Genomic DNA, 72089 nt, shown 5'->3' with positions numbered 1-72089 from the left:
AATTTATCTGCTGTATGTTTACGGCATCTCACTGGTGAGATAAATTTTCTTCATCCACCAGTTTTTAGGCACTCTCTGCTTCAATGACATGACACCTGCTACATTGTTCGGCTAAATTTAGTTCAGGGCTGTTGTGTTCAATATTAGGACTCACAGCAACCATGGAATGGGGAAAACCAATTCGCAGTGAAGACGCGGGCCGCATTCAGCCCGCGACGTTGGTCCATGTGGCCCGTTGTGTGTTTCAAAGAATAAGAACAGGAAGTAGAATTAGTTCCAGTGTCACAGAGTTGGAGCCGAATATCCAGATATTGGATTCTGAAAAAGATGCATTTAATAAAATAGGCACCCATTAGTTGATAACAATAATTTTTTTTTCACTTTCTTTCATTGACGATATTTTTCCATGTTGTTCAAAAGAGAAGAAAACATTTTGAAATTTTATCATTGTCTTGCGAGAATTATTTTAATGTGAAATGCACGCCAATGACCGAGAAAGTAAATAGAAAAATAGTATTTAAATTATAATTAAGAATAGACAAAAACTCAACTTAATCTAACACGCAAATTAATGTTTTGTTAAATCTTTGACGAAGTCAAAAAAAAAGTTCACAATTAGCCACAACTACTACTTTTGTGCTGAATACAGCTCAAAGCACGCGGCCCACTAATGCGATTGAGATTTCCTCTCCTAGATCCTAACACATTGAAAATTATTCAAACTTTATACAAAAAAAATTAATTCCTAAAAACCAGTAAACTTATCTAAGAGCAATTATTACTTTTTGACCCATTTGGATACTGTTAAAGGAGAAACTTCACACTGTCGGTTATTTTTCGAGTACTTTTTCCCGAATTAGACAAGGCAATAATTTTTCCTTTTAGCAAATTATCACCGGGAAGAGCCACTAATTCTACACTCTACTACAACATGACTGGCAAGACACTGGGGTTTTGTTGTATGTTTCTGTGAAAAAGTTGTGCATGTTAATTTTTTTGAGCAATCACGATTGCTTATTGCTTTCATTTGACAGTTTTAATGTGATATCATTTTATTTTCCCACCAGCACCCTCCGCAGCACCATCGTCGGCCGGCCGCCTCACGATGCTGCTCCTCTGGCGAAAACTGTCTCCAGGTCGCGTCAATATCCTACACACACACATACACTCGCTCCTACACACACACATACACGCACTCCTACACACACACATACACGCACTCCTACACACACACACATACACGCACTCCTACACACACACATACACACTCATGCCTGCACAGACACAAACACACTCATGCCTGCACAGACACAAACACTCATGCCTACATACACACACACACGAACGCCTACACACACGCGCGTACTCACACATACGAACGCCTACACGCACACGCGCGTACACACACACACGAACGCCTACACGCACGCACATGCATACATACACACACACGCACCCACACGCATGCGCTTACACAAACACACACACACACACACGAAAGCCTACAATTACGCGCGTACACACACATACGAACGCCTACACGCACACGCATGTACACGCACATACACGAACATCTACACGCACCCGCGCTTACACACACATACACGAACGCCTACATGCACACGCGCGCACACACACAGCACTGCATACACAACACGCACAAACATGCACTTACACAAACACACACGCGCATACATACACATACACGGCTCGTGATTGCGAAAAACATTATTTGAATTCAAGATGCCAAAAATTCAAATTAATATATATATATATATATATATATATATATATATATATATATATATATATATATATATATATATATATATATATATATATATATATATATATATATATATATATATATTATTTGAGTTATTGTTTTACAAAAGGCAATGGCTAAACGCAGAAAAAATAAGAAATAAAAATAAATTAAAAAAAAAAAAAAACAGAAGTATTTAAAGTATAGCTTTTGATTTAAAAAGTTCTATAAAATATTCTTTTATTAGACAATGAAGTAGTGTTTCGCATTATTTACATTGACGTCTGTACGATATCTACAAAAAACTGACGGTTGCAATATTGTGTTGTTCTTCTGCAGAGACAGCGAATAAATTTATGCCTTTAAAAAATTCATAGGCGTAACTCTAATGTAGAAAAACCACGTTATAATTGGTTTGCTTAGTTTGTTGAACAATTTTTTTCTTTTTTTACGAAGAAACCAACTTTCATAATTTCTGTTTTAAAAAAGTATACGGTCCCCTAAAGTAGGAAAAAAGGAATTTTTAAGCATAGCGCAAAAACTACTGAATATTTTGAGCTCAAATTTTGGATTCCCTCATAAAAGCTCTTCTAGATTGTTTTTCTGTTAAAATTTAATATGGTTTCAGATCATATTTTTTTCAAAAAATATTAAAATAATTCATAAAAAAACTAAAATTACATTTTGGGCGTTATAAATGATGTTTTTATTATTGGGTCGATTCATATTTTGATACAAAAAAACAATCCTTGTCGTGCCTAATCTAGTTTTTGTGTTATGAGTAAAAATATCAAAATACGTTTTAACATTACGAGAGGAATTTTTCAAAACTCGATTCTGAAGTAACGGCTGGATCGAATTAAACAAAACTTTGTATACAAAGTTAAAAAAAGATGCTGATTACAAATATGTGATAAAAAAAGGGGGTTCTCATTGAAAATTTTGAAGTTGATGCTCGTTTTAATATGAAGACGACCCCTTAACAACAATTTTTTACCATAATTATGTAGAACTTTTTATTCCTGAAACAATGACACCTTACACGTGTCTCTAGTATCAATAGTCTTTGAATACGATCGAGTGTTTCGTTTTTTTTTTCTATGACTGTACATACAGACGTCACGAGAAAATTCGTTGTAATTAACTCGGGAATCGTTATTATGGATATTTCGCGTGTCTATACGTTCTTAAGCTCTTATCCACGTGTGGTCGAGTCAAAAAAAAACTCAATATTCATTCGGGGGTGAGTAAAATGGTAATTAAGGTCGATTTTTGAGTGAAAATTTTTTCGCGAATATAATACTTCCTTTTTTGTAAAAGGAAGTAAAAAGAAAAAGAAAAAAAAAAATACTGCACTACTGGAAAATTTCCGGGAAACTGGACTTGCATAAAGGTTTCTAGTAACAATGCAATTTCTTTCCTTCAGTACCGCTGTCAATGTTACAAAACAAGAGCCTTTATGGAAGGTCAGTTTCCTACAGGTTTTTTAGTTGTACGGTTGTTTTTTTAAACTTTTTTTATGTGAAGCGTATTAAAGCCAAAATTTCAAAGTTTTCTAGGAGAGAGGGGCAAAGGGTAAGTGATCAATGTGTTTTAAGAAAACATCAAAATACATGCAAAAATTACAATGTTTTTAAAATTCTGCGGGGAGGGGGTGATCGCCCCGCCCCCCCCCCCCTGATCGCCCAAATGACGGGCCTGAGCGTGCCCCCATTTAACCTGCAAGATCTCTGTTTTTGCTACCGTTAGCCCTAGATGCATATTTCCGATTGCAAAAATTATCAAAATAAGGGGCAGATTTAAGAAATCAAAAGTTTGAAGTGAAAAATTATTTTTGTGAAAAATACGGAATTTAAAGTACAGTAAAACCTGTAAAGTTGACGACCTGTCTAAGTTGACCACTATTTTCAGGCACCGAGATCCACAGATCTATATCATATAATTCAGCCTGTTTAAGTTGACCACTAAAGCAGTGCACCGCAAGTGGTCAACTTACACAGTTTTCACTATATATTTATATGGCTTCACCAAGTCGAAAACGTGAAAAACCATTCGAGCACAACAAGTTTGACAGGTACGATCAATGTTCACCGACCTAGGCGAGATATGAAACGTAGCGTTTTGTGCTTCGTGGTTGTTCATAGGGCTGTAAAAACGGGGTACCACTGTACATGTTGGTTTAGAAAAGCTCAAATTCACCTTCTCGCCTCCTGAAATTTAAAGGGAAAAAAAGACAAAAAATTATTTTTAAAGCGTATGAAGCAAGCATTTAGGGGCCATTCATTAATTACGTAAGGGTCCCGAGTGGGGGGGGGGGCGGGAATCTCTACATATCCTTACTTTGGGGGGGAGGGATTGTTCAAACTCATTCTTACGTAATATTTTTCAAGTCAAGAAATCACGCGGTCAAATAGTTTGACAATGATCATACTTCTTTTGTGTCTGGAAGGTAAAAAAAAACTAAACGGATGATTTGTTTTTCATTTGTTTTACAAGGAATGAATAGTGTAAAGTGAAGAAAAAAAACCGCACCATATATGGCATGTTTTATTTTTAACTAGTATTGCATCATATACAGAGAAATGTCGAAAAAACATTCAGTCTAGATTCGAGGAATGATTTCTTTATACAAAAAGGTTTGATTTAATATTAGTGAATTTAACAACGATTCCAGTGATGTAAGATTCGTTATTTTATTATTTTGAAATACGAAATGGAATCTTACGTAAGAATAGGGGGAGGGTGACAAATCTTACGTACCCTTACATGGGGGAGGGAGGGTAAAAAATTTACAAAATCATCCTTACGTAATTAATGAATGGCCCTTTAGTAAATCTGAAAACATGAAAAGATCTCAGTTTCGCATTTTCTTTCGTTTCTCTAAGAAACTAATGGTGTACCCACGATACCCCTGATGACCATCGGGCGCACGCCTAAGATTATATATTTCCAATTTTGCACGTCTTTCATCCCATTTTCTCCGATGGATATTTCTATGTCAAATTTACTAAGCTCCAGTTGACGTCATTTAGCATTGGCGGTGATGTAAGTATGGCATAAAGGATGTTTTTCTTATTTGAACTGCGTCATATCTTTGATCCTTCAATGTGTGATATAACATCAAGACTTAAATCTATTACGTGAACCCTAATAAAAACATATCAAAATTTTACTCGATTAAATATCTGAAGGCATTCCGCAAGTTTGATCAGCCTTGATAACTATCCAGTTATTCTAATAATAAAAAAAAAATCTTTTGACGATACGCCCCCCCCCCCTATTTTTTCGGTTAAATGCGCAGCGCGTTGACCTCAGGTTATAAATTTTCACTACTGGCTCTCTTCAAGGTTACGTTGTCATTTATTGCATCATATCCTAACTTTTTTTTCCAGAACTTACACAACGTTGGTTTAACGCTCAGTGATGAATGTTTACTCTTGTCACAGTCTAGAACGAATTTTGGAACTGAGGAACAATTTGCAAAATGGGATTTTTCCAGGATTCTGGGATTTTTTCCATGACATGCCAGGGCCATAACCAGAAAATAATTTCGGGGAGGGTTTAAAAACTTTCATGATGAGCTTTGCGGAAGAATTTGGAAATTTTTAAGTATAAACGAACATTTAAAGGTCAAACCAAACTTTTCGAGGGCTGGGTTGAGCCCTAACCCCCCCCCCTTTGTATACGGCCCTGCATGATACATATTGCATCACGCGGCAGAACCAGGCCTTTCATTTCGAATTTTTCAAGGGGGCTGGGTATGGGGTATACGCTCTGAAAATTCAATCGGAAAGCAGAAAAAGCCAAGCCAACTTTTGTGCAAAAAAAAAAAAAAATCAAAGCCAGAGGGCTTATTGAACCCTTTTAATGATAGGCCTGAGAACAACTCAAAAAAAGGGGGGGGGGGGACGCATTGGAGAAAATAAAGGTTTTGCTCTATCTACTTTTTAACTTTCAACTGATTTGTTCTCAAATACTGCAGCTCGCAAAAAAGATTTACTGGTTGCTTTTCGTAGTCTATATTAGGGGAAAGTAGGGTAATGACGCTCACATAAAGGGAAAACGTGAACAACTAGTCAATTTTGCCCGAAAATCAATAATTTTTTTTCACAAACTAAAATTCCAAAGCTTCAGGAATCATCCATAAAACTCCATGCATTTTTCAGGAGAAAGTTACTTACCAAAAAATAAATGTCCACAATTACTTGCTGTACTGCCGTGGGAAGGTTAAAGCATAGTATCTAAAATTTTTTCTTTTTTTTTTCATCTATTGCGCTTTAGCTTTATCATACAAGCTTGTTTACTTGTATACTGGTAAAAAAAATAGAAAAAAAAACATGAAAATAATAATAATAATAATTTTAATTTTGACATTTTGAATTCAAATTATGTTTTTCGCAATCGCGAGTGTGTGTGTGTGTATGTAGGCGTGTGTGTTTATGTGTGTGTGGGGGGGTATGTGTTTTTGTGTGTAGGGGGTATGTGTATGTGTGTGTAGACATATGTGTTTGTGTCTGCGTGCAGGTATGAGTGTGTGGGTAGTTGTGTGTTGGCGTGTGTGTATGCGTTTGTGTATGTGTGTGTAGGCGTATGTATGCGCGTGTGTGTAGGATATGAACGCAACCTGGAGACGGTCTTGGCTAGAGGAGTAGCATCGTGAGGCCGGTCGACGGTGGTGCTGGCAGAGGGTGCTGGTGGGAAAATAAAATGATAGCACATCAAAACAGTCAAGTAAGGACAATAAGCAATCGTGATTGCTCAAAAAAAGTTTAAGTCCAACATTTCCCTGTTGTTAGTATTACGCCTACCATTACTAACTACTTAGGTCCAGTTTGACAGGGACAATCTCGTTTTCAGACCAAGTCCCGACCGGTGTACTTCACGTCCCGGCAAATGATAAATTTGATTGCAGATGACGAGAAAAGGTTAAAAATAACTAACTGTGAAGGATTATTTAAGGTTATTACTTTGTCATTTATAACATTGACATGTAAAATTTGTATCGGGTTAGCTGGTGAAGATTTGTACAACAAGATTAAAACCAAAAAAGACTTTCTAAAAAAATTCCTAGCCAAAGAGAGGTACATGTAAATATTGTTCAAATTTTTAATCCTTATTCAAAGTGCTTATTCTTACTCAAGTATCTTATTAATATGTAATAAATAGAATGTTTAAATTTATCCGCATGTGCCATTTATTTTTACCCCTGGTTTAGGTTCATTGATTCAATCAAAATATTTTCGAATGAACTACTCTCTAAAACAATTTAAAAATCAGTCAAGGGTGTGTACTAGGGTGGTTCGAAAAAATCGATTTCTTTATTTCGGAATCGCTTTACCTCTCAAGAGTTGTAGTTTGGTATCCTGAATTGGGAAAAAATAATAAAAATTTTCGAAGTTGGCATCTTTAGTTGGCGTAAAAGACTGAAAGTTTGAAAAAATGATAAAAAGTAAAATTTTCAGAAAATAATAAAATTAAAGGGTTTTTTTTCCTGTATTTTTTCATAATGCAACAGCCATAAATGGTCAGTATATAGCGTAGTTTGAACCTAAAAAAATATTTTATAGCTTTTACATAAGATATTTAGTTAGCGCATACGTCTTAGATTGGACAGGAGAGTTTAGCCCAATTAAAGGAGGATTTTCACTATAAAATCCGTGAAACGGAGTTTTTACGTCTGTTAACTGACGTAAGGGGGACGTAGGGACTGCTCCTAAGGGGGTGACTGCGACTGATTTTCTTGGAATTTCAAAAAATTCCAAATAGGTCGTTTAAAGTTAAGTTTTGAGTCATAAAATTGCTCTTTCCGCACGTTGACGGGAAAGTTTTACCCTATATCCTTTTTCTTTTATTATTTAAGCCTGATTTTTAACCATAATGCACTTGACACTACTTTTTTTACTTCCTTTTACAAAAAAGGAAGTATGGTATTCGCGAAACAATTTTCACTCAAAAATCGGCCATAATTTCCAATTTGCTCACCCCCGAATGAATGTTGAGTTTATTTTTCGACCCGACCACACATGGATATATGCTTAGGAACTTACAGGCACCCGAAATATCCATTTTGACGACCCCCGAGAATTACAACGAATTTTCTCGTGACGTCTGTATGTAAGTATGTATGTGCGTATGTGTGTTTGTGTGTATGTAGCTCGCATAACTCAAAAACGGTATGTCCTAGAAAGTTGAAATTTGGTACGAAGACTCCTAGTGGGGCCTAGTTGTGCACCTTTCCTCTTGGTTGCATTCGGATGCTCCTAAGGGGGTCTTTAGCCCCTTTTTGGGGGAAATCATTGTTGATTTCGATGTAAATTCAAGTGGTGTTATAATTTGTCTCACACTTGGCGATATATCGCCAATATTTTGGTCGCCAAGTTTTTCCGCCAACTTGGTGACAAATTTGGCGATTTTTTTTTAAATTTTCAATTTGGTTGCATTTGGCCACTGTTGGTGATATATAGAGAGTAATCAACTGAATAACATTAAAATTGCCAATAATGGGGAAATGACATTAAATTGGAGTAAAAGGAAGTCATGTGATGCACACATCAGCTCGTTTCTTTTCGAGGTAGACAGGGCAACGCAGCTTGTTAGTCTATAAAAGAATACGCAATTAATAAAAGCACAACTTCATAGCATATAAGATTTAGCTATAGATAACACATATACGCACTTTTTTTCCATTAAACAAGAGTTGAATTATTGCAGACACGTGTTTCGGCGTTACAAGGAACGCCTTTTCCAATGCAAGAAGTAATGAGCTTATGGATAAAAATACATTCGACAAAAGCCAAGAGTAGATAAGCAAACAGCTTAAAAGATAAAATAGCGAATTAAGCAAACACCAGTGAGAAAATTATAAAACAATAAAGAACCAATAGGAATGCAAACAAAGGGCAGGAGCTCTCTCACGGGCTGAATGGAAGAAAAACAGGAAATGAAGTAAACAAAAATTTTCGGAAAAGAAAAGAATAAAAATAAATAGAAGAAAAGGGGAGAAATTTCAACCGTGACGAAAAAGTTAAAAATAAACAAAGCAAGATAGATAAAAATGAATGGAAAAATAAAAATTAAAAAGTATGCAGAATAGAAAAAAATGGATAATGAAAGGGCAGTGTTAAATATATGAGAAAAAGACTAGAAAAATACGGAACTGCTTTAAGATCATTAACTAAATTAGAACTGTTCCTCAAAATATGGAAAGATTCCCAAAAGTCAAGATCTGATGAATTGGGGAAATGCCCCAATTCATCCTTAGTTTTTCCTTCTCCGAAAATTTGTTTTTGTTTATTTCATTTCCTGTTTTTCTTCCATTCAACTTTTCTTTTCTTGCGGTACACGGTTATTGACATTTTCTTTTTGTTTTTGCTTTGGCTTAATCTTTGTCCAATTGAATAATTTCTTTCGGATTTACTGTGCCTGTGAGAGAGCTCTTGCCCTTTGTTTGCATTCCTATTGGTTCTTCATTGATTTATAATTTTCTCATTGGTGTTTGGTTAATCCGCTATTTTTATCTTTTAAGCTGTTTGCTTATCTGCTCTTGGCTTTTGTCGATGTCTTTTCATCCATAAGCTCATGACTTTTTGCATTGAAAAAGGCGTTACATGTAACGCCGAAACACGTGTCTGCAGTAATCTGTAATTTGTGTTTTTTAGGTTGTTATTTCTTACTTTACAGTGACTTAAGTTAGTCTTATGCATTCTTTCCACTCTGATCTCCGACTTCAATATTACTACAATAACAAACGTCAAACTTATAACACTCTTGATTTTTGCGTCGATGGTTAACAGAACCACTGCTTTGTGATCAGCTGTAATCGCTTACTGCGCATGTGCCCGCTTTAAACTTGATAGACTTTTTTTTTTACTTCATCTTGTAAAAATCGGCACTTTATATCCCCCCCTCCCCTCTGATTAGGGTGGTTTAAAAATAAATGTAAAAAAAAAAAGTTTCTCCTAGATTACAGGTCACCCCTCAATGTTTTTAGACTTGTGGTCTTGTGGATAGTTATCTAATATAGAATAATTTTAGCTTCCTATTTCAACTGAAAGAGGGTGCTCAACTCCCTCCCCCCCAAACATCATACGTATGGAGAGGGGGTTAAAAAAGTACATTTAAGTGAAAGAAAAAGCTACATATTCTAATATACACTATTAATATGCATATACATTGCAATAAAATAACATAAATAACATACTGTTTTACATAAAAAACAGCAGGGGAAATTAAATGTTTCTAAATTCGTGACATATTTTATGCAACGACTAATGTTAAATTAAGGGGTGATTGAGCACCCTCTTAAAATTTGACTAAGAAGCTAAAACTTTTACAGCATAATACTATTAGTAAGTCTTTAAAAAGAAATAAATGGTGTCCTGGACTTTAACTCAAAAAAAAAATTTGTTTGAACCACCCTACTCCTCTGATTCATGCACTTTTTTTTTCTTCAAAATAAAAAAATAAAATAAAATAAACCGCGCTTGTGTGAGAATGTCAAGACAACTTTTTTTTTTTTCAACTTTGTAACCCTCTACACCCTTACGGTACTCTTAAATCGTCAGATTTTCTAAATGTACATTGTTTAGATAGTAATTAACTGATAGTACTTAATCTGACGCGCTTCAATATTTCTGACGATCGATTTTTACTTCCTTTTACAAAAAAAGGAAGTATTGTATTCGCGAAAAAAATTTCTGTCAAAAATCGGCCTTAATTTCCATTTTTCTCACCCTCCGAATGAATGTTGAGCTTTTTTTTTCGACCCGATCACACGCGGATATATGCCTAGGAACGTACAGACACCAGAAATATCCATTTTGACGACCCCCGAGTTAATTACAACGAATTTTTTCGTGACGTCCGTATGTACGTATGTATGTGCTTATGTGTGTATGTATCTCGTATAACTCAAAAACGGTATGTCCTAGAAAGTTGAAATTTGGCACGTAGACTTCTAGTGGGTTCTAGTTGTGCACCTTCCTTTTAGGTTGCATTCGGATGTTCCTAAGGGGGTCTTTTGCCTCTTTTTAGGGGGAAATCATTATTAATTTCGATGTAAACTCAAGTGGTGTTACAATTTGTCGGACACTTGGCGATATATCGCCAGTCTTTTGGTCGTCAAGTTTTGTCGCCAACTTGACGACAAATTTGGCGATTTTTTTAAAAAATCTGTTTTAATTTGTCCATTGTTGGTGATATTTAGAGAGTAAACAATTGAATCATATTAGAAATGCCAATAGTGGGGAAATGACATTAAATTGGAGTAAAAGGAAGTCATGTGATGCACACATCAGCTCGGTTTTTTTTTTACTAATCTGACGGGATGCCCTAGATGCAATCTCCAATATAAAAGGCTAAAATTTGGTTGAGGTACTCTAAAGGATCGGATGCAAGGTATCACCCCCCCCCCCCTCTCACCATGCTCGTCTGATGCACTCAAGCAAACCTCAAAAAACTCTTTCGGCTCCCCGAGTAACAGAAGACAAATTGTTTTCTTTGCATTAATATTGCGCTTGTGGAGAAACGACTTCTACAGATTTCTTTCTTGTTTTACTCAACTTGATTAAAGCTTGCCCACGGGGAAATGGCGGGTGAATAGATAGTTGAAACGGAATATTTAACTAGTTAGCAAGGTATAATCGACGATTTTTTTTTTCTAGCCGTCAGATTAATCCCTCTGAATAATAGTCCGATTTAAGGCTACGATGACTGAAACATCAAGCTGTTTCTTCTGCATAAAAATCTGCCGCGCTCGAATATTTCAATAGGAGAATTTTTTTTTCTTCCCTTTTCAAAAATTTGCAACGAGCTTGCATCATTTCTGAAATGTCAGTCTTTTGAATGGGAGATTATTTAGGGTTATTTAACACACCCTCTAAACATCTGAAACGCTCGAAATTTTTATTTTTTAATTATTATTTTCATTTTCTACCCTTCTCCGGATGATCACCTCCCACCACGCAAGTCTGCAGATGAACATACTGCTACGAGTTCGATGCAACTTTCTTTGGAATGACGACACAGTTCTTGAGAAAAGCACTGGAGATTTATTTACAGCTATGTACAGGAAATGTACAACTGCTAAATCAATCATCAGAAATTAAACAAATATCAATTAACACCGTAAACTCAACAATGGCACACGTATTTACATTCAAATACGCAAAATCACAGTGCAAATGCCTCACAATAAACAGAGCAACGGCTCAGACGAATCTTAGACAGTTAAAAAGCATAACTGACTCTCCTCTCATTCACAATACGCCCGGCGTTTTATACCAGCAAAGAAATTTCCAGAAAATCCTACAACGTTCTACCCCTTTCTCACAGTTTATTTTTATTCCATTCACAAATCTTATCATTGAGAAATGGGGGACCGTATACTTCAGTTGATTGTTAGGGGGTTTCATGTTCATCACAAGGAACTATTTACAGATTACGTTACTAAGATAATTTTAGATGAAAAATAATGGAATAAACGCCAAATTTAGCCAGATTACAACAAATCAATCACAAAAATAATTACTATTTACAGAATTTGTAACAATATCCTTAGTACCAGCAACACTTTGGAGCATTTAAACTATCAATATCTGACTCGCTCAAGTACATCCATGTAACTTTCTTTTACATTTATGAATATCAATAGACACTTCCCCCACCACTTGAAGAGGAACATTATATAACATATTCTTCTTTTTATAACATAAACTACCGAGTCTAATAGCTCCCCACGACTTTCGAGTAAATCCCCATTTAGCATCATGGGCTCCTCTACTATTGGTGATTTACAGCTTGTTTGATACACCTTTTAACTATAAAAACCATGATGCATTTAAAACAATAATTAAGCTGCTACTTTGAAAATTCACAAAAATTATGTGAAAAAGGTTCTCGTTTTCAAAGAATGAAAGTTTTGCCTATTTGTAAGATACCCTCTCACTGTTTCGGCCTAATTGAGCATCTAAATAATTATTTTCTTACACAATTTGTGTTTTGCAGGCGCATAGCACTTTTTTTTTTAAAAAAAAAGTAAAGATCCCCCCTCCCCTCCTCAATAAATTCTTTTTTAAAAAATCACAAAAAAAAAGTTGAAATTTCAGATTTTTAAAAAATATTCAATTGATATCTGAAGATATAATCCTTTTTCAATAATTGATTTTGCTAATTGTCTAATCACCAATCACAACTTTTCTGCTACTTTACAGCGACTCGAAAAAAAAAAATCGTTTTCTTCGCGCGCTACACATTACACAAGCTAAACTGAGTTATCAACTTAGATCCTCAAACACGAAATTGTTATCCAGAATCATTCTTATGCAAACATCATTTGTATCTTTAAAAGTTCGCAAAAATGTGTTTTAAAATTTACAAAAAAGTTTTTAAAAAATGCATTTTTCATTAATATTGATGGATATTGGAACTGTGAACGCAATTTGTAAACATATAAATTAGTTAATTGTCTTGTTAGTAGCCGTTGTAACTTTTTTTCTCCTGTAGCATTAAAATACCATTGAAGCAAAAATTTTAAAGAATCAAAAAGTAACGATGCAATTCTCCATTTCTTTATTTTATTTATTTTTTTTTTCGAATTTTCAGGGTTTGTGTGGAATTGGAAGATTTTTACCGATTTCGATAACTTCTTTTTCGTTTTTATTTTTTATATTGTCACCAATCGCAACTTTTCCGCCAAAATGACATTGAAGCAAATACTTCAAAGAATCAAAAAGTAACGATGCAATTCTCAAATTTTTTAACTTTTTTTTTTTATTTATTTTCAGGCTTGTGAGATTGGAAGATTTTTGCCGATTTTAGTGATTTCTTTCTTTCCTTTTTTTTTTTTTTCTAAAATCTTCACCAATGGGGTTGTTTCCTTCAGTCAAAAGTAGTACTTTTTGTCACTGAAATTGATAGAATAGCAAAAAAATATCACATGGACTCAGAAAATACTTTTACTTTCCCAACAGTTTTTTTTTTTTAATTTATATTTTAAAATGTCCCATTCTTCAAACAAGGCGTGGTCTTTATGACGTCACAAATGATGCACTATGGCGCATCTTTCTACCGTATTTCCACGTTATGATAATCAAGAAGCGAATTACAATTGCGCTCTACAACCATATCGTTGCCAATACACGTGAGTAAAGATGCGAATTAAATATTTTGGACCGTGAATGGCAACACTGAATGGCATTTCATCATTTGTGATGTCATCAGCAGAAGCGTTAAACGATAAAAGAACACCGATTTTAGTATTTTTTTAAAAGTATTAAACTTAAAGAAATTATTTAAAAAATGGTCAGATTCTATGTTTTTAAGCAACTCTTTTAGAAGAAAATACTTTTAAAATTTTGGAAACGACCTCATAACGACATTGAAGCAAAAACTTTTTTAAATCACAAAGAAACATTGAAATCCTCTTTTTTTTTTTTTTTTTTTTTTTTTTAATTTTCAGACTCGTTGCACGATTGGTAGATATAGACGCTTTTTGCTTTTTAAGTCTTCACTAATCGCAACCTTTCCGTGCTACAGCGACCGGAACCACACCCCTAATTTCGCGTCATCCCAATAATTACCCTTTCAACATTTCACACATTTTTAAAGAAAAATTCAATTAGTTATTGAATAATACTCATACATATAATAGCCAAAATCACTGATCAAGTAACGCTCTGACGTCACCAACAATGAAACTCGCGCCATAGCATACGCGACGGCATTATTTAATTGTTCATTGTAAAAACAATTCAGAAACGTTCATGGAAAATAATGGGCCGCTGATGCGCACCAATCTCAGCCAGTAATATATCTTGCAAAAACCAGGGACGTTTTCCGCTAAAATTCAGTAACCTTCCTGAAATTATGCTGAAGCCTCCTGAAAAATTCAGAAATCTTCCTGTTTAAAGCCAGTCGTGACTCTCGAGAATTAGAGCACATTTAGGAAGGTAGGGTCAGACGTGGCAATTATGGGTCACACATGGGGTAAATATGGGTCTCCCCCCTTTTTTAAAGTAATCCATGTCAAAAATAATTAACTATTCTAAATTATCATTTTTTTAACCCACTGAGAAATTTTTTAATGACAAAAAGTTTTTAGTTTAAGAAATAACACATTATAGTTGAAATAGTTTGGTGTTACTCTTACTAGGCGACTACAATTAGTTATTGCTCTTTGCTCTAAGCCCACAATTCGATGAAGAAATTTCTTTAATAGTTGTATGTTACCTTCATCATTCATGTTTCTATCAACTGCAAGGATTTTTCTTTTCAATTTCAATTAACTAGACTGAAAAAAATGCGCTTATATTTAAAATTACTTTTAGAAATGTCTCGCTTGAACAAACTAAAATTTCAGACACCTTGTTCCAGAAAATTCATTTCTGTTTTTTCTTTGTCCAAAATTTAAGTTACTTTTCCATTGTAGAATATGTCGCTATCTATCATCATACACAACTATGTCTGATTTTCAAATACATAATAAATTCGGTTATAGCACCAACTTTTAACATTTTTAAAACAGGATTGTTTTTGCAATTTTGTTATTTAAAACTCTGCCCTCTCTTTGCCGTTGTCAAAAACAATTCCAAAATAAGCTCATTTTGCATTTAGGCACTGTTTTTATCATCTTGTTGAGGTACTTTTATTTTTTTGCAAGCAGGGTTTTTCTCATTGACTACATTTGTGAATTCGATTTCTCTAGTAGTTACAAGATAGACAAGCGAGTTTGATTTGTTATAACCTATTCCTATTCCTATTCAGAGTCACAACTGACTACAACTGTATTTATGACGAGGACTGCATACTAAGTGCCTTGCCTCCATTATTTTATATACCGATAGATGGCAGCACCATCACCGGATCGAACAGTTAATGAGAATTTAGAACTAGTCCAGGAGCTAATAGCTACCTGGTGTTAGTACCCCCAGAGGTATCGTTTCACTTGGAGGACATTGAGATCACGAGCATATTTAACGTCGCCCAGTCCCCTTTAATGACGACGGTGGGTCTTCGACCATCGAGGTTCGAACTCAGGACCCTCCGGCCCCGAATCCGACACTCTACCGATCGGGCTACCACGGCCCCCTTTGTTATAACTATCGAATTTGTCTCCTTATTTGGTACTTAAGTGATTTGTATTAATTTGTTACTTATTTTGGTTCTTGACGTGTGCCATAATTGCATGTTGACATAGTTTACCTTCAAAGCTGAAATTGATTTGCTAGCAAAAAGGGCATGATACTTAAGCAGCAGTTGAAGATAATAAAATATCTAATGTTGCACTTGGAGCATTACAATTTCTTTTTAAGAGAGAGTTAGGCATAGAAAAGATAAGTTTAATTTACTACTTATATTATTTATGTAGAAGAAAATAAGAAAAACATCTAAAATATCAGAAAATATACTGACCGAGAATTACCCCACTAAACTGGGGTATAAATCAACATACTTTTATGCTAATTTTTTTTAAAAAAGAAGAAAAAATGTATGTGGGTATGAAAAGGTTAGACCATTTGCTATTAAAAAACAGCACCAACAGAATTATTTCTTCAACAGCGTTTCACCAACACGAATCTTGAAAAAAATCATGATTTTCCGAGGCAATCTTTTTTGAAGATGTTTTTATAGAAGTTTGAAAATTTTTTTTCTCTCTTATTTACTTCACTGTTGCATTGATTTTGACCTTGGTATAGGAACATTGAATGCATAAGGATGACTTAGCGTAATTTAGTTTTTTTTTTTTTGTAAAAATTTTTTTTAACAGTAAAAGGTTGGTGACCATTATTTACCCCAGAAAGAGAGTGATCCATAATTTCCCCGTGTGACCCTATATTCTACAACAGCTTGGCACCTTCCAGATTTATCAAGGAAGTTCCAAAAGCAGTACTTCTAACATGGCCAAAGCTAAGACAGAATTGCAAGTAAGTATGAAGAATTTTACTCGCCTACAATGCTTGCGAAGCTACGTAATCCATGGACTTATTCGCTCCCTTTTGGATCTTAAACAGTCTGGACGGACCGTAATCGATCTGAAACCAAAGCATTTTATAAATAAGCTCAGTTAATCTTTAAACTGGGAGTTAAAAAATATTTTTCACAACAGTGAAAAGTCTGTATTGGTGCAACTTGTAGTAATTCAGTAAACGTTTTTACAATGATACTTGACTTTTCAAGGATGTGGGTAAGAACCATTGAAATCCTGAAACGTAACACGGAAAAAATCAGTAACGTTTCGGAATTTTTTTACAGTGTTGAAGCACCAAAAATTCAGTAAGTTATTTATAATTTGAAAACATTTTTTGGCAATGTTTGACATGCAGGGGAATGCTTTATTTTCACTAGGCTGGACTAGATCCGGTATCTTAACTGTTTTACATGTGAGACTTATTTTAGGAGAATGAAGAAACGAAAAAGTAGTCAACAATGAACGCAATCCACTGGAGTTAGGGTTAAAATTTCAACTATGAAAATATCACCAAGCAGGCAGTTGCTTCGTTCAAAATAGAAGCAATTTTCAGATTTTCATCCGTCATACCTTGATGAGCAATTTTCTAGTCCTCATATATATAACAGTCGATTCACTGATCGAGTAACGCTCTTGACGTCACCAACAATGAAACTTGTGCCACAGCATAATAGTTTGATAATATGATTTGGTAGAGTTTAACATGGAGAGAAATGCTATTTTGACAAGGCTGAACTGAATCCGGTCACTTAACTGATTTACTGGTAAGGCTGTCATTTTACTAGAGTGAAGAAACGAAGAAGTGGTCAACAGTCAACGCTTATCTACTGGAGTTTAGGGTTCATCAACTGGAGTTAGGGTTAAATTTTCAACAATCAAAATATCACCAAGCAGGAAATTGATTCGTTCAAATGTAGAAGCAAATTTTCGGCTGTCATACCTTGACCGGCGATTTTCTAGTAATTTACATAATCAGCCACAATACTCCAAACATTCTTTAGAGGAAATTTAAATTTTTAGCAACAACAATTTCCAAAACTACTTGCTACAATAATCCACACATTTTTTCATGTAAGAGTTAATCAGTATTCAAATAGTAATTCCTTTTATTATTACTCGCAATACTCCACAAATTTCGAAATAGAGAGTTAAATAGTTGTCAAAAAATAATTTACATAATTATCAGCCGTAAATACCCCATTCAATTTTCGATCTCTTATCTTATCATTTTTTCTATTTTTATACATATGGGGATGATTTCATTGTATTCTTCAAAAATTCTTATCGAGAATAGAATGATCTAGTGCTCCGTTACCTTGAACTTTAATAAAAGCGTTATCCCTTTGCTGCTAAACGCAATCACACGATTTTGCACAGCTTTGCTCATTACAGAAGCAGGAATTAAAAGTTATTTCAAGAACTTATTTTACCAAAAGATTGAAGGCAAATTCCGGTAAGTGAAATAGGTGTCAAGAAATTTATATTTAGGATAATTTATGGTAATAAAAAACGACTTTTTTTTTTTGTTTCATTGAAAAAGTGATCGTAAATTGTTCGAAATGTTATGAATTATTTGTATTGAAGACTTATTTCATTAAAACAAAAGCATTAGCTAAATTCGTATTCTTTTATGTTTTCTATTAATAATCTGATCAGAACATGTTTCATTGTAAAATAAGTTTAATCTTTCTATTACGACATAATTTAAACCTTAATTAGCATTGAAAGTTTTCATAAGAAATCAAAACTGATAATACATATCAAAATCCTCAGAAGAAAATAGCATTTTTGGTTGACTAAAATGGAGCTAACATTACGAGCAATTATAAAGAGAAACTTAAATTGATTCATGACATTAAATATAGAATCAAAGGAAATGATCCTACAGTAGAAATACTAGTTTAGTAAAAAAAAAAGTATTCACAATCTATAAGCATCTCTTTACGTATATGCTTAAAGCAAATTGAGCGGCTACTAAAGACCCTCCTCCCGATGTTTGACTTAACGACAACCTTGTTAAAAGAAAATGCATTCATTCACTTCAATAAAAGTTGGAGAGAGGGAGACTATATGACATTTTTATGACATTAGTTCCTCCGAAAACCAAATCCAGCATTTGCATTCACCGCTGCTAAGACGCAAGAATTTTTATTTATCATAAAAACTGAAAGGTGGGGGAGGGGGGATTATAAATTTAAAAAATATATCTATGCCCCCCTGTCGGGCATTTCTTAGCGCCACCACTGAATACGTCAGATAAAATTTATTTAAAATACAGAGCTCGTTTGGTGAAGTTGTAGAGAATTTTAGATAGAAGGAAATATTTGCTATTATTTGCAGTGGCGTTGCTAAGGCCGGGGGGGGGGGAGCATCCCAACCTGGAAGACACCCGGTTAGGATGCGCAACTCCTACCTCACCCCCTAAAAACGATTTTAAATGAAACAAAAGCTAAAAATGGATTCTCCTATCACTCTTTTTTCTTTGTTCTTTTTAACTGACGACCAAACGGCACGACCTTGAGGGTCACGGATTTGGACAAAATTCTAGCTATAAGTCCAGTCTCACTAGATATGAGCGCAGGTAAAGCGGTTTGACTGCATAGGCCCTAGTTTTTCTGCAGCGAGGGTTCAAAGAAGCTAGTTTGGTCCCAGAAATGCAATGGCGTTTCCATTGGAATTTCAGAATTCGACACTATATTCGATCTCCCAACACCTTTTTCATCTTTTGTTAGTAAATTGAGCATAAGAGAGAACAGGTATTTATTTATGGGCATTATCTAAGTTATTTGAAAAGTCAAAACGATCTCGTAGTTTTTGTTCTTTTGTGTGCCATGTGCAATAAGTCAGAGTTTTTTCTCTTCTCCTATTTTTTGCTAATCAATGTAGGATATATTTGATAGCAGACAATAAATATCCAGTTAAAGTAAATGTTTGTTATTAGCAAACGACAAATACTTGTTCCAGCAGACGATTAATATAAAACGAAAGTAATTAGTTTCATTTGCAAACGATAAATATCCTGTTACTATGACCTTTTGGCATTAAAGTTATTGAAATTAAAAGTAGTAGCCAATTTGAATTTGAGAACCGTTTATTGAAATTTAGTATTCAACGTAATTAATTCAAAGATAAGCATGCAAACGGCTCATTCTGCAGTACAATAGCAGAAAAAGTGATTAAAATGGTAATTTTAAAGGAAACTCCATTGCATTTCTGGGTCCAAATAATCAACTTTGGAACCCCGTTGCAGCCGAACTAGGGCCTATGCAGTCAAACCGCTATACCTGGGCTCATATCTAGTTGGAATTGACCTATATCTAGAATTTTGTCCCAATCCGTCACCCTCAAGGTCGTGCCGTTTGGTAGTGAGCAATACTTTTCCTTGAAAAATAGATTCCGTGCGTTTCGTAACAGCTAAATACTAAAAACGTTGAGAATTTGAATTTCAAAAGAATAAAACGTAAAGAAATTTTAAAAAAAAAAGTATACTTTCCGGTTTTATGCTTGCGGTCTACCGGTTACTCTATGCGAATATAAGGATAGAGTGAACACCTGACTGCAGTTCTTGTAGTCGAAAACTTTTAATTCGTTGGAAACGATTTTATGTTTTTTCTATTCCCCCTATTTTTATCCTAGTTACAAAAAAAGTATGGAAGGCATTCAGTCCCAAAACCACATCAGCACAGGTAAACCAGCGGTGGGGATCGCCATCTTTGGCCTCGGCCGCATAGGAACCATCCACCTGGACAACCTGAGACGGAACCCCAGAGCTCGCATCTACTACTGCGTCGAAGAATCCACGGAGAGAGCGAACTTCGTTCGGAACCAGTGGAAGATGCTGGAGACAGAAACCACGTTCTTGAAATCAAACAACAGCGAAGCAGTCTTTAAAGATCCCAGGTGAGAGATTCAGGTTCCATTTCTTACTCCGTACGGAGGAAAGGTTCTCCTATCATTTGTACAGGTGATCTCAAAATTTTTTAATTTTGGCACTTACATCCCTTTGCTTCTCACTGCCTCAATTGTACAATTTTAGATTTTACTATGATCTAAAACTTGACATCCACGATGGCTGCTTGTTTGGCAGTTTGATTGGATTAGTTGCCAATGAGCAGTTAGACATTAATCCAGCAATCAAGCACTGAACTGTAACTAAGCTTCATTCATTCGTGTCTTTTTCTTTATAAATTCTAGGGTGGATGCAGTACTTGTTTGTACCCCTACATTTGCCCATGAAGGATTAGTAATGAAATCGTTAGAATCTGGTAAGCATTCAACATAATCTAGTTTTATTTCTCATTTTCATTCTAAACAACCCGATTTCTATTATTTTTTAATTATAATTCTTAATGACGAGACAAAATCATTCTTTACCTCAACTTCTCATAATACGAAATAAGTTAGTGGATTCTTTATTCTTCTTATGGAATAAAGAAACTACTACATTCCGTGGAGGATCCTTCTTGCAACCATTTTGGCTAAATTTGGTAAATTTGTCATAGGGAAAGCTGTCTTCTGTGAGAAGCCTCTGTCCTTGAATGATGATGGTATTGAAAGATGTATACAAACTTCTAAGAAACATGCGAAACCTCTTCTGTGTGCTTTCAATAGGTAAGCAGGTTATAAACTTGAGATATGCCTTTTTCAAAATTTTGTTCTCACAAGCACGTTCTTCACTTTTGCAATGCTTTCCTGAGATTAAAATGTTGTTTTTCGACCTAGGCGATTCGATCCTGGCTTTCGGTGCCTCAAAACCAGAATCGAAGCTGGGGAAATAGGAAAAGTTCAAGTCATCAAAACCTGTAGCAGAGATTCACCAAAGCCACCAGTAGAGTACCTTCAGATATCAGGCAAGTGCATTTCATCTAGTTTTACATATTGTAAAATATTTTAGTGTTTTAATTATGTATCATTACCATCAGTAACTTTAATTGAATAAGATCTGTCATTTTGGAGAAAAATTTAAAGATACAAAAATATTTCATAGGTTTTTTTCAACTACAAAAAGTGGTTTTTATGCTTTAACTTTTCAAAAACTATAAAAGTCAACAAAAGGGAACATGCTTCATTGAAGATTTCCTACGGCCGTATTAATCATTATAGATGGTGCCGCCCTGTCTTCCTCTTTATTGCAGAAGTAACTGAATAGCATTTTCCCCCATCAGTTGAAAGTTCGAGGAAAAAGCACCACATTCGTCTAACCTTCCATGCTTTCGTCTTTTGTCCAGAACATTCAGAATTTCTTCCTGTGACGGCATATTCAAATATTTTTAAAAATAAAATCTTACTGGAAGCCCATGTTGTCTAATGTCTAGAAACGCTAACCTTTACACAAGCAACTTATACCAAATCCACTGCGGGAGAAGAATCTGACTACTGCTATACGACGATTATCCTAAAACTTCAGCCTAAAAAGTATAGAATCACAGAGAAAAAGGTTTCGTTACCTGAAAGAGACGGTTTCAATATTTTTCTGGAAAATAGAACATAGGATGGGTTATTCAAACAAAGCTCCGGTGTATGCATGGTCAAGATTCAATGAAATATTCATGGCACTCTCCTATCATGGCACCTGCATTCTCAAACTGAACTTCAAAATCGTAAAAGGAAACATTTAGGACGCTCGCTAGGCTAAAGTTAGTTCTCATTGACTACTAGCTGGTGACATTTGTGTCCCAACAGCGCAAAACCAAACCATTAATGCTTATACATGAAATACACCGCCAGCTCAGTCATTTCCAGCCGAGGACTGCAGTTTCGTGCTTATTGGCCTCATCAGCCCGGCATAGGAAAGTGACTGAGCTGGAGATGGAAAACCTCTTAAGGAAGACAAGAGTGCCAAACAAACTGGTAGCTAATGTAGAATTAGCACAGACCAGACGAGTGACCGAAGCAATGGTTCGGTTCAACTCGAAGATTGATGGCAAGGCATGGTATATTCCGTAAATTACCGCCCATTAGCGCATTAGCCAGGGCTAAAGCAGAAATACATGAAACACACCGCCAGCTCAGTCATTTGCAGCCGAGGACTGTAGTTTCGTGCTTATTAGCACTCATCAGCCCGGCATAGGAAAGTGACTGAGCTGGAGATGGAAAACCTCTTAAGGAAGCCAAGAGTGCCAAACATTATAGCTACCTGTTTTAGTTGGTCGATTGCTAATGGTACGAGTCTCACATCAACTACAACTGCAATATGTATATCCCAACTTGTGAACTAAAAACCTACGGCATAAAAATTACAACTCTAAATTTGATTTATTTTTGAGCTCAAATGTTCATACACATAATAAAGGGAGGCAAAATACTTTTTTTTAAAACTTCGTAATCAAAGATTTCAATTGAACTTGATTACTGTACAACGAATCGTTCTACATCTGGCTTAACCCCTTCAGACCTGGTGTGCGGTATACCGGACATACTTTAAACAGCTGCTAATCATTTAATAATTGATTTAATTAGTTGATTTTTTTTGTAGTTGACTCTTTACATTCTACTTATTATAATCTGTGAAATAATTTTTCGTTTTGGGATTGACAACACTGACATGTAAGGATTGAGAGATAGAGAGTGGCTCCTTTTTCCAACCATGGATTTTCATCTGAAAAACGAGGTTTTTTTCCTGATTTTTTTAAGAATATATAATTTTTAATTAATCGTTTCGAAACTTATCTTATGTTTTATAATTGTTTGTAGAACATTTTATAATGAAGTTCGTTTGGTATTTTATCGTTTCTGTACATGAAATATTGATTTCAAAAATATAAGTCCAGAATATTGGACATGCCATAACTCTTTTAATTTTTCTCCTACAAACTCAAAATTTTGTCTATAAGATACGCTTTACCATAGTACACTGTGTACCAAATATCAACATTTTTGGCCCAATATTTCATAATTCCGACTGAAGGGGTTAACTTAACTAAAAGCTCATGTTTGTTCTTCCCTGTTATCATAGGTGGCATCTTCCACGACTGTGCTGTCCACGATCTCGACTACATTTGTTGGGTGTTGGGGGAGTATCCCGAAATGGTGTCTGCAGTTGCCCACTCCCACTACGAAGACGTCAAGCAGCTAGATGACTATGACACGGTGGCCATCCTCATGAAGTTTCCGAGTGGAAGTATCGCGACCGTCGACCTCAGCAGGCATGCTGTCTATGGATACGATCAGAGAATTGAGGTGAGTTTTTGTGGAAACAAAATGGCAGACAATAAAAAATGTTTATTTTTCCAGATCTTGTGATTTCTGAGATTGAGGACAAACGAGCTGATGTGTGCATCACATGACTTCCTTTTACTCCAATTTAATGTCATTTCCCCATTATTGGCAATTTTAATGTGATTCAATAGTTTACGGTAAAAAAGGTAAAGAAAAGAAGTAAAAAGGGAAAGAAAATTCAGCAATTTCGATCTAAGACATTTTTGCATATGTAAAAAGTTTGTAAAAAAGGGGGTTGGGATAGAAGGGGAAAATATCATATGATATGTGTTTTTAATATTAAAAATTAAAGGTTTTCAGGCTACTAGCCAAATATCAGCAGATGCAAGAAAGTTTTATTTATTTACACAGACGCTTATACTAACTTTACATACACCACAGAGCCGCGGAGCCTTTTGAAGTGCTGCCAGATGGAAGGTTGTTGCGACCGCAACCTCCCAAACAGTTCCTTATTCGGCACATTTTTTCTGACGTTTCGGAAGTGAAATATACGAAAAAAACAGTGAAAAGAATTAGGTGATTCCGGTAGGAGAATCTTTTTCAGCAATCTGCGACGCGATCAAAAAAAAAAAAAACTGAAAAATAGTCTGCAAGGTAAAGCAGCATTCGGTTAGTTGTAACACTTATTATAAGTCAACCCCAAGGAAGGCCTGAATATAAAATGCTAATTCACAAATTACAAAGGAAACAAAGGCTAAAAAGTATCAAATTAATATGGAGTACTGGCACGCAGCTAACTGCCCCAGCAAATGCTATTGATCTCTCAACCACTGAGACTCCTTCCACAGATTTTAGCATGTCCTTTTTTGTTTTACTTTTTCTTTATGTTTCAATATGAACTGTTTTTCTTTTTTACTTGAAGTTCTACAGATTCGTGCAAAACGCTATAATTAATTTTCCAATGCAGAAATAGTCTGCAGACTTTCAAGAATCTGCGACGAGCGTCGCGCGGTTTCTGCCACCGGGATTGTGATCAATTCTATTTATATCTGTCTGACATTTTACATTAAAAAAAATAATGTTGAATGTGATATTTTCAAAAAGTTCCAATTACTTTTATTTTCCTTTTTCCACAATTTAATATTTTCATTTAAATTACAGAGCGTGAAAATACCTTTGACAAAACTCTTGAGTTTTTTTTTTTTTTTTTTGTAATACAGTCAAACCTCCCTTAACGGACACTCCCAGATAGCGGACACTCCCCGTTAGCGGACAGTTTCTGAATCCCCAGACCCTCGAGATAGGCTTATAGTGTATTTCACTCCTCCTTAGAGGACACTCCCGTTAGCAGACAGTAAATCAGCCGAGTTTCGGTTTATTTTTCTGTGTCTGGTAAGCATTTGCTGAGCACTGCGTTGGTGGCAAGCATTATTTATACTCTCTTACGATGTTCTGGGGCTAACCAGTACCGATAAGAGGGTTAACACCCCCTTTTTCTCCGAAAACAGGAGCCATTCAAGTCGAACTTTTTAGTCGAAGCTTATTGCCAGATTAAGTGAAAAGTAACCGATTGCGCTACATTTTGCTACAATCCAAAACAAAAAAGGTGCTGAAAATCAGCGACATTGATTCCATTGTGCTTGACTAATTTTGTTCAGCTAGAGGAAACAATTAACAAATGCCTTCCTATTTTATTTTCCCGAAAGATTCAGCGGATTATTTAATTATTAGTTAAGTTCACTTATAAAAGCAATACTCATTAATTTAATTTAAACTATGCACTGTATGTGTAGGTTTAAAATACAAAATTAAAATGCCATTATAAATTCAGACTCCCCAACAGCGGACACTCCCCGTTAACGGACAAAAACTTTGTTCCCTACGGTGTCCGCTGGAGGTTTGACTGTATATCATATACGGCTATTTATTGTCTGTTCAACTTAAATAAAGTTTATTTTTGAACCAGGTCTTTGGACCCAAAGGAATGCTGACGTGCGGGGAGCAGAGACCTTGCGGAGTACAGTATCATGATGTAAAAGGAACCACAGCAGTACCCATCTTCTTCTCATTTGCTTCCAGATACCGGGAAGCGTATGCATTAGAAATGGAACATTTTCTCAGTGTTGTTCAAGGTAATCAAAACGTTGGTAACTCATTCCTTTAATTTTCAAGCACAAAACCATCCCTAGTAGCACATGACGTACGACGATATCGTAAAAGTTTCCAATGCTATATCGATGCGTCATCGGGTCTCGATATAAAACGATGTAAAATCTCGATATAAAACGATGCGTGCGCTATTGTGATAATATCATTACGCGTCATTGTAACGATAACGCAACCGTCATTGTGCAGTCATCGTTTTTGCGCATAGTTACGATGTCTTCCTATATGGCTTACAAGTCATTGTTACGATAACGTAAGCGTCATGGTGTCGCGATGAGAGCAGTGGGTGAAATTTCAAAAATTTGAATTTTTTTTTGTTATAACTGGATTGTTCTTGATATTTATTCCATTTTCTCCATAAAATAAAGGTACAGCATTGAAATATGACTATTATAAGCAATTATGTAAAATGTTTTTCGTGATAACTTGACGATGACGCGCTATACAGTAGAAACAATGAACGATATCGGGTAGATGAAACGATATACGGCAATGACGTATAGATGACGACACGATATTGTGTGCTACTAGGGATTTATTCGTTGACAAGCTTGATAAGTTTTGAATTTTAGGAAGCAGTCTGTGTATTTAAAAAAAAAGATTAAACTTAAATCATTTTCCTTTATTAAAAAAATTTATTTATTTTTATTATCATTATTACTTTCAGTTTCATCCATCTTGGTTTTTTATCGCAAAATCTTTGTGTCCAGTAAGTTTACAAAAAGACTTCAGTTTGTGATCTGTGCTACTTACCATGTAACAAAATCAATTCACACTAGTTTTAGCAATGTTTAACAAGAAGTTCCGTCCAGAACTAAACGAGTCTTCTTTCCTGTACACCAATATCGACTTCCCATTATCTAATCAATATTTTCTAAATTAGCTAAGACTGTGAAAGAATGTCAAACAAACAGTCTGACCACCGATTAGACGGAAAGGCAAAAATCCGGTTTACAGGCGGTAATGGACGCACCCATTAGTTTTCAGGGATGTCAGTTTCTGCAGATGTATGTTAACCTCTAAACTAAGCAGAATCACGTTCAAATGAGCAGAACATGCGCATCAAATTTTTACTCTCCCCCCTCATTCGGATAGACTCGTCTTAACTGGACGTTTGCCAATTCCACACAATCCGTTGGCAGACTGTACCTTTTTAATATTTCTATCTGATATTTAGAAACACAATATGTCTCGGGTCTCGCTCATCTGATGAAATAGATACATAAAAAACGAGCTGATTTGTGCATCACATGACTTCCTTTTACTCCAATTTAATGTCATTTTCTCATTATTGGCAGTTTTAATATGATTCAATAGTTTACCTCTAAATATCACCAACAGTAGCCAAATTGAAACCAGATTTTAAAAAAAAATTAAAAATCGTCAACTTTGTCACCAAGTTGGCGACAAAACTTGGCGATCAAAAGACTGGCGATATATCGCCAAGTGTGCATCAAATTATAACACCACGTGAGTTTACATCGAAATTAACAATGATTTCCCCTCAAAAAGGGGCAAAAGACCCCCTTTGGAGCATACGAATGCCACCAAAAAGGAAGGTGCACAACTAGACCCCACTAGGAGTCTACGTAGCAAATTTCAACTTTCTAGGCCATTCCGTTCTTGAGTTATGCGACATACATACACACATACGCACATACATACGTACATACATACAGACGTCACGAGAAAACTCGTCGTGATTTACTCGGGGATCGTCAAAATGGATATTTCGGGTGTCTGTACGTTCCTAGGCACATATCCACGTGTGGTCGGGTTGAATAAAAAACTCAATATTCATTTGGGGGTGAGCAAAATGAAAATTAAGGCCGATTTTTGGATGAAATTTTTTTTGCAAATACAATACCTCCTTTTTTGTAAAAGGAAGTAATAAATAAAAGAACAAATAAAGTAGTACTGTGGCCGCCGCTCATATGAATCACGTTTATTCTAAACAGTTTTGATTCCATAAAGCGGCTAATTCAATACCGCTGGATTATGTTCTGTTTTTGACGGTTTGGTTCATTAAAGCGGTTGATTTAATTAACCACTGATTCAAATAATCCGCATCCACTGTATCACCTTTTTAAACAAAACAGTGTAGCTACTTTATTTTGTTTCCATTGAAAAAAAATCTTTGATCTCTTTCAAAAAGAAAAATATAATTTATAATACAGTAGCCGCTTATATGAATCACGTATCTTCTAAATATTTTTCATTTTATAAAGCATTCAACAAAACTGGATTTTCTTCTGTTTTTTGACGATTTGATTCATTAAAGCGGTTGATTCAATTAACCACTAATTCAATTACCCGGCGTTTATTGTAGATCGGCCACACAAGACGATTTAAAAAAAAAGAAATCACATGGTTCAGGCGCATCAGTAATATAATTTTTGATTTTCCACATATCTTCTCGTTGTTAACCTACTTCTTAACAGCTATATTTTCCCTTGACGTAAATAAGCAAATTTGGTTGAAAATATTGAATTCCAACCATAGTCATTTGCAAACGATTTCATATCATTTTTCTGTGTCTTTGCTTTCATTAATTTAGAGTCTCAAAAATCCGAGTCTCGAAAGTTCGAAGTTCCGCTTAAGGGGTCTAAAGACCCTTAACCTTCAAAATTTTCGATTTTCTGGAAAAAATATATGTTATGCGTAGTTTAATTCTGAACAATTTGATACCTTATTTATTACCATACGCCAAAAACTTTTCAAGTTATCGTAAAAATGCGTAAACTTTCCCCATAGAGATTTATGTTAACAGCAGCTGTTTAAGGCTCTTTTTCTGAGGTGCCGATTTCTTCGGTTTTCTCATTTTGCGCGCATGATATCTCAAAAAGTTTCTTATATATTTCGGTAAAACTTTTCATGCATGTTTGTCTAGTATATTTTTATGATCTGAACCTAAATTTCAACTAAAAATGAAAGTTAATATATAAAAAAATATATTTTTTGCGCAAAATTTTGGAAATTTTCGATATTAACTTATTAAATTTCAAAAAAATAAAAATAAAATAAAATAAAATAAAATAAATAAATAAATGATTTTTAAAAAAATAAACAAATTTAGGTTCAGGTTATAAATACAAAGCAGATAAAAATACTTTAAAAGTTTTACGGAAATATGAAACAAAACGAGAAAATCAAAGAAACCGGCACTTGAGAAAAAGAGGCTTAATCAGCTACATAAATCTCAATGGGGAAAGTTTACGCATTTTCACGATAACTTGAAAAGTTTTTGGCGTATGGTAATAAATAATGTATCAAATTGTTCAGAATTAAACTATGCATAACATATATTTTTTCCAGAAAATCGAAAATTTTGAAGGTTAAGGGTCCTTAGACCCCTTAAGCCGAGGTGATTCATTTTATATTTTAAGTTATAGTAGCTAAAAATGTGATTCTCATTGAAATATGAGGATAGAAATATTTTGCAACTACAAAACTTATTGACTTCGTACAGTAAATAATAAAAATGCATTGAGAGGTTGTTTATGTTTTGCACACATGCACTGCTCAAAACAATTAGGGAGCAAGCAAAAAAGTGAAGAAAACCGTGCGTATTGACATACAATGGATAGTACACGCGTATCAATGCGCTATGCAGAAAAAAGGCGTAAAAAAATTTAGAATTAAGCTTTAATTTTTGAAAATATGGAAAAACATGAAAAAATGATTTAGGGCAACAATTTGGTCACACGTAAACGATGAAAAAAGGTACTGTTTAGACATGATGCATAAGTTTTAATCTGGCGAGTGGTCTCCTCGAACAGCTAAGACTGCTGCACACCTGTTTTTCCATGGATGCGATGAGGTTATCGATCTGACTTTGGGGTATACTGTTCCACTCTTCAAGAAGTGTAATCTCCAAGTCTCGAACAGTAACATGCGGCCTTGGTCGGGCAGTGATGGGTCGTCCGAGCGTGTCCCAAACATGCTCGACTGGATTCAGGTCCGGAGAGCACGCTGGCCATTTATTCCATACGCTGTATTGTTTAAGCTTCGAGCATGTTTTCCACCAGACGAGCTCTATGCGGTCGGGCAAAATCATCCTGGAAAACAAAGGAATCTCCAATGGCTACAGCGTAAGGGATAACATAAGGTCGCAGTATCTCATCTGCATACCTTCGGCTCGTCAAAGTGCCATTCCGAATGATATGCAGTCTATACGTCCGCCTATGCTGATTCCGCCCAATACCATCCAACTCCTCTGTATTGTGTCCCTTCACGAATGAATGCGGGGTTATTTCGAGTGGCCCTGTCCCTCCATACCAGAAGACGTCGGATGTCACACTCCAGACTGATTTGGGACTCATCTGTAAACAGCACTTGACTCCAATCATGTTGCTGCTAATCTCGATGTTCAGCAGCTTATATGCCTTGGGCCGCACGTGGCGTGAGGTCAATGGAATGCAGACCATTGGCCTATGTGCATAGAGCCCTCTCTCATGAAACCTATTACTTACTGTTTGGCTGGACATCCTTCGTCCTGTTGCCAAGAGCAACTGTTTTTGGAACTGCGTAGCATTCTCTGTTCTGTTTCGACGGGCTGTTAACAGTATATACCGGTCATCAGTTGCTGTATTGGCGTGCAACCGACCTTACCCTGGTCGACGTCTAACATTTCCTGTCTCTTGGAATCGATTCCACCGCCTTGCAACAACACTTCTAGAGATTCCAACAGCGTCCACGACACTACGTTATGTTTGCCCGGATTCCAGTCTGCCTATAACACGCCATGCCATGGATTCTGGTAAATCACGTTGTTGAGACATTCTCAAGTAACCTTGTCTCAAGAAAAAATACTGCGCACTCAAATTTCACAGTTACGGCAATAAAACAGACGTTTCTGCAACATCCCGATTTCTGCCGTATCTTTTTTCTATTCTATTCTATTCAAGAGTCACAACTGACTACAGCTGTATATATGTCGAGGTCTGCATACTAGTGCCTTGCCTCCATTATTTTATATACCGATAGATGGCAGCACCATCACCGGATCGAACAGTTAATGAGAATTTAGAACTAGTCCAAGAGCTAATAGCTACCTGGTACTAGCACCCCCAGAGGTATCGTTTCACTTGGAGGACATTGAGACCACGAGCATATTTAACGTCGCCCAGTCCCCTTTAATGACGACGGTGGGTCTTCGACCAGCGGGGATCGAACCCGATCCCCTCCGGCCCCGAGTCCAATGCCCTACCGATCAGGCTACCACGGCCCTGCCGTATCTTTTTCTTCTGGTTTTTGACGTCATGAACACTGATTTGCATATAAAGTTTTCTTCATCCAATTCCTGGTAGGCTTTAAATTATGGATTATTCATTTTATGTTACTTTTTAGTATACATCTTTGCGTAATCTTGTTAAAACCATGTGCTCCCCTAATTGTTTTGAGCAGTGTAGATGCATACGGATATCGAGAAAAAATTAAGTTAAAATTCGTTTGGATGCAATCAAAAGGATATTGATGTTGAAGTTTGAGTGATAAATTTTTCGTGAAGACGATAGTTAATTTCTTTTTTATACAATAAAAAAAAGTTACTCCTCCTTATGTCTTCCGAGGAGAATTTTAGGATAATCCGAGTTTTCAGTAATCCGAGGTGAGGTGAGCCCCAATTACCTAGGATTTTCGAGACTTCACTATTACTTATTTTATAGATATGACGGAATGCAAAACTGCCAAAAATATAATTTGAAAAAAATCATTAATTCGAATAATTAAAACTGCTTACATTAGTTGAGAATTCAGACTTTCTTTTTCCCACCTTACGCCTTAAGATAAGGCACTCGGCTAGGAATCAGAAGATCCAAGGTTCGAATCCCTGCTTTGTAATCGTTGCTATCTAATGGAGATAATGACTTCAAAATGATAATATGCGTGCTTAATAGGCACATGAGCTTTTAGGAAATTATCTTTATTCTTTAAAGAGTTATTAAGTATTTCATTTTCGTTAAACAACTGAGAAGTAAGGAAATCCTAATGCAAAATTCATCAAGCGATGAAAAAATAAGCAAAGAAGTCAGGGGTGCCCCCCTTAAGAGCAAGGGCTCCCCCCGAAATATTGCGAAGACTTATTCCCCCCTCCAAAAAAAAGAGAAAAATACCCCTTAAAACACCCCCCCCCCCCAAAAAAAAAAAAAAAAACTTCAATGGCGCAGTCTGTGACATGACCCTTCCTCTTCCCGTGTGCCACCCCTGAAGAAGTTACCAAAAAAAAAAACAGTATCCAGCCTCTGGCATTTAAATTTTGACGCTTCAAAGAAAATTTTTCGCAATCACGAATTGCGATAGAACCCTACTCGTTGGGTTTTTGCTTCTACAAATTGAAAAACTTAATTTCAGTTGAAGACGACAATGCCTGGAGCTAGATGTTGTGTTTTTTTGAAGAGGATTGTGTAAAGTCTAGAGGGTCGGGTGTCAATAAAGTTGATTCCGGAGACATGGATGCTATCGCCCAGGAGGAGGGACATGACCCCGGAGGCCTGTGAACTAGAAGAGTTCTCATTATAAGCATAGAAATATGAAAATCAAAGGAAGATTGATGACGATGAAGTGAAAACAATAAGTAATCTAGGTTGCTCAAAAAAGAAGAAAAAAAAGGGGGGGGGAATATACCCTTGAGAAATAACATGGATTTTTCGCAGGGCTGTGGAGTCGGAGTTGGACTGATTTTGGGGTAAAGGAGTAAGGAGTCGTTAGAAATCATGCCGACTCCGATACCGGTTTTTTGACTTTGTAAAAGTTACAGCTTTCAAAAATTGAATGCACGCGGTTTAATGAACATCTATTTGTCAAAAATTAAAAAGGAGCAAATTAGTCTTTTTCAATTTTTAAAAAAATGGAACTTTTAAGTAATCTCACTTTTAAAAGCGCAACTATTGGAAACATTGGTTTTCAAATTGAATTTCTAACGTTGCTGACATCTTAGGTTTACAACAAAATACAACGCGAAAATTCCATAAAAAGGAATTAATATTTCAATCTATGCTTAGGTATTTTCCCCTCTTTCTATGGCGGGGGGGGGGGGGGGATGGAAATGGCAATAAATAAATAAATCCGGAGTCGGACGTTTCAAAATCCAAGAGTCGGAGTCGGCCATTTGCCTTCCGACTCCGCAGCCCTGATTTTTTGTAGTTGGACCTAATTATTCTTTTAGGTTTTAGTTATAATCGCTATATGTGTATACTCAATTCAGCGAGAGCTGATACAGGAAGTAAACAAAGAGGGTTACTACATTAATGACTTACTCGCCCGATTGGCAATGCTGTTCGCATTGAACGCGCGGTCATTTCGCTTATCTGATTGGCGCTGTTTGCAATCATCGCAGTGCCAAGCAGACAGCGGTAACGCCAATAGACACGTTTAGTGTGACGTCAGGGGTTGCCAGAAACACGGGGAAGTTTCCAATCATGCCGTTGCTATGCGCGTTGCTAAGGGAGAATCAGCATAGGATCTTCGTAGGAATAGGGTTAGAGCGATGTTTAATTGATAGTTTTTTGGCAATTAAATGGTCTAAATAATTTTTTTAGTGGTTTCAAGTTACATATAAGCCACCTGTAGACATCATTTGACGAGTATCGATAATTTTTACATGTGAATCGGGTTAAAATTCGGCAAAACATAGAATTATGTGGAATACAAGTGTGTTTTCTAGAGTTATACACTCTTCTTATTGTTATTTCTTTTTCGTTGGGGGAGAGGGGGACAGATCCGATATTTGAGAGGGTCAGGAGAGGTATTGCCCCTCTCATGTCTTTTGGAAAATAACTGTATTTCTATAAATTTGGCGTAATTTTTGCTGTTTTTCGACGCAACATACTCGTACATTGACTTTTTCCTTTTTGCACGTACCCTTCTAGGAAATTTGAAATATCATGACTTGGGGGGGGGGGGGGGGTGAGATTTTTCTTTTAAAGTTTAGAGCGAAATTTAATTATTATTATTTTTTTTAGGAAGAGGAGTAGTTTTAATTGAATTGTATGCATTCTTTTCTTTAGAAGACGAGAGACCATGTCAGCCTAGTCAGCGATACCTGGAGGGGGGGGGGAGAATTTTTCTGCATTTGTTCCAGTAATAATGCATATTTTAATGAAACTCCATTCCTTCGGGCTCTTTGGGGGAAAGGGAGAATTGCGTGTTTTCTTCAAATTGTCACGAGTATTTTAATCTTTTTTTTTTTTTTTTTTTTTGTGTTCCGAGGCGGGGGATTTTTACTTTACTCTACTTGTTATACATATTTTTTGTATCAATATACATAAATATACATTGACAATTTCAGTTTGTTCTACAATTTGCAATGCATAGTTCAATTAAATTTTTTTTTCTTCGGGGAGAGGGGATATTTCTTCTTGCTGCGCGTAATTTTAAGTAATTGCTCTTTGGGGGGGGGACAAGGATATACATATTAGTTTTTTTCTAGGTTCAATGGGAATTTTATCAATTTCTTCAAGCTAGTTTTTATTCCTATTCGGAAAAGAGCTCAATTGGAGTTTAACTTAAATTACGTGTGTGTTCTCGCAGAAGAAAAACTTTTAAACTAAAATATCCCAATCAAACTCGCATTAGAATAAGGACAATGTAACCTAACATCCCCCCTCCCATTCGAAAGAAAAATAATTTCAATGCAAACAAGCATCACAATCGAGAAAAGTGAAAAATTCTCCTTCCCCAAACAAAAAATTACTTATACCATTAAAAAAAAAAAAAATCCCGCCCGAAGAAAATAATTTTAATCAAATTCTTAGAAAACTTTAAACAGGATTCAAAAAAAAAAAATATCGTCATTTCAAATTTTTCTGCAGGGGGGGGGGGGGTTAAATCATATACAGTAAATGCATATTGCATCGAAAGACAAAAAATTGCGCAAAATTTATAGAAATACAGCAATTTTCCGAAAGCGGGGGAGGGGGGCAATGTCTTTCCAGACCCTCTCAAATGGCGGAGCTGTTCCCCTCCATCCAAAGAAAAAGAAATAACAATAAGAAGAGTGTATAACTCTAGAAAACACACTTGTATTCCACATAAGTCTATGTTTTGCCGAATTTAAACCCGATTCACATGTAAAAACTATCGATATTCGTCAAATGATGTCTACAGGTGGCTTATATGTAACTTGAAACCACTAAAAAAATTATTTAAGCATTTAATTGGCATGAAACCATCAATTAAACATCGCTCTAAACCTATTCGTACGAAGATCCTATGTTGTTTCTTCCTTAGCAACGCGCATAGCAACGGCATGATTGGAAACTTCCCCGAGTTTCTGGCAACCCCTGACGTCACCACTAAACGTGTCTATTGTCACGTTGCTTTGTTCACGTCAGTGGCGTAGCCATGGAGGGGGAGGGGGTAGAACCCCCCATGAGCCCCAGAAAATTATGTATATATATATATATATATATATATATATATATATATATATATATATGTGTGTGTGTGTGTCTTTGTATATAAACTCGAGGGCATAGCTTTACAGCTTCAGAAAAAATCCCCCCCCCCCCCAAGGATTTTTTCTCGCTACGCCACTGGTTCACGTCCACTATCAGCTCTCTCTAAATGGACTATAAAGCTGTCTTAGTTTTAGGGACACTGAAATGTTTTCTGTAACATGTATTTGTCAACTTGTGTATATATATATAAATCATTACTGTTGTTTGATTCTTTTGCCTTGAATTATTTTTAGGCACTGAAGAATGCGAAATCAAATTGGATTCCATATTGGCTATATCCAAACTTGCTTCCGCCTGCGAAGAAGCTGCCAGAAGTGGAAAAACAATACAGCTTAATTGGAACGAACAAAACGGATTTTAAGAACACGCCAAACTTTAAATTGTACTTTTTCGCTATCTAATAAGTTATTTTTATGCTATTAAAGATAAAATTAAATATATTTTTTTTATAACTGTTTCACTATTTTATGCCATTGAACTCGTTTACCGATTACTATTCACGACCTATGGGAGATACTGCACCGATTTAATGCGCAAATCATTCAATGAGCACAAGAAAAAGTATTCCTCCCAATAGGGAAGTTTTTGATTTTTCAATTTTATTTTTATATGATAGAGTAACATGTATGAACATCATAGGTGAAAATGTTTGCGATACGATAAATAGTTTTTTTTACTTAATTTTTAAAGTTCAAGCGTTTGTGACGTCAAATGGCATAGGAAGTGACGTCATGCGCTCTTCCGATACGGGAGAAACCGAAGGACGTGCAGTTGGCAAGTAAAAGGCTTATCTCCTCGCGTTTCTGGGACATTAAACCTCTCATCCCCTCGGAAATATTCGAATATCATCATTGATGTTACTTGAGGAAAAGTATTTAGAGTGTGTTCAAAAGGATTATTGAATTTCTAAAAAATAAAAATATCAGCGCGATCAAAATGTCCCTAGCAAAAACAAGGGATCTTCGGCGGACGGCTGCTCATTAGTGCCCTGTGACGTAAGCTCGTGACGTTTCAGAAGAACGCACTTTTGCGCGTAGATTTTTAAAAATTCATTAAAAATCAATCAGTGTTTTAAAATTCGGCGATGGTGAATTTTTTAGTTTTGAGGGTCAATTAACAATATCCAATAGTCAAAATATGAACATTTAATAGGTTGCAACTTCCCTATCCCCCACTTTTCTAAGTAAAGATCTAAGTACTGCCTGACCATCGATTATATGGAAAGGTTAATATCCGATTTATAGGCGGAAATGGGCGTATCTATTAGTTTATAGGTATGTTAGTTGGTTTGTTTCAGATGTGCACTTTTGTCTCTATTATTTAGCCTTAGTTTCGTAAAAATGAAAATTTGCTCACAGCAACATTTTTTAAATCTAAAGTATATTCAATCTATATTATCACAGCAAAAATTAATTGATTTTTTAAATTCACAACACAGTTTTGAGCTTACTATTCTGCTTTTACACGTTCTGAACGAAATGAAAACATTTTATTTTCTTTTTGTTGTTTCCATGGTAACTATTTTTGTTTCCCCTTATTTTATTTTTGAGAAGGCAATAAATGAATAAGGCACTAGTGACATTATAACACGCGAGCAGCCTAATCCCAACGTTATTTTCCCTTCTTCCCTGCTAGTCATTCACATGGAATCGTCTTTACTTGGCAGATTGCCAAATTACATACAATCCGTGGTCAAACAGTAAAGTGTTTGATCAATTCTCTGCCACAGAGCATGTGATGTTCAGTCCTTTTATTTTTGAAGAACAATTCTTTAATCAACACATTTAATAATGATTTATTAACAACAATAAACATGAACACATTTCAACAATATACAGAACAAGCTGTACTCTACAATAGTAACTGCATTTATATTTCACATATACACAGTGTACAGCTAAACACCATTTTCTTCAGATTAACAAAATATAAAATTTTACTATGAGTAAAGATCTTTCCCAACAAATCATTACTCAATTAACCTTAGCTTACTTATGGAAATTTCATCTATCGCATTGAGGAAGACGCTAAATCAATGGCCAATTGGCATTTATTGCCATATGTTTTGTGCTAAAGCGATCGAGAAGAAGAGTGAATATGATTGAAGCAATGTTCATGTGAATTTTCGAATTAGAATAATGTTAATTAACTATAACTAGAATATATAGAAATTTGATGTATATGGCAGCAAAGTTAAATGAAACTGAACAATTGAGCAAAACTGACAAAGCCATTTTCAGAGACAATAAAATATCTTATTAGGGGCTTATGAAATCATAGAAGGTTTAGCTTTTTCCAAAGCAAATTGGTTTGACTACAAGAATATGGATACCATACAGATGAAAACAACAACAGTACAAATTACAAGATGGCTTCAAATGTGGGTACAGGCGCGCTAAGGATCAGTTTCCTTTCACCATTAGTAATCGAATCGAAATGAAATTACAAACTTTAGCTGCTTTAGTTGGGTCCCCCTTTGATAACAACAGAATCGATAGGTGAAATCAGAAATGAACTAACATTTCCAACAAAAGATTAGCTACTTTTATCTGATATATACAAAACCGCAATTTTTACATAATGCTGCAAATGTTATCATTTACCATAAAAAGGAATAAAATAAGCAACTTCCTTGTTCAAGTAAAGAAGCTCGTTTCATTAATAGATCTACAAACTTGCAGGAGATGTAGGAGACACAATTACTGTCTGACCACGGATTGTATGGAAAGACAAACATCCGTTTTACAGCCGGAAATGGACGAATCTATTATTTTTTACCAATGTCAGCTTTTGCAGAAGCAGAGTCTAATTCAAATGAGCGGAATACGCGCATCAAATTTTTACTTTTCCCCCTTATTCACATAGATTCGTCTTATCTGAACGTCTGAAAATTCCATGCAATCCGTGGTTGGACAGTACGATTCGGTATCGTACAACACTGTGAGAGTTCAAAAGCACATAAGGATACTAAACTCTTTGGGCTCTACTACCCTTCGGGTTCTAAATGTTTTGAAACGGTTTACTTTAAAAGAAAAAGTCGATTTGCGTCAATAAAGCACAAAAATTGTGAATGCTTTACTTGGAACTATTTCTTCAATGCAAAAAAAAAAAAAAAAAAATTTTGGACCTACGCCGTGAACAACAATCATCAACAAAGCATGCTTATTTAATTCTATTGAAGAAGTTTACTTTAGTAACTTTTGCAACATTTAATACCAAAACTACGACTGCATTAAATCAGACTTTTTTCACATGAGTTCAGTACCCACAGGGCTGACGAGAGGTCATGTCAGCCTAGTCTGAAACGAGGGGTCGTCTAGGAATCAAAGTAGTATAAATTTGATAATTTTTATGAGAAGAGGGGGGGGGGGGCAACGTCAAACTGATAAGGCGCCTTGGCTCTCGGCGGTCCTAAGTTTCCAAAGGGAAGATATTTTCACTTTCGAACTTCTGTAGAACGTACTCCACTGCATTTAAGAGCAGTTGTTGACCTCGCATTGTTATGAGATTCCGAGTGGTATCTCCAGGGACCGATTTACACGCCTGGGTGCCCTGGGGCACTGACAAATATGGTACCCCCCCCTCCACACACAAAAAAATATGATGGTAATTTTTGGATATTATTTTGATAGAAAGAAAACTCTAAAATAAACTCCTGATTTTCATGTAAGAAATTTTTTTACAGTTGCAGATGGAGAAACTATGATGGTTAAGGTAAATCATCATGTGCTTTCTGGGTCCTTTGTTTTCTTGTAGTAAATTCATCTATAATGTCCTTATAACCAAATTTTGCGGTCAAACTTCCTTCTATTGATAATATAGCTAATGAAGATTTACTATCAGAAATGAGAGTACGCAAGTTCTCTTCAATAGCGAAAATGATCGTTCTCCTCTACAATTGGAGATTGGCAAAGTCAAAAACAATTTCAGGGCTGTATCTACATTGGCAAAAATATCCATTTACCAAGTTTATGGATTTTTTAAAACTTTTCGATGATTAAACTTTCTTTTCCCATGATTGAACTAATATGAATAAATTCATCAGGAAAAGATTCCTCCAAATCACAGGAGTAAGATTTTTAAAGATCTTTTGCACTTTCTCGAATATTTTGCTTGTCACATTCAAACAAGCAAGAAAATTTCTTCAATTTGCCATCATAGGCTGACATTCTGAATTTTAGTTTTGTAATCGAATTATCAGATTACATAAAAACAGGAAATCTTGAAACTTTGTTTAGAGTCTAATATGACTTCTTCGCATTGTCCATCATAAAACTGTTTTGGAGTTTTTTCTGTCTTTTTGCTCAAAAAAAAAAAAAAGATCACAAATTTGGTGCCCCCTTTCCTTTGGTGCCCCGGATGGACCGCCGTAAATCAGTCCCTGGGTATCTTTGCCCCTTCAACTATTGTAAGTTTGTAGCTCTGTTAATGAAACACTCCGTATACATATATATGTTAGGTCCTTGAATTTGTCTTCTCTCAAAAAATGTTGCAAAAAGGAATAAGTAAATACCAGAGGGCACAAAAGGTCTAGGGAATGTAAAATGTGTGAAAGAATTGTCTAGCCTAGCTCTGCAATTTTTAGGCGAGTCACCAAGTTGCAGGTTCTCAAAATGCAGAAATTATATCATACAGTAAATATTGTTAAATGTATTAAACGTTTCAGTACCTCTTTCTTCTTAGTAAATGAACATATCTATTCGGAAAGACCTAATTATAACATAGATATCGCACCCCGGCACAGAAAATGAACTCTAAATTTGGGGAAAGTGTACCAACTAAGGATCTAAATCTAAATTTAATATCTTTTCCTTCCAAAAACCTCATACAAAGTTAGCTTACACAACTGGTGCGGGGCGGCGTGAAAAAGATATAATCCAGGGGTTCTCAAACTGGGTGCAGCAAGAATTGGCGAGTGGTGCTGCGAAGTGTCCCGATTTTGGTTCAATTCCCTCCAGGGCTTGGAAGACTTATTAAAGTAACATTTTACCATCGCAGCAACAACGTTGACTTTGCTGAAGAAAGAATCTGTACAAATTTTGTTTTCTAAATATATATGTAAAACCTTTTGTAAATGTGGCAGACATCAAGTCTTAAGGCTGTCACTCGCTGTAACATGTCACGCTCAATGGCCGTTCATTTTCCAACAAGATGGACCCCCCCCCCCCATTATCTGACAGACGCTCCCCATTTCCTCAATTACGAACTTTCTTGTAATTGGATTTGATTCGGTTCTGATGACGACGATCAACTTCTTTCGTGGTCACCGTGCTCTCTGGATCTAACTCCCAGCGATTTCTTTATGATCTTACATAAAAGATCTCGAGTTCGTGTCTCATGGATCACATGACGCCAAAAAAACACAACCGCATTTGCTAAGATTGATCGTGACATGTTACAGTGAGTGAAACAAGAGTTGAACTATAGACTTGATATCTGCCCTAATTTGAAAGGTCCATGTATCGAACATTTCGGAAACAAATCTTGTACAGTTTCATTCTCCAGTAAAGTCAGCGTTACTGATGTACTGGTAATATATTTATTTCAAAAAAACTTCCTAACACCAGAGGAAATTTTTGATATGTACTACACAACAGAGATAGACTAGGGTGCTGTAAAAAATTCTAATTCTTTAAAGGGTGCCGTGAGTTGAAATAGTTGGAGAACCCCTGATATAACCAATAGTGACATCATTAAAATCTATAAAATAGAAGGAAACTATTCGAACTTTAAGTATGTGAATTATTAATTTAGAAAACAATAACTAACCATAAAACATCACATCATAATTTTTTGTGCGTATTGAAACATTTGAGACTAAATCACTAAAAACTACTTTTGCCTAAAACCTTTATTCTCTCCAATGCTGTTTTCTTTTTTGTTGAGTTGTGTCACTTTCCTGGCTGATGTGTGATTTATCACCTGTCATCAAGGGCGACCATATGCAAAATTTTAAGGGGGGGGGGGCTCAGATGTCAGATATTTTCCCCATGGTTTAGCAGGATATTTTCCCCACAGAACCCGATTTCAATACAGATTAGAGTTATTAAAATTTGACATTTTTAATAACTTATTCATTAATTGCTGGAGAAGAAATAATTTAACATTTTTGGAAAGAAAAAAGTAGTAAAAGCAAGGAAGTTCCAATTTCAAAAGGAGGGGGGGCTTGAGCCCCCCCCTTGCCCCCTATATGGGCGCCCTTCCCTTTGTCATGGATGGGGGAGGAATACTTAACATCATTTATAGTTCCATACAGTCATTTAAAAGCACCTCAGTCACAACAGCAGAACCAAAGCAATAGTATGATATAAGATTATAGTGCTGCAAACTCTATGGCTTATAAGCTTAAAGGAAGGGTGTGGGAGAGAGAAACATGATATAATATCAGCCTCTACACTTTTACCATGTGGAAATGAATGTCAGTTCTAAAGCTACACACTAAAAGGTACGATATGGAGGTGATATAGTTTGAATTTTATGTAATCTAGTAGTTGAAGCCGGTCTTTCAACCAGATGACCTAGACTGACCAGTTCTTCGCAACATGAAAACATATGGTAGTCCCACTTTCATGCTAAAAGGTAGGGAGTCGGGGAGAAAAGTATCATATAGGAATGTCTCATGTGTTAGGATCACTGCCCTTCATTCAGGGAATCCAGGCTCTATCTTCCACACAGGAATGAACTGGCAACTCTTCCTCCTTTTATGCAATAATGCATAGTAATGCTACGCATCCTCATACATATAGTAGCCAATGATCGAGTAACGCTTCAAACGTCATCAACAATAAAACTCGCTCTACGGCATGATAATTTGATAATATGCTTTGGTAATGTTTGACACACAGGGAAAGGCTTTATTGTGACAAGGCTGAATTGGATCTGGCAGCTTAATTGACGAAAAAGGGGTCAACAATGAACGCTATCTACTCACAAGAGTTTAGGGTTAATCCATTGATGTTAGGGTTAATATGTTAACTATTAAAATATCACCAGACAGGCAATTGATTCGTTCTAATGTAGAAACAATCCCCTCCCCCCCGTCATATCTTGACCAGCAATTTTCTATTTAAAATAAACAGTAGGGTAATGAAGAGAAAAGTCTGATATACAATGAAGTTACATGAAATCTTCATCCATATCAATGTTCAATAATTTACCATGTTGGAATTGTGAAAGGCACCCAGGACTACAGGAATGTTTTATATAATTCTGTGACAGACAAAGGGGTTACCAAAAATGCATTGTGACGGGTCCTCAAATCTGTAAATTTGTCCCTGGACTGGTAAAAATTTGTGAAACAGTTTCATAGAGTAGATGAAAGGTTTTCTCTTTCCTTTCTTTACATTAAAAAAATGGAATAACAATAAAAATAAATAAATAAATAAAAAGCACCAGGCATTACAGAACTGCTACATAAGTTAATTCTAAGACTTTCATAAAATTTACTAGCACTAATTAACTGTAGACATATGCAGATGTTATGATTATTGTACAAATTAAAACCTTTGAGTAGGAATGGATCCCGCAGCGCGGGGGACCCACATCCTTAAAGGGACCCAACGGCCCAAGAAATTGAAAAAAAAAAGGGCTAAAAAGCTACCACTAAGACTTGTTAACGTTGCAAATATACAATGCTAGCTTCTGGGGAGGGGCCCTACAGATTTTGTTGCAAGGGGGGCCCAAAATTTATAGATTCGGGGCTGCCTTTGAGAAAAATCACCGAGAATTATAAAAAGTAATTACAAAGCCTAAATACAAAAATAACGTATAAAATGTTGTTTTTTAATATTTTTTTTTCTACACAGCATAGCTAGGTAAAGCCTCTGAGGACTGACTAAAATATTCTGAAGACAGCCGCTGGACCATTGATTGAGAAACTGGGACTACTGTCTTGACTCAGTCTGGCAATGAACGGGACTCCATTAACAATTAACTATGCCAGGGTTACTGAAGTGGGTGCCTCAGAGGGAGGAAAGAGGTGCCACAAAGTATTCAAGGTATCAAATAGATATAGACTATAGTGCCGTGAGAAAATTCTAACTCTTCAAAGAATGCAGTGAATCTGAAAAGTTTATGAACCTCTGAACCATCAAATAAAAGAAAAATATACTTGGTCTACTATGGCTGTGAGCGTGAGCCTCTCATATACATAGCACATACAATCATTTTTGAAATATTAGATTGTCGGAGTAATAGTAGTACAGTGCAGAACCTTTTATCCGGGAACCAAAAAACCGGGAAACCAGAAAACCGGCAATTTTTTTTCCCAATTTTCAGCCATTTTTTAAAAATACGCATTTTTGGCAATTTTTGAAAACTGAGATCTTTTTTTTTGAAATACCTAAAAGAATATGAACGGTAACTTAATGAATATAATGTTAATCACGTATAACTTGAGAAAATGTTTACGAAAACGAACTTCAAAGGGTTATCATCCTTTACGAGGAGCAAAATTTCCGAAATATTTTCTTGAATTAAAAAGTACACTCGTAAGTCTGAAATTTTCGTGTTTAATTCCAACTGAAAACTAAAGAAATGAATATTGTCCTATTCTAATGCAATATTTTATTTAATGGCCTTTAATTAAAGCCGTTTAGAGCGTAAGTGATGTCGCAAAAGTGCGGGAAACGCTGGAAACCAGATTCCAGAATTTTCCGCATAGTGTTCGTGGAACTTAGAAATCGTTAAACGCAAGACTGTAATAAGGCTGCAAGAACTCACAAATCAAATTTCTATTGATATTAACTTAATGCAAAAGCAGTAAGAATCAAAAACTACCGTAATTGCAAACAGAAAATCTTTACAAATAATTTTAAAAGAAAGAAAAAAAAACGCGTTCATAAAAGCAAATTCTTTTTATACACTACAGTAAAAAAAATCGCACATTTACATTGCGACTTTTTTCTTGCCCTTCTCTTCATTTTATCATTAGCGCTTTTTAGCGATCCAGAAAACCGGGAAATTCGGATATCCGGGATAGCGATGGTCCCAAACTTCCCGGATAATTGGTTCTCTACTGTAGTAACCAAAATATTCCCTCTATCAGATCTGTTGTTATATTTTATATTCTCAACTGCGGATGTGTATATTTTTTATCATAAAAGCACAGCTTATACCCATTGTTAAATTAAAGTACTATCATCCTTGTGTCACCATATTATTAAAATTAATTTTGAAAAACTTCCTGTAAACTATAACTTTAAGCAACTCAACTACACTTTTGAAAATAAACTTCAAATACCACAATTCTGTCGTAAGTAATGTAATTATATTTTCTATGCATGAAAATAAATACATTTTCACTAAAATTGAAATAGAAATTGATGTGGAGAAACAAATCAAAAAGTCCATAATCATGCATGCTTACGAGACATAAAATTAACTTTTACATACTGAACAAATTTTAAAAGGAATTAATAAACCATCATTAAAAATATAAGGCACATTTATATACTAGTAAACTCTTGAAGTGCTCTGAATATTTTTTTAAAATTATGTGATTCTCCATAAATTTTTCCGCCTGGATTTTTCTTAGATGTTTCTCACATAGAACTTGTTCATGACACAGTACATAAAACTAATATAAAGACATGTTTTGAAAAGAGTTGAAAAACAAGAAACCTGTTTCTCTCTCCCACAAGAAGTAATTTGCAGAACAAAACTATGATGATTTTATAAATACACAATTGAAACTTAATTTAATTTCACTAATGTTGTACTGTTGGGTTACAAATATGGCAGAGAAAGAACAGCATAAAAAGGTCTACTACAAACTAGGAAATCAGCAGAACTAAGCAACTTCAGAATAATCTACATATGAGTAAAACATTGAGTTATTTAATTTGAAAACATATTTTGAAAGGAGAATTTATATGAAATTCATGCTCAATGCACATTGAAGGAATTTAATAATATTTTGAATACAAAACCATTTTTAGCTTTGTATTATCAAATGAAAACATTTCTGAAATTAATAAATATCACAGAAACAAGCAAAATACTACAACATTGTAAAATAGCAGTCGAAAACTTTGTACTATGGAATGAGTAAAACGACAAGAACATGCATAAAGTACAACTAAAATAATACAATAGAGTTAAAAACTCAGCAAACAGCTGTTTCAGGGCTATCAAATGCAAACCCCTTCATCAGTGCATAAAAGAAGAACGAAAAGTCCACACAATGTAGACCAAACGACAAATAAAACAAAAAACGATGAAAAACGTCGACAAAAAACAATGACCGAACAACAAATTTTTGTTCATTTGTTGTTTGGTCTACATTGTGCGGACTTTTCGTTCTTCTTTTATGCACTGATGAAGGGGCTTGCATTTGACGTCCCCGAAACAGCTGTTTGCTGAGTTTTGAACTCTATTTTATTACTTTATTTGTACTTTATGCACGTTGTTGTTGTTTTACTCATACTACAACATTGTTTACTATTTTGTACTACATTGCTTGTTTTTGTGATATTTATTAATTTCAGAAATGTTCTCACTTGATAATACAAAGCTAAAAATGGTTTTACATTCGAAATATCTATAAGCAAAGATTTGCGTGAATTTTTTGTACATTTTACTATCAAATGGAAACATTTTTGAAAATGATAAATATCACAGAAACAAGCAAAGTAGTACAAAATAGTAAATAGTTTTAAGTAAAAAAAGAAGTCAGAAAAATTTATGGAACATGAACAAAACATATAATACCATACAATATGGATGACTATTTTTAGCATTTATACTCAAGGCTCCAGTCACAACAATATTCAATGGACATGTTTCACAGATTCTGAATAAATAAAATATTAGTGCTCAGAATCCCCCTTTCTCCATCCCATCTTTACCAATGATTGAAAGCATAAGAACAAGTCAAAATAGCTTACCAGTAAAAAACAATTTGTGACTCTAGATCTGATGCCTAAAATGCAGTGTTCTATGTGCTCTAAACAATACATTTTACAGAGAAACATTCTGACAAATGAATGTGCAATTGATACATAAATGAAAAAATATCAAGTGTATAAAACAATATATAAAAATAATTATTTGCACTTTTGCCAAAAGGAAACAAATGCAGATAAAATTGAGCAAAATTTTGTTCATTAAATACAAAGCCTAAAGATGACCCTTCAGGAAGGATTTAGCTAAAATTCTTCATATACTTTGAATAAAACGTTAGTTCATCAAAAATGCTTAATAAACACTGAAATAAATAAAAAATTTAACAAGAAAGTTTAAACTAAAATTTTTTAAAAAAGGTTTTCCAAATTTTTAGGACACAAAAAACATATTCAATAAACATTTTATTTTGGTTATTTCAGTCTAGCACCTAATGTTTTTCAATATAAGATCTTTTTAATAGGGTTTTCTATATCTGATCTTTCACCATGATTTAGACATGAATATATCTTACTATTTTTATATCCTTTTAGTACATTTAATTCCGTTAAAATCTGACTCTCGACTGATTTGCAATTTGTATTGGTCTATATAATTTCCTTTGCACTTTTCTTTCAACATTTGGAGCTTTTAAAATATTTAAATAAGCGTTAAAAACAAAGTAATTTTTCTATTCAATTACATTTTGTTTCTAATATCTTATTAGAATGTATATTCTGTTGATATAAATCATACCATACATATTAAGCCTTAATAGGTTTAATATTTATAGCCTGGAGCAAAGGAGGGTCAGAGGGGACATGATTCAGTTGTTTAAATTTATCAAAATGAATGATGTTAATGGATTAAATTTTTGCACCGAAACCAGGACGAGGAGTCATTGTTTTAAGATATTCAAATCTCAGGCTAACCTGGAAATAAGGAAAAACTACTACTTTAGTAGGGTTGTGGGCACTTCTTGGAACAGCTTACTGGAAGAGGTGGTCATGAGCAAGGGGTTGGATAGCTTTAAGAGGGCCATTGATCTTCATTGGGGATTAATAAAGTGATTAGGACCAGCCTAGCTGGGCCAAGAACCTGTTGCTGGTCGTCACATTTGAATTGTATTTGTATAAAGTTATTTAAAATATTTATTATGCTAAATGCATGCTGTGCTCAAGTCATAAACAATGCCAAAAACATTGTTTATGACTAGAGAAACTCATGATTTGTGTATCAAATGAGTTTAATATTTGTTTTAGAGATATTTGTTTTGTTAACATTTGTTAATAATATTAGTTTGCTTGATAAGAGATACTTTTGGTTTAAAAAAAGCGAAATATATTCAAGATAAGGGCATAAAATGTGACAATCCTGATTTTGTATTTTTTCAAAAACAAACTGTTATTTGCTTTTGTTAGAATTTAGTAAAATGTTCCTATCATAATACTACTACTAAAGAGGGGTGGGGTTGGGTGGGGGGAATATCAAAATTCATTCTTAATATATAGAAAAGTATTTCTTTTCATACTAACACCGAATATCTTAAAAGATTAAACAAGTTACAATGTCTAAATTCTCAAATATTTTTGAATTATACCATGCATTAGAATATTGAAAACATTTCTTTAAAAAAGAAAATAAAACTGTGCAATAAGAAAAAGCTATACTTCAAATTAAAACTATTTCAGATTACATCAAAATTTTCAAGTACTTTTCAAATTTATTAGATTTTACAAGCAAAATGGTACCATTGATGCTATTAATATTGCTGCCTCCATTTTCTTCCATGAATGATTACGAGAAGCATATTTTAATAGAATGTTGGAACTTTAAAAGTATTCGATTTTTGAAAAAGAACAATTTAAATGCAAGAATAATAACTATAATTTGAAAATATTGATAATTTTTGAATTTTCAAACTTGTAAATTTCATAAATTTTAATATACTTTCATGTCATAAATGCTGTATTGTGCATTTGAATTAAATGAACCTTTTAATGTAGACATTTTGATAGTTATAAAACTCAAATGTTCAACAATTATGACCACTTTGTGAAAGAAAAGCTATGAACTGCTACTATTCGATTTTAGGATTGAAGATTTTCTTAGTAGTCTAAAAATAATCCAGAAAAAAAGAAAAGAAAAATACTTGTTACAGAAGGAATAAATTTCAAAATCAGCATATAAGAAAATAATTTCATGCATTGTTACAAGAAAATTCAAAGAAGTAGTTTTATGCATGGCAACAATAAAATTGTTGCCTAACTAACTTCAATAATTGTTTTATGCATGGCAACAAACAAGAAATTCTATAAAATGGTGGCTATAAATTTCAGACTCATTTTTTTTTTATTATGTAATGAATTCACTCACAACCATACTTTGTTTACGGACGAGCCTCAACAACCTGAGCTATATTAGAACATTCAAAATCTAATTTACCTTCCCAAGAGAAGAATGAAAAAGACACATTGATCAAAGACTACTCTTCAAATTTAACACTATCTGCTTGGCAAGTGGCACTTATTCTCCCATGGCAGCAGAAATATAACCTGAGTTGTAAAAAATAACTATACTATGCATATGATAGTTTGATGCATGAAATTGAGAATTCGATTCAGAAGCATTTGCCTAACTGAAATCTGCCCAATGTTTGATTAGTGTTTCCCCCAGGCATTTTAGGAGGGCAGCACACCCTTACACTTCTCAATGCGCCCTTTTTGCATATTTGAAGTTTTAACAAAATTTCATCTCAAAAGCAAACCTTTTCTTTCTTTTTTGCAAAATAAAGATTTATGTCTTGAAATATAACTCTATTCTTTCAATTAGCCATTAGAATTTGATTTGTATATAAAAATGATTTTTTGGTACTTTTGCTTTAAAGGGTTGGTTTGGCAACTCGTTTACTTTTTACCTTGGTGACAATAGAAAAATTGGTTACACGGATGCCGATATCTACAATTATATGGCAACACCAGGACTTTGAAATTAGTTGCATATTGCCAACTACGAAGTATTTAGTTAGTAATAGTGATAAATCAATTTAAATTAGAAACAATCAGCATATCATTCATTTGAATTTTAACGTCTTGAATTCAACTTATGTTTTACCCCAATCAGAGAATGAAGTTATTGAATGTCACCAGTTATGAAACTTTTATTTCGCAATAACGATGAATAAATAAAAACTACAAAAAATTAAAAATGTGCCAATGTTTGAAAGAAAAGAACCAATTTTTTTCAGTTTCAAGCATAATTTTTGAAATTAAATATTAGGAAGTTTTTTAAAATTAAAAAAAAAAGTTAAAAAACACTTTGAGGTTTGTACGAATACAGTACACAAAAAAGAAGAAGAAAAAAAAAACTCCCAGCTTTTCTGCCACTAAATTTTTGTTAGAAAGCACCCTTTAAATTGAATGAAAGTGCCATTTTATCTCGAAGCACACTGCCCCGTTTTCGCTCTGGAAGAAACACTATTGATGAGAAAGATTATCAATATACATTAAGCGACTCTTCTAGAATTTCAAACAAGGCACCCAACGGGCCGGTACGACAGGCAATGTCGTAGGCGGTATCACCGGCATCATTTTTGATATTAGGATCAATGAAAGGCTGCCAAAGCAAGAGTTCGAGAGTCCTCCTCCCTGCGACATTAGAGGCAGCAAGGTGCAGAGGTGTTATGTGTCCTTTCGTTTGTGCATTGACATCGGCTCCATTCTGCAACAGCAGAGACACTGCTTCCACACTGTCCCATTTGCAAGCACAATGCAAGGGCTCCCAGCCATCGACAGTTTTGGCACTGATGTCGGCGTCATAAGACAACAGCACCTGCAGAAACAAAGATTATCAACCTATCTGCAATAAAATTGATACACTATCCAGTCTATAACAGACAAGATGAACATGCTTATAAAGGGCATTTCAAATGCAGAAATCTAAGCAAGTGCTAAGCGTTTGATGGATACAGACATAGCATGCTGGACATTTAATTTTGCAGTCATATTCAGTATTACTTCTTATAACAAAAAAAAAAGTGTTGTTGGATGTAAGGCTCTTGACTTTAAACTCCTCCATCATTAATTTGTGTTACATGATCGAAGTTTAATTTTATAAGCTCTCTTTATGTCTGTAGATGATAGTTATTTTTTCCATTCCTTTTTGGTCCTTTCATCCACAACTTTTGACGTAACATAAGTAAAAATATGATGAAGACATTCATCTAGCCTCAGGTTAGCTTTCTGATATAAAAAATTACATTTTAAATCTCTGTGGAAGACCTCTGTATGCATATTTATACTGATGCCAGTATTGAGGTGATGACATGGGGCTGTTCCCTTCATACAATGGCAGTAATTAGTTATGAGATGTTTCCCAAAAGCAGTGGTTTCATAGTTTTCTTCTAGCATTTCCAGAATAATATCTCTAACAGCCAGCTAAAGTGCCCTATATCTGTCTGTTTAAAAGATAATCCATAGCTTAATAATCTTGGCAAGCAGTTTCAGGCTCCTTCACCAATATGCTAATTTTACTAGGTGCCAAGCAGAATTTTTTTGGTACCATCACAAAGATGCCTGTCCAAGCATTATAATAAGCTAGTGCATCATCAGACATAAGACTTTATGTGTAGATGTTTGAGGTAACAATTAAAATACAGTTTTGAGAAATAGCCACAAAATTTCGGCATTTTCTTTGTTGCACACGCAATACACAACAGGGTACCCTTCATTGAGTTCGCCTATTGTAAGCAATGTAATTAAATTAAAAGCATTTCTATTAGTGCCATGAATCAAGTCAATAGTCCTCATATTGCTTTCGAATTTCTCTTTGAACTTGGGCTATATAATAAAGAAAACATCCTGTGATTAAGTTCTGCCAATTTCACATAATCTACTCCCAGAAATTTACTAACAAGGACAGGATTGCATCCGATGTTCGAGAATTTTTTTTAGAAGTAAAAAGACACTTCGCATCATCATTATCTCTCCGCCAGCTAATAATGTTATATGATATAATCTTCTAGGGTTTTCTGCATGAAAATTATTTCGAATTTCTTTTGAACATCATGTGAGCCTATCCCTTGCTTTAGTTTTTCAGCAATCATTTCTTGCTTATATTTTGTCAAAAATAATAAAGCAATATGATTACAGCTGCTGAAATGATCTGAATACAACTTCAATTTTATTTGTCCATTTGGGGAGAGATAAGTGACTAACAATGCTGTTCAACTAAAACTTGATGAACTCAATTCATACAGTCAACTTATTTATCGAATTATTTTTTGTGAACCTTGACTAAACTTATTGAGAATTCTATGCTTTTATTTGTCTTATTTATCACCTATTTTTCTTGAATTTGAAGATATCCTGCTGTTCCTTTTTTTTTAAAACGTATAATTGCCTGTCCTATGACAATTAAAAATGAAAATGTTGTCAATCTTACTTGGTACTTTTCCTTTTAATTACACAAAGTTGAACTCATTTTGCTCTTCTTTGGAACTTTTCTATTAAGAAAACTCATCAAAACAATTTTTTAAACAAGTGAATTTTAGTCCATGCATGTGCTCTAAGTGTTCTTGCAACATTTCGAATGCAGAAATCTTAGCAAGTACAAAACGTTCGATGGATACGTACACTGCATGTCGGATATTTAATTTTACAGTCACTTTCAGTATTAGTTCTTATGACAAAACAGATGTGGTTGGATGTAAAGCTTTTGACTTCAATAATTCCATTATCAATCTGTGTTGCATGATCTATGTTTAATTTCAAGCTCTCTTAATTTCTAAAGGTCATTCTGTCCATGGCTTTTGACTTATCGTAAGTAAAAATGTGATGAAAATATTTATCTAATCTCAGGTTAGCTTTTTGATGTGAAAAATTACACTTCAAATCTCCGTGGAAGGCCTCTATATGCATATTTGTACTGATGCCAGTATTCAGGCAATGACATGGGGTTTTTCCTTCCATTTGATGGCAGTAATTAGTTATGTGATATTTCCCAAAAACAGTGGTTTCATTGTTTCCTTCTAGCATTTCCAGAATAATCTCTAACAGTAAGTTAAAACTGCTTGCCAAGATTATAAAGCTGCATGGTTTTATAATCTTGGCAAGCAGTTTCAGGATCCTTCACCAATATGCTAATTTTACTATGTGCCAAGCACAGAGTTTTTTTGGTGCCATCCCAAAGATGCCTGTCCAAGCATTATAATAAGCTGGTGCATCATCAGACATAAGACTTTAGGTGTCAATGTGTGAGGTAACAATTTTTTTTTATACAGTTTTGAGAAATAGCCTCAAAATTTCAGCATCTTCCTGGTTGCACACACAAAATGCAACAGGGTATTCTTCATCGAGTTTGTCTATTATAAGCAATGTAATTAAATTAAAAGCATTTCTATTAGTGCCATGAATTGAGTCAATAGTCCTTATATTGCTTTCAAATTTCTTTTTGAACTTGGTGCTGTGTAATAAAGAAACCATCCTGTGATCAAGTTCTGCCAATTCTACATTATCCAATCCTTGAAATTTAATAACAAGGACAGGTTTGTGTTCGATGTTTGAGAATTCTTTTAGAAGCAAAGCGACACTAACCGCATCATCATCTCTCCACCAGCTAAAAATATTCTATTTTGACTGATGTTTTGAATATCTTGTTCAGCTGTCAGATGTAGCCTTCTAGGGCCTTATGCACGAAGAAGATTATTTCGCATTTTTTTCAGATCATCATGCGATTTTATCTCATGTTTTAGTTTTTGAGCAATCATTCCTTGCTCACATTTTGCTAATTATAATAAACCAATATGTTTGTAGTGGCCATAATGTCTGCATACAGCTTTGATTTTATCTGTCCATTTTCGGAGAGATGAACGACTAATAATGCTGCACAACTGAACACATCCTGCTGTTTTTTTTCATATACATACTAGTGGTACCTGCATGGCTTTGCCCATAATAGAAAATTAAAAGGTCTTTTGGTTGGCCTGTATATTTACAAATAATGTATGGTGAATTTTCTTGCCAATTGGCTTGTGCTCATGTTACGGTTCCACGTTATGATAATTTCGTAATTTACTCGTCCATCTTATGATAATTTTGTTCTTAAAATTGGAATAGAAAAAGAACCACATCGAAATTTTAAAAATCGCTTCGAAGTGGACACCCCCATGCTACAAATTAACTTTGTGCCAAATTTCATGAAAATCGGCCAAACGGTCCAGGCGCTATGCGCGTCACAGAGATCCTGAGAGACAGAGTTCCAGACAGAGAGATTTTCAGCTTTATTATTACTAAAGATATATGTAATTGCCTATCTTATTACACAGTTAAAATAGAAATTGTTGCCATTCTTACTCCGTACTTTTCCTCTTAACTACACAAAGCTGACCACATTTTGCTCTTCGTTGTCACTTTTCCATTGAGAAAACTCCTCATATGATTCATAATAATTTTCTATACAAGTAAATTTTTATCAATGCATGTGCTTTAAATGTTCTTGTAAAGTTTTGCTCTTGAAAATTTATCTTTGCATTTTTCTTCTTGGCAAACAAAGCTTTTTGTTACTGAACCTGCATTAAAAAGATATATATATGTTTTGAAAATGAATAAAAACTAAAGTTAAATACCAACTTAATATAAAGTACAATTATAAAAATATATCTGCAAGCATGTATGTTATATATACTTATATCTATTTAACAGCTCAAGCACATATTTCATGCATATTTCACACATTGAAAATCAAATAAGCCATACAAATTTCGCTTTGTGGAAATGGAGGAGGCAATAGGGAGTAATTGAAATTTTAAAATTATTACAGTTAAATGCTTTATTATTTTGAATACAAGATGCCCATCTCTTCTTCCACTGCCATCCTTCATCTCATCCTTTGAAAGTTAGCTTTTTTATGTAACTATGTAACTGATCATTACTACGGTCTTTTTTTTTTTATATGAAAGTTTGGTATGTAAAAATTAGCCCCAAGTACGATAATGAAGTACAAAAATTTTGTGTTCATGTGTAAAATGCACTCAAAACAGAGTGGAAACCAAATTTTTATAACTTCTTTGAAACAATTTTCACTGTGCCACTAAGGGTTTTCAGAACTGCAAAATATTCTACATATCTTCAGTAAGTTACCGCCATATAGCCAGAGCTAAGGCAGAAATACATGAAATGTACCACCAGCTCAGTCATTCCAGCCGAGGACTGCAGTTTCGTGCTTAATAGCACCCATCAGCCCAGTATAGAAAATGACTGAGCTAGAGGTGAATAACCCCTTAAGGAAGCGAAAAGCTACCAGTTATTACATTAGCTACCAGTTTGTTTGGCACTCTTGGCTTCCTTAAGATGTTTCTCACCTCCAGCTCAGTCACTTCCTATACCGGGCTGATGAGTGCTAATAAGCACGAAACTGCAGTCCTCTGCTGGAATGACTGAGCTGGCGCTACATTTCATATATTCTACATATTGTCCCATGAGAGCAACAGTGAGATATCTAATCCTTGAAAAAACACTAAGATATCTTACTGTTTATCTGAAGCGACAATATTTAAATTATAGTATGATACAGGTTACATAGATGTGTAGTATTGAAGAATGGAAGATTTTGTGACATAAATGAAAAAATCCTGATAAAATTGTTTATGTGTAAGGGGTTGAGGCTTATATTGGACACAATTTAAATCTCTCTAACAATGAACTATTTGAAATCAATCAAGTTACTTTCAGAAATATTGCTCAAAATTAAAAGTAAGAAGAAAAACTTTTTTAAGAGTTTATATAACAGTGTTTGACCGCCCCAAAAATGATAGTCTGTATCAGCCCCTGCAAGGGCATGGGATTTCTAAGAAGCAGGAAAAATTTCAATTACGTATTATGTACGTTTTTTGAGAAATCATTAATATTTTTATGAATCTTAAAAAAGAAGATAATAATTAAAAAAAATTAATTTGAATTTTGATCTCATGAATTCAAATTATGTTTTTCGCAATCACGTGTGTAAGTGTGTGCATGTAGGCATGTGTGTGTAGGGGGGTATGTGTATGTGTGTGTAGGCATGTGTTTGTGTCTGCGTGCAAGTATGAGTGTGTGGGTAGTTGTGTGTATGAGTGTTTGTGTGTGGTGGGGTATGTGTATGTGTGTAGGCATATGTGTTTGTGTCTGTGTGCAGGCATGAGTGTGTGGGTAGTTGTGTGTGTATGTGTAGGTGTCTGTATGTATGCGTGTGTGTGTACGTATGTATGTGTTTGAGTGTGTGTATATGTTTGTGCGTGTGTATGTGTTTGTGTGTGTAGGTGTATGTATTTGTGTGTGCATGTGTGTAGTTGTGTATTTATGCACATGTGTGTAGTTGTGTATGTATGATTGCGTGTGTAGTTGTGTATGCATGCGTGTGTGTGTAGGATATGAACGCAACCTGGAGATGGTTTTCGCTTGAGGAGCAGCATCGTGAGGAGCCGGTCGATGGTGATGCTGCAGAGGGTGCTGGTGGGAAAATAAAATGATAGCACATCAAAACAGTCAAATAAAAGCAATAAGCAATCCTGATTGCTCAATAATGTCCAAGACATTAACTGTTGATCCTTTTCAATGCTACATTTATGGGTTCTACAGAGGTTTAACAAAATTTGTACCATGAAAGAATTGAAAAATTATATTACTTTAATGACATCGACATTGTTGCTGTAACAAGCTCTGTGTAGAGGCGTGTATAAATCATTGTCTCTCACATTAACTAGATCGGAGTCTTCTTCAAGTAACCTTCGCAGAGTTTCTAGCTCATTTTTTTCGGCAGCCCACAATATTTCTTTTTTAGGATCACCTATCAAGAAAACATTTTCAGTTCAATGAGAAATCAAACTATTTTTGTAAAGGAATTTTTCATGTAACATGCATTTTTATGAATAGAAAACATATATGAAATATCAACCCTAGATCAACAAATCCAGATAGATATTTACAAATACAAATGTGACGGCCAGCAATGGGCTCTAGGCCCAGAGAGGCTGGTCCTAGTCAATTTATTTGTCCTCAATGAAGACCAATCGCCCTCTTAAAGCTATCCACCCCCTTGCTCATTACAGCCTTTTCCAGTAAGCTGTTCCAAGTGCTCACAACCCTACTAAAGTAGTAATTTTTCCTAATTTCGAGGTTAGTGTGAGATTTGAATAGCTTAAAACAATGACCCCCCCCTCGTACTAATTTCCATGCAAAATTTCAACCGGCTAACATCTTTCATTCTGATAAATTTAAACAACTGAATCATGTCCCCTCTGACTCTCCTTTGCTTCAGGCTATAAATATTAAGCCTATTAAGCCTGGTATCATAATCTAAAACTGAAAGTCCTCTTACTGGTCTATTAGTCCTCCTTTGAACCCTTACAAATTTTTTATAATTTAAACAGATTTTCCGCACTTTCAGCTATTCAAATCATATTTTCACCAACTGAAGCTTGACGAAATTGAATTTTATCATCACAATTTGAGAACGCACAAAAATGCAAAAAATTTCATGCAGTCATGAGTCAGATTATAGCTTTCAGAACGATTTTATTAGCAATTGTTCCGCAATGAATCCGATAGGGTAAATTAAATATGCACCCTGGATTGTAGTTCATGGGTTAAAAAAATGGGTTTGTAACTCTAGGGTTAATTTTGGAAGACACCCAGGATATAGTGCCTATAGAAATAGTGTGCCGATCGAAGGATAAAAGGTGAGGTGTAGTGTGAAGATAATCCAGATGGCGCTGTGCTCAGGGAGCTGCTATACTCCTCAATCAGACTCATTTCAAATCAGAGATTGCATGCTAATTTTGCAGTTTAAAAGCCCCTTTTTTTGGACTGAACTTATTTCAGCACAAAAGACAAATTCTCTAATAAGTTCAGAGCCTGATCATTCTGATATTGTACATGGGGCACATTTCTATTTCAGCCCCCCCCCTGTAGAGGGGCCAAAAATATTTGATGAGAATGGCACACAAAATCATTCTGTGCCCCCCTCCCGCACTCTATTCCTCCTTATGCTATTAAAGAAGCAATAAAATATTTCTATAATTGCGAATTAACAAAGCTGTGCTAAATTTGATGGTACCGAATATCCCACAAAAGTATAAAGGTACATTTAAAAAGTAGATGAGATAATATATTATAATTATATAAGATGTGGTTAAAATTTGCAAGTAACCATAAATCGTAAACATAAAAATTATCAATGATATAACTTTTAATAATAAATGCAGACTAAACTGAGAGTGGGTTTTGGGATTTGCAAAAGATATCAAATTTAAGTGGAAATTTTATCAACAAATAAGAGATTTTTTTCTCGTCTTGGCATTTGCAAAAATATCAATGATATCATTGTACTCTAGATTCTGAGTGAAATTATCATTTAATTTTTATACTATTACTATGATAAATTAAGGGGATTTCGGGACCCCTGAAATCTAAGAGGAGGGGCCTGTGCCCCTGCAGTAATCAGGCTCGGAATAAGTTCTATTTAGAACTTGGGTGTTCATATATTTTTCGAAATCATACAAAATTACCTAATGCTAACTTATCTGCGATAAAAATAGTAGACTATAAGCAATTAATAACTGCACGTCTCTTATTTTGAAATAAAACTGCTTCTATATTCTTGAAGCTAATCAAAATTATCAGGGCTTCGCAGTCTAAGTCAAAGAGTCTGAGTCGCTTGAAAATGTACCGACTCCGACCTATTTTTTCTTTAGTTTTCAAGGACTTTCCTTACATAAAAAAATAGTAGGACCACTTGCTTCAATCGCATATATAACTGCGTACTAATTTGCAAATAATTGTAATTGGCAACCAGCTGGCTTGATTATTTGTTGAATTTTCTATAATACTTATCAAGGTCAAACTACTATTTTGCTTATTTTTATAACTTTCTTTAAATAATAGAACCTATCAGCAAACAGTTTCGTTGCGGATAATTATCGAAATAGAAGTAGCTTTTTAATTTGCCGTAATCACTGTGAAAAAACAGTATTTATGTATTTTTATCATTTATCTCATACGTAAAATAGCAAAAGAAATGTATCCCTAAAAAAAAGAGGGAATTTCTCATCCCTCTCCTTTGTCTAGCATTGCTTATGATAGCTTTAAAATGTTCTTTTAAAAGGAAGAAGGAAGCGCAGCTCTACCCCTAAGATTGATTTGTACGTTTGATTTGTAACGTTGATTTGTATATTTTCTCCAACTTCAATAATGATTTGTTTATCATAGATATTATTTCCCACATAATTTTCATTATACACAAAAACTACAATATTTGGAGATATTTTAAATTTCATACAAACTCAATATTTGTTAGGCAAATTAATATGAACAATTTCATTTTTCATAGATTTATACTTGGTTATTTCAGTTCCATCTGCGGAAAGATCAAGTTTTATTTTTTTCACACAGAGAACATTTTTCTTAGCTGCATATTTCCTGATGAACCTTTTCTTAGGTAACTTTTTAGTTAGGTATGTTGACAGATTTGGGAAAATTGTCTGAATTGCCTCATTTTTCAAAACAGGATTTTCTCGAGGCACCAAAACTTCCTCTCATCATCTATAATATGCTCAAAATGCATTTCAATAAAATGTTTTTTGAAATGCAGAGCACAAATTGAGCAGTATTTATCAAAAACTTTATCTGACCTGGGAATTAAAGAGTTCCACTTTCTTCAGTTTTTCTTCATGTGCTGGAGCTTTAAAAAGCGAAACTTTTCACCTGCATGTTCTGTACCCACTTTTGCACCCTGGTAAGAAACAAGATGAAGCTTTACTTCTTCTAATGTTCAACTTCGATGCCTCCATTAAAAGCCTTAAACGCTGTTTTATGAAATATTCACGAAATATGGTAAAAAAAGATAACGCGGAAGAAAATTGTAACAAAATCTTGCGTCTACTAATGTAAACACCGCGAAATCTAGCATGCTATCAAACCGCACTGCCCTCAAGTGATTTTCCCAAAATTTGTCTTCAAGAATCATGAGGGAAAAAACGCTGGTCGGTACAATACTCTTTCTAGGCACTATAACCAGGACAAAACCCGATCCCAGTGTTTTAATCATTAAACCAAGAAACATTTACAGTAGAACATGCGTCAGTCAATTAAAATTTTGTACAAAATGCTTACTAATTCTCCAAAAAAAAAAAAAAAAAGATGCAAACTGAAAAAAATTTAGTAAATAAATTTTTGGTTTTTCACAAAATGAACAAATTATAGTCTTTAACCTATACAATATTATCAGTAGGAAATATGAAAATAATATTTTTAAAAATTTGTTTGTTTGCCACACACATATTATCAGATTTATTTTACTTTCAAAGGGATCTTAAATTATTCAACAATCCATTTGTCTTTGTTCTGGTAATCTTATGATAACATATGAAAGAAGAAATAAAAGTTTCAAATCAAACCAAAAGGGGTATAGAAACCAAGGCTGAAGAGTTGGAATTGGGAAGATTCTTTGTGAAGGATAACAAAGGTCAGCGGATTTAAATTCAAGAGTTGGAGTCGGCCATTTACCTTCAAAGTTCACAACTCTGTCAGTAAAAGCCAAGTTGGTATTGAATGCTGTGAATTTCCCCTAGTCAGAGCCGGTCATTTCCGCGCCGACTCTGTAGTCCTGATAGAAACTGTTTGAATAAATGTTAAGGATTTTAAGTTAAAATCTACCTTTCATTTAAATTAATTTTTTTAACTATCTTTTTCTAAAGACTATTTTTTTAATCACTTTTTTTTCCATTTTACAGTTATAATTTTGTTTGGTTAGATTAATAATAATAATAATATAAAAAAAAAATCATATGAATTTTAAATTGAAGTCAAAAAACTATATTATGAAGATTTAATGAAATATAGCTTCTAAATTAAAAGATTATAAATTTAGGTAAAAAGTTAAAGCATATTTCAGGTTTAACTAAATTTTCTGTTAAGTGAGAACCAGTGGGTCTGTTTGCGCAATTTCTCTCTTATTGGTCCGCAGGACTAGTTATTTTTTACAAGAATTCAGAACGCTGCATAAGTTTGTTAAAAATTCCACTAGCTAGGGAAAATAAACCTTGAAAACAAGCGTATGAGTGCATGCTGCATCTTTGAAACATAAATACAAGTGTTTGCATTTTATACATCATGAAACAATATTTTGTTCTCTGATCAGTTAAAATTCGTCTTTGGCTAAGGCTTTTCGAATTTAGATAATATTTTGAAAATTTGCCTAATTTACCGGTTAACAATTTGAAATCTTCAGCGCGGGACCTATATATTCTTAAGTTCTGTGACCAAAGACTACTTTAAAAGAAATTTACCACTGAAATCCTCAACTGGTCTTTCATCTTCAATACTTTCATAGTTTTCAGACCACTGAGAATAAGACCAATTCGACTGTTGCGATTTATCTTCAATTGAAAGTTGACGTTCTTTTTCATTTTCTTCTTTCAGTTCTTCCGCCTCTTCAAAGTTCTCAGAAGGTGAAAGTTTATCTTCGGATTCATCCTCGGCTGTTTTAGCAGGACTTTCTAAATGTTCGCCGTCAGTTGAGTTTTGAACGGAATAGTCAACATCACCATCTTTTTGTTCAACACCTTTATCAGAGTTCACCTCTACGTGATTTTTTTTATTCAGGTCGGAATCAACGATTGGCTCACTATCCTCACAAATTTTCACATCCTTTATTTCTTCTAAATTCGTTTCTTCACTCATTAGTAACAAAATTTTCAATTTTGCCACAACAAGAATATAGACAGAGTAAAATGAAATGTTTTCACAAATAAGTTGATAAATCGATGTTTTCAAGATGTGAATATTAGTTCCGACGATAGCTCTTTGGTGAAATTCATCAAATCTTACATTTCAGCTGTGAAATTAACTACGGAAAAAACATGGCCAACGATATATTTTGTGATATAAAGATATAATTCTCATCCCGCAGTCCGGTTTTATTTGTTTACGTTTTTGACGGACGGTTAAATTCAGCCGTGACTTCTACTTACGTGACGTCATTACTAAGGCTTTTTTTTTTCGTTTTTTTTTTCAATTTGGAGTATACTTTACTCCTTTTTCATTCTTTTTTACTTGATTTTATTTTAAACACCTTTTTTTGAATTCAATAGTTTTTTACTTAATTTTTTTTATAGCGTTACAATGAGTGCGTTTGACGAGCACGACCGGCAGCGACCGGTTAGTTAATCACGTGACAGATAATGATCACGTGCTCCAATCAACCAATCAACTGCTTAAAATGGTAACCGGTTGATCATAGAACGTCGCGGTTAGTAACTGGTTACTTACCGGTCGACCGGTGAGGTTCGTCGAACGCAACCAATTACAATTTATGTCTGATTAAAAAATTCAAAAAACCCAGTAAAGGGAACTATTTAGATAAAACACTATGAGAATTAATTTTTGGAACATCAAAAGTGAAAGAATTGAAATTTTAATTCATTTTGACAGCTTTCTGCATTTAATCATAACCGCGCAATTTAAATCTTCTTGTTTGTTGATGTTTTTACTCAACGCATGAGTGCTATCACATTTGTTCATCCGGTGTCAAAGGCAGTACGTGTGGCTGAATCATATGTGAGTATAATTTTTTTCATTTTTAGTGGTCAGTTTAAAATTTTAATTTCTTGTTGACTTTTGTTTCAAGCAAGCAATTTTACGAATTACTGCTTCTGTTTTTTATTTCCCCTTTTATTTTTCGTAATTTAGTGACACTGATTAGCTCTGTGATCTCATTTGTAAGGCTCCTCGATTTCTGTATTATAAAATAAGTCAAAGTTGTTTTTCTTTACTATTTTTATGTCAACATTTTAACAGTGTCAGAGGAAAAAATATTTCGCACATTATGCAATTATAATTGTCTTTATTAATAATTTTGGAGAAACGGGCATTTGGAGAACTGTCATTTCGAAGTTACCCCCCCCCCCCCGGGGGAGTTGGAAAGCAATGGCAATTCTTATTAGAGAAAGTAAAAGCCACATCCACTTGTGAAAAAACATTATTTTTCAAAGCGTGTTGGGGACAACCCTCCCCCATCTCTAAATGATGCCCTGGTAACAGGTTTCAGTGTGGTGTTGTGTGCTGAGAAAAACGTGTTTGCTCGAACCGTATCATGTCGATATTTAAACACCAATGACATGAATGTTCATTCTCATAATCTATGTATCGTAACCATCACGACACAGTTAAAGGCTATAAGCCTGTTCCTGCCCCTATCCGTCCAACCTTTACATGGTCTTTCCCTATCTCTTAATCTAGATACATTATTTGAACTTTCAGAATTAGGGGTTGCATGTAGGACACATTAGCTAGTCCATGATAAGAACTTATTTGCGGATTCGTGCTATGCACAAGGAGGGGTAACTTGGTCTGAGAAAAGGTAATGCCTACTCTGCAGCTTATTATTATTACATGGGTGCCCACCTTGTGGAGTCATATTGCAAACTGCAACAATGAAACTTTTATGGATCCCTGTAAAAATTTCAATGCCCCTCAAGGTATTTTTTTTCTTTTTTTGGAAGTGGGTCTTTATGGTATTGGGGGGGGGGCACACCTGGTTATGAAATGTACCTAATTCAGCATTTCCCTAATTTTTAAGCAAATTTCAAGTTAAAAAGACAAATTATGTATAATCTTCATTTTTAGCTGTCTTAAAGGCTCAAATCATTTGGGTTTGCAAAAAATGAGAAATACATAAATACTTTTATCCTGCAAAGTAATAGTAAGAAAAACAAGGTTCAAAGCACAGATTGACTTTAAAATGCAGACATGTGTTTAGGAGTTTTAAGGAACCCCATATGACAAAAGTAACAAGGTGCTGCTGTTCCACCTCATTGCTTGTGTCAGATGACTTTACATCCAGCAGCTCACATCTTTCTGTTTTGAAAAAGAGATTCCTTAAAACCCTGGAACACATGTCAATAATTTTTAACCGATTAGTGTTTTGAACTTTGTTTTTTGTTTACTATTAATTCATTTTTGCCTCTCATCATCATGTGAGCTGAAGAGGCATTAAAAAGTTAACCGACATTATATATGCGGATTAAATTTGATTTTGTAAGAAAAAGTTCAATCAGACTTAACTTTTTTTTAGATTCTTTGAAAAGATATTGCAAAAAACCTTTATTTTCCATTAGTTGCTAAAAGCACTGCTTTCTTTTTTTAATTCTTAATGGGATGCCACCTGCACTAAAAAAGATTATTAGCATTGGGAAAAAAATGAAATACCACCATTTTATTATTTAACAAGAAAAGTCTTTCAATATTCGTATTTTTTACAGCAACAGCAGAAAGCAGGGAACCAGGGGTGCTCTACTAGGAGGACATGGCACAGACTGCACCATTGAAAGTTTTAGAAGTTAGGGGTGCCCCCCCCCCATTAGATCACCCTAAAATATCGCAAAGACCTCCACCCAAAATGAGAAAAATACCCCTCAAAACACCCCCCCCCCATAAAAATTTCAATGGCTCAGTCTGCGCCATAACCCCCCCCCCTAGGTGAGCACTCCTGTAGAAGAGGATGTTTTTAGCAGGCCTGTGCAGTCCTAGGAAAAACGACAGACTCTGACTCCCAGAATTTTAGAGCTCTGACTCTGGCCCCTTTGCTCCAAAAACAGTCCAACTTTGAATCTTCAAGTGCTAGCAGAGTTGCAGACTTTGAGGGAAAATAACCGACTCCAACCCTTGAAGTTTTAAACTTCTTTTCCTTTGCCGTAAATCAGTCCGACTCCACAGCCCTGGTTTTCTGGGTCTTTTTTTTTTGTGTGGGGGTAGGGGGTAGGGGAGGTGGGCTTTTGTGATTTTTTTTGGGGGGGGGGGATAGAGGTGAGATCGGCAATCCCAATGAAAGTTATATAAATAAGGGACATCTATTAGCACCCTACCCTCTGTGCTAGTTAATGGCTGTTGTAAGTTTGTCATAAGATTGATTTATTTTTGTAATAAATATTCAAACACATATGATAATAAGACACTGCAAATCTGAATGTGCAATAGTTTCTAAAATCTTTCATATATATAAAAGTTATTTGTCAAATTAATTGTTGCGAATATCAAAGTTGTGCTATTGTCAAAGGATAAAGCAGTCTTTTGAAGTGCTTGAAGTTTGAATGACATCTTAATTACTGTCATACTACACTGAGTGTCCACTAGCCTGTAAACCAAAAAAAATTTAGAAATCTTGTCATTTTGGGACTGACATTTGACAAGATATTTTTCTTTTATCAGTTTTACTTGATCATAAAAAAACTTGCTGAAATTAATATGCATGATTTGCCCTCTCAACAATTTATTCAAGCAGGTTCCGGTTCGACGGAGGGTGCTTACAGGGTTCGTATGCTCTGGGAAAACCTGTAATTGTCGGGGAAAATTATATAGTTAAAAATGTCAGGGGGAAGTCAAGGAATTTTCCAAATTTGCCCCCCAAAATTTTTTTTTCCAAATTTTTTCAAAGGTAATTTTGTACCATGAAATCTATTCTTCATTTTTATCGATCTTTACTGAAAAAAATTAAAAATTTTGAAGGCAAAATGATGCTGACAATAAAAAAAAAAGCGGCAAAAACTTCCGCAGTCGCCATTTTTGCACCTCAATAGTTCTCAAGAAAAACTTTCCTTCCGATGAAGAGGAATTATGCACTAACTCAACAGAGAAGAAAATTGACTGTTTTGGAAGCACAAGCCTGAAGTTGGGAGGGTGGATCGGGGAAAATCGTTTGTTGATCGCGAAGACTTTGCACCTACATGTGAAACGTAGTCGCCATCTTTGGTCATTCACAAGATAGAAGTAGAAACGATGCTTTTTCCAAAAACAAAGCAGAATTGGATGTTTTCTTTAACTGCAAACTAATGAAACTGACACAAAATGTGCGGTAAATTGTTTCTTTTTTTTTTTCATTATTATTTTAAACTAGCCGCCTGCGGCGACCAGTTGGTCCGCCTTTTTACGCCAAGGTTGCCGCCTTCGGCGGCTGCTTAAATAAATTTCGTGGCGGTATCAATCAATCTATATCTATACTATTATTAATTTGAATAGAATAATTTCTAGGCCTTACCGTTTTCCCGGTAATTGCACCCCACACACACACAAACATCTTATTTCATCATAGCCGCCTGCGGCGACCAGCTGGTTCGCCTTCCTACGCCATTCGCCATTCTATGCAGGCAGCCACCTACGGCGGCTGTTTGGCTAACTTGTCATTTACCTTTTTACTTAAAGTTTGCCGCCTTCGGCGACTGTTTAAATAAATTTGACAACAGTATTAATCAATCCATCTCTATCTTTTTTTGTGCCATTCACATTTTTAAGCCAAGATTGCCGCCTTCGGTGGCTATCTACCCTTACGATCTATCTCTTAATTTTCTTATCCATATCTATTTATTTTAACCTCCCCCCCCATTTCCTAATAAAAACAAAGATCACTCAAAAAATCGCTTTTTTTTTTTAAATTCAAGTAGAGCAAAAAAAAAGTTATCCCCAAAATTCCCCGTTGTGTGCAAAAAGTAGCGTTTGACAGAGAAAAAAAAATCTCGCTGTTTTTATTGAAATAAATGCGCACAACTATGAAATGTTGTCTAATATAGATACAGCAAAACGTCCAGTTTGGGCGGGGGAGGGGGGGGGGGGAATGGAAAAAGAAATAAATGCAATCCCTAAATAAAACAAAAAAAAGGAAAGAAAAAAAGCAAGCACTGCCGGAAAAACACGTGGTTATCACTTAATAAAATGTAGGAGTAAACTATATAGGTAAAAAAAAAAGATTAACATTTGTTTGCGATTAAGATTACATCCTAAATATCGAATCGAAATCCAAATAGTGACGTCAGAGACATAAAAGATTGAAGAACGCTTTTTTTCGACTGATGCGTGGAAAGACATGATGTGTTCAGCATTAAAAAAAATGTAAAAAAAAAAACTATTGCGTATTTTTAAGAACTTTTTTCTTTTGAAGAGGGCGAAATGTTCTTACTATTACCAACTTAAATTTTAGAAATGAGGCTTTGATACTTCTCGCAGGATGATATTAGAAAAAAATAAAACCCAAGAAAGAATGCAAATTAAAGGTTTTTTCAAAAATTCATAAAAAATACAAAAACTGCTCTATCTTTAAAATGTTTTTGTTCATCATATTTAAAATTAAATTTCCGACACTATAGTACAAAAAATATTTGTCTGGCGCGATTGGTTCGGGGTCTGTGAGGTTAAAAGTACTAAAAAGTGCTAAAAATCACATAAAACATTAAATAACTTTTTTTCTGATTAAAATATCAAAAATCGAAGCCCGAGGTGCACAATTTCAGAAAAAACTACACCTGTACACCAAATTTCATCTTTCTAGGCCTTACCGTTTTCCCGGGATGCGCGCCACACACACACACACACACACAAAATCTTATTTTATTATATGTACTAGCCGCTTGCGGCGACCAGCTGGTCCGCCTTTTTACGCAATTCGCCTTTTTACGCCAGTGTTGCCGCCTTCGGCGGCTGCTTAGACAATTTAGCGACGGTATTAATCAATGTTTTTCTTTATATATCAATATTATCATTCGCCTTTTTACGCCAATGTTGGCTTCTTCGGCGGCTGCTTAAAAATTTTTGTCGATGGTATTAATCAATCTTTTTCTTTATACATCAATATTATCATTTGCCTTTTTACGCCAAGGTTGCCACCATCGGCGGCTGCTTAAATAAATTTTGTGTTGAATACAGTATTTTCTAGATCATCTCCAGTTATATGTCCTTTGGAATATTTTTAAAGGGGGGGGGGAGGCACAAAGGGCATACTCTTAATGCAAATTTTGTCGGAAAATAACAAAAAGCACTTCAACTTTTATGTGAAAGCATTGTTTTTTCAAAGTCATGGTATGTGTTTGTGGGGGTGGGGGCGGCTATTGATCCCCCGTTGAAGTTCCTCTATTTCTTACTGTCTATCTACTGTATCCACCTCTATATTTGTCCACCCTTCTTTCTCTCTATCTATCTATCTATACGATCCATGCATATCTATCGCTAATAGTAAATATCAATCCTTTTCTATGTAAAAAAAAACAAAACATTTTTTGCCCCTTAATATCATCTCTCTATCTACCAAACCTAACCACCAATCCCTACAAAAATCATGCAAAAAACCGCGGGCTTTAATTATTTACTTAAAACTGCACGCAAAAAAAAAAGGCCCTGTGTTCTCCGTAGTGTGCAAAAAGCAGCGCTTGCAAAAAATAAAAAATAAAAAAACACCGCTTTTATTGAATTAAAATGCGCACAAATATTTGACCAAAAATAAATATAGCAAAACGTCCAGAAAAAAAAAAGTTGGAAAAATAAAGGTATGAAATCTCTGGAAGTTAAAGAAAAAAAAAGTGAAGAGAAAGCAAACGATTTCAGTTAGGTCACGTGATGAGGAAGTGCGGAACTCAGCCGGCAATGCTTACAGGTCGCGTTGCGTTCTGCATTTAAAAAATTGTAAAAGAAAAACTTTTGCGTATTTTTAAAAACTTTTTTCTTCTGAAGGGGGCGGAATGTTTTTACTATTACCAACTAAAATTTTGGAATCGAGAGCTCAATACTTTTTGCAGGATGGGTTTCGAAAAAAACTAAACCCAGAAAAAAATGCAAAATAAAGGTTTTTTAAAAACTTTATAAAAAATACAAAAATTGCAATATTTTCAAAATTTTTTTAATCATCATATTTAAAACTAAATATCCTACATTACAGTACAAAAAATATTTGTGTGGTGCGATTGGTTCGGGGTCTGTGAGGTAAAAAGTACTAAAAAGTGCAAAAAAACGCATAAAACATTAAATAACTTTTTTTCTAATAAAAATATGAAAAATCGAAGCCCGAGGTGCACTTTTTCAGCAAAAACTGCACCAGTATACCAAATTTCATCTTTCTAGGCCTTACCGTTTTCCTGGGATGCGCGCCACAAACACACACACACACACACACACACACACACAAACATCTTATTTTATTATATGTATAGATAGATTAAATTTCCGACACTATAGTACTACAAAAAATATTTGTCTGGCGCGATTGGTTCGGGGTCTGTGAGGTTAAAAGTACTAAAAAGTGCTAAAAATCACATAAAACATTAAATAACTTTTTTTCTAATTAAAATATCAAAAATCGAAGCCCGAGGTGCACAATTTCAGAAAAAACTACACCTGTACACCAAATTTCATCTTTCTAGGCCTTACCGTTTTCCCGGGATGCGCGCCACACACACACACACAAACATCTTATTTTATTATTATTTTAAATACTTTTCTTGAAAAATGAAAAATTTTGTTCTTAAAACTTAATCTTAATCCTCAAATCCCTTGGATGCAAATTTGCTGAAAAATTTTCAACTGAATTATAGTTTTATGAAGATTTATCATTTTTAAATTGTTTTGATATTACAAATTGAAAAAATTATTTCTTATTTTTTGGCGTAGCCGCTACAGTTGGTCATTTCCAAGATGGAAGTACACAAGACTTTTTAAGTGCCTTAAGTTTCCGAGAACAGTATTGAATATTTATTGCAATGCAAACTGTTGAAAACAATTCAAAGTGTTCCCCCTTTTTTTCGAATAATTCGTTATTTTCTGGGAAAATGCAAAATTTTATCTTAAGAACATTTTTGTACTCTAATTGATTTAGAAGCTTATGTGCTGAAAACTGACTATTTGGTATTAATTGTAGTCTTTTAAGATTATTAATTATTTATAACTACAAATTCAAAAATCTACTTATCTTAAATTTTCACTTAGTCGCCATATTTCGTTGTTTGCACGATGAAAAAAGACGTACATTTCAAAAAACAGAATTGGATGTTTTTCTCAATGTAAACTATTAAAAGTAACATAAATTGTGCAAAAAATTCTGGATTTTTAAAAATTAATTATTTTTTAGAAAAGAAATTTTAATTTTAATGTAAGCTTCCTTTAAGCAAAAGAAAAAAAAAACTGATTATTGGCACTGGCCTATGATTGGCGGATGTTGAGTTTTGTTATTATGCATTATATAGTATGCCGATCAATGCAATAAGTCATACTTTGTTTTCAACTTGTAGTAAACGAATTAAAATGATTTTGAACAAAATGCTTTTTAAAAACTTAAAACTTTGAGGGAAAAAGAGAGAGAGAGAGGTTTTTTTTTTTTTAAATCCAAGGGAAAAAGTTTCAGTTAGCATTGTTACTTGAAACAATTTTAATTATTTTGAAAATATTGTTATTTAAACTTAATTTTAAATGAAGCGAATAACCTGGAATGTTCTAAAAAACAACCTGGAAAAGTCAGGATTTTTTTTTTTATCCACAAGTGTATGAACCCTTTGTAATTCACAGAGTATTACATTGTAAATTACATGACGTAAAGCAAATATATGTAATGAATTACTTCCAAATCATTTCTGTGTGCTACAAAACTTTGCCATTACAAAATTTTTGATTAAATTTAATTAAATAATACAAATTTAAAAATTTGAATAATTGAATTTTATTTAGCATGTATGAAACTTTACAGTATTCAACCATAAGTGTTAATAGTTAATGTTTATTGTGATATTACACTACAAAGTACACAGTATGTATCAATTCATCCACCTCCGAATAAAAGACACCTCTATTTAAGAGACAAAATGTCTAGTCTCCTTAGTGTCTTTTATTGAGAGGTTCTACTGTATATAAGTGTGTGGGGAGGGACGCTGTGTGTGCCGTGCGTTAAGCTAAGAAGTTAAAGGTTTTATCTTTTAGTTAGTTTCCGCAATTTTTGCTTCCTTTTCCAAAAAAGGAAGCATTGTATTCGCGAAAAAATTTTCACTCAAAAATCAGCTTTAATTTCCATTTTGCTCCTCCCTGAATTGATGTTGAGTTTTTTTTCAACCCGACCACACGCGGATAAGTGCCTAAGAACGTATAAACACTCGAAATATCCATTTTGACATTCCCGAGTTAATTACAACGACCTTTCTCGTGACGTTGGTATGTATGTACGTGCGTATGTATGTCGCATAACTCAAGAACGATATGTCCTAGAAAGTTGAAATTTGGTACGTAGACTCCCAGTGGGGTCTAGTTGTGCACCTCCCCTTTTTGTTGCTATCGGCTGTTTCTAAAGGGGGTTTTTGCCCCTTTTGGGGGGGGATTATTGTTGATTTCGATGTAAACTCAAGTGTTATAATTTGGCGAACACTTGGCGATATATCGTCAGTCTTTTGGTCGCCAACTTTTGCGACAAATTTGGCGATTTTTTCTTTTTTTTTAAAAATTTGGTTTCAATTTGTCCACTGTTGGTGATATTTAGAGAGTAAACAATTGAATCACATTAAAATTGCCAACAATGGGGAAATGATATTAAATTAGAGTAAAAGGAAGTTATGCGATGCACACATTAGCTCGTTTTAAAAAATGTACTGCGCATTCATAAAAAGGAATATTTTTGATTACCACAAATAGAACTAGCTTAAAAACACTCGAAAATACGGCATGTCTTTGGTGGCAAATCATTTCTTTCAACACTGAACTGTAAGTAGAAAAATTCCAATTATCTTAACAGAAGTTGTAAACAGTTATTTTTAAAATAAACATATCCGATATAAACACTCTTGAGTCAATGTTCACATTCCACAATGAGTGCATGCATTAACTGATAATTCCGTCTCAAAATGTACTATTTGATGAAATGTGTGGGTGTATTGTGATGAAGAGTACAGGTCGAAATCGCTTATAATGAAAGAGAAGAGATTACTTTATTTGTTCGGTATAACCGAGTGCTCATAAAAAAGAGGTTTATGATAAAAAAAACATTAAATTCTCATACTTGCTTTGCTTGTTTTAAATTTCTCTACGGGGGCAAAGAAATTTGTAAATTTCTTTGAACTGTCTTGTTGTCTTTTTCTTGCGTTATTGATGTCTATCGAGGAATATTCATGGGGCAACACACAACAAATCGTCATTTTCACCCCTGGCTTCGAAAAACGGGTGCAGCTTTTCTGCATATCAAAAGATTGAGTGTTAAAAGACATTGAGTATGAATAAAAAAAATCAATGAAAGCGACGATGATAACGAAAATTGTGGAGAGTTTGAAGCTGAAACCACAAATACACTGTAAAAAAAATTCGGAAACGTTTCTGAGTATATCGTGCAGCTGCGGTTCATGAAATTTTCAAAAACGTTTCTGAGTATTTCGGAATTCTCTTTCTGTAATGTCCGGAAATGGGTCTGAGTATTTCGGAATCCTCCTTCTGTAATGTCCAGAAACGTGTCTGAGTATTTCGGAATCCTCTTTCTATAATTTCCAGAAACGTTTCTGAGTATTTCGGAATCCTCTTTCCGTAATTTCCAGAAATGTTTCTGAGTATTCTGTGCAGCTGTGGTTCATGAAAGTTTCGAAAACGTTTCCGAGTATTTCGGAATTCTCCAAACAATTTCCAAAAACGTTTCTGAAAATTTCGGAATCCTTTTTCCGTGATTTTTTCTAAAAAATAATTCTTTACTATAGTATTGCATGCCATATCAGTTTCAATTCTTTCATATCTAAGAGCAATGAAACAAGCAATTTTAGAATTATTCGTGGATTTTTTTTTTCTGAATTTCTAATGACAAATAGCATGGTTAACAGCATAACATATGCACAGTTATAAATTTTTGAAAATTTATGAAATAATATAGTAGTTTCATTCATAATCACAAA

General features: G+C 34.6%; 2 protein-coding genes across 2 annotated transcripts; one reads left to right on the top strand and one right to left on the bottom strand.

Moving 5' to 3' along the window:
* The first annotated feature begins 18109 nt into the window (after positions 1–18109).
* Positions 18110–35928, top strand: LOC129229908 (myo-inositol 2-dehydrogenase-like). The gene is made up of 8 exons (XM_054864289.1): positions 18110–18183; positions 20367–20630; positions 20925–20995; positions 21233–21341; positions 21453–21580; positions 23686–23909; positions 25855–26020; positions 35746–35928. Exons 2-8 carry the CDS (start codon positions 20380–20382, stop codon positions 35871–35873), a joined length of 1077 nt encoding a protein of 358 aa, XP_054720264.1. The 5' UTR covers positions 18110–18183; positions 20367–20379; the 3' UTR covers positions 35874–35928.
* A 13960-nt stretch (positions 35929–49888) lies between these two features.
* Positions 49889–61107, bottom strand: LOC129230562 (ankyrin repeat domain-containing protein 49-like). Its single transcript, XM_054864967.1, has 3 exons — positions 60714–61107; positions 56055–56215; positions 49889–50224 (listed from the first exon to the last, which is right to left on the bottom strand). The coding sequence occupies exons 1-3, from the start codon at positions 61105–61107 to the stop codon at positions 49889–49891; spliced, it is 891 nt and encodes a 296-aa protein (XP_054720942.1).
* Positions 61108–72089: the final 10982 nt, after the last annotated feature.

The sequence above is a fragment of the Uloborus diversus genome, chromosome 9 (assembly GCF_026930045.1).
Source record: "Uloborus diversus isolate 005 chromosome 9, Udiv.v.3.1, whole genome shotgun sequence".
In the NCBI taxonomy this organism is placed as follows: domain Eukaryota; kingdom Metazoa; phylum Arthropoda; class Arachnida; order Araneae; family Uloboridae; genus Uloborus; species Uloborus diversus.
Note: the sequence above shows the minus strand (reverse complement) of the source record. Positions and strands in the feature narration are given on the sequence as shown.

Excerpts from the sequence above, each read along its gene's own strand:
- LOC129229908 (XM_054864289.1), top strand. The coding sequence starts at position 20,380 with ATGGAAGGCATTCAGTCCCAAAACCACATCAGCACAGGTAAACCAGCG. Across the intron at positions 21,342-21,452 it reads CTTCTGTGTGCTTTCAATAG|GCGATTCGATCCTGGCTTTC; the intron begins GTAAGCAGGTTA and ends TTTTCGACCTAG. Across the intron at positions 26,021-35,745 it reads TTTTCTCAGTGTTGTTCAAG|GCACTGAAGAATGCGAAATC; the intron begins GTAATCAAAACG and ends AATTATTTTTAG.
- LOC129230562 (XM_054864967.1), bottom strand. The coding sequence starts at position 61,107 with ATGAGTGAAGAAACGAATTTAGAAGAAATAAAGGATGTGAAAATTTGT. Across the intron at positions 56,216-60,713 it reads ACCAGTTGAGGATTTCAGTG|GTGATCCTAAAAAAGAAATA; the intron begins GTAAATTTCTTT and ends TTTTCTTGATAG. Across the intron at positions 50,225-56,054 it reads ACAATGTCGATGTCATTAAA|GTGCTGTTGTCTTATGACGC; the intron begins GTAATATAATTT and ends TTGTTTCTGCAG.